General features: G+C 34.4%; 1 protein-coding gene across 1 annotated transcript; it reads right to left on the reverse strand.

Annotated features, from left to right (window-relative positions):
• Positions 1-30,784: 30,784 nt before the first annotated feature.
• On the reverse strand, positions 30,785-58,242 carry LOC106711876 (protein O-mannosyl-transferase TMTC1). Its single transcript, XM_014504296.2, has 15 exons — positions 58,176-58,242; positions 41,547-42,106; positions 35,748-35,925; positions 35,043-35,116; positions 34,391-34,522; positions 34,073-34,258; positions 33,689-33,878; positions 33,437-33,558; positions 33,169-33,333; positions 32,886-32,999; positions 32,582-32,725; positions 32,119-32,318; positions 31,699-31,900; positions 31,419-31,536; positions 30,785-31,129 (listed from the first exon to the last, which is right to left on the reverse strand). The coding sequence occupies exons 2-15, from the start codon at positions 41,843-41,845 to the stop codon at positions 30,785-30,787; spliced, it is 2,469 nt and encodes an 822-aa protein (XP_014359782.2). The 5' UTR covers positions 41,846-42,106; positions 58,176-58,242.
• Positions 58,243-72,089: the final 13,847 nt, after the last annotated feature.

Here is a 72,089-nt window from a genome sequence, read left to right on the forward strand (position 1 = left end):
GTTTTCATGTCATTATTTTGTTTCTTTTTAGTGCATTTTGTTTGAGATTGTTTTTTATGGTACTTTTGAATGCATTTTGTTTAAAATTGTTTTTTTATGTTACTTTTGAGTGCATTTTGTTTGAAATTGGTTTTTTTAGGTTACTTTTGAGTGCATTTTGTTTGAAATTGGTTTTTTACCTTTACAATCCATCACATGATTGTTTTATGTATTGTCTGCAAATGGATTGTGCATTCACATTATTACAAAACCATAGTTTACTTTGGTTGATTTAAAATGAACCAATTTTAAACACGAAATGTTTTAAACATATTAGTAAAGATAGTGAACATATAGCATCTTCTCGTGTGATTAAATCTGTATCTGTAGAAGTCCCGAAATACTGGGCCAAAGGTGAAAAAGATAATATTTGACTTTTGAATTTATACAACAACAAGTGAATACACGAGTCAACTGGCGAGACTATCAGCGAACAAATTCCAATTTTATTCATACTGCGCGTCGACAATCCAATTTTGAATTTGCGTATGTGAAAATTTTATTTGTAGTTCATACGTGATGAGATAGACCAAGTTTTATATTTCGCTGTTCGTCTTTTGGACATATATTCGTTGGTCTCAGGTCACATAGTGACGAATGCAACGTACCAGGGTATAATATACGATATCATACGACATTTTTGTGACAAAGGTGAAAGATAAATAGTATTTAGACAGCTGTTATATGTTAAATAATAAAGAAGGATTTCCATATATTTATTATTGTAAACTACGACCGAGACGAAAAATACGGCAAAAGAGAGACAATTTTCTTTGTAAGTAGTATAATTAATGTTTGTCTATTGCGAATGTAATTTAAATAATTCTGACAAGTAACAGAATAAACTTTTACTTTAACGTTCTACTTCTACTAACAAAGTTGTCTAAACTCAACTGCGTAATAACAGACAGTGGGATGGTAAAGTCTTCAATTAAGCATGGGGCTGTCGCGGAGGCATTAATAAGTTGAGTTGCCACTGCACAAAGAGACCCCTCATTATATAACTTGGAACTTCAAAGATAACGCTATGTGTACTGCCAGACATCAATTAGAAGAATAAATTATATATCTCTTTTATTTCGGTGGAGAACTTATTTAATTAATAATTACATCTCGTAATTTTGCAATGGATATTTGAACTAATCTGCACTTATAATAACTATTATATCCATGCTCGGTTTATTTCAATCAAATAGTTCAACTGACCATAGGTGGGCACAGTTAATCAAAAAGTTAACTTCGTTAATCGTTAATTCGTTAAATAAAAATTTAACTTCGTTAATCGTTAAAGCGTTTAATTTACGAAAATTTAACGCAAGTTAAAGTTAACAGTTAAAGTTAATTTTTGTTTATATTACGAGTATAAGGCGCAAGCGGGAAATGGCCATATGAATAATCTCCGAATCGCATGGACCGATTTTGTCGAGACTTTCAATAGAACTTAGGCTATTTTTTTACTGCCCTTACGAAATCTCGGGAGATCGCTAATCCTATCTATAATTTAGTTATATAATACTAAAATATAATTTAGACAATAGGAGCGATGTACTAATGCCTGTACCATAATAAAGACATAGCATGCACTCGTTACACACACTTATATACTACACTGACAATGATGGACAATTGACTTTTTCAGTCAATTGTTTCATCGACAATCCGACGTCACGGAATTAGAGAGCTAACTAAATTTAGACAACACAAATTTTCTATTAAACAGTAAGACATGTGATAATATTCAAAAGAAAACAATCAAAACTTTTGTGCAGTATTTACATTTATCTGTTACTATTTGCACCCGGATATTCATTTGCTCATACTCCAACAACTGAACATTTATTTTTATGTATAATTTGGTAATATTTTTTTATTTTATTTTAGCTAAGGACCCACGAACAGACTTATCATTTTTTACGTACTTTTTATTTATTAATATAGATTTATTAATAAAACTTCTAACATCAGAGGAAACTTATTATAACATTGATAAATAAACTATATAACCAATCCAGTGATACATCTCAACACATCAAACTATACAACTGAGATGCCATCGATAACTTCTAGCATCTAATGATATATCGTCGGATCTATTATTATATGTTAAATAAAGTTAAATTACTCTCAGTGTATAGAGCATAAGTTACACGACATAACGAAAACAACCAATCGCGGGTGATGTCTTCTCTCTTTCTTATGACCTATAAAATCGTTATAGTTAGTTAGTAAGAATATGGTTTTGAATTATTTTCAACGACATTCGATTAGTTTTAAAATAAACTTTCGATATACGTAATAAAATCGATGTCTTTTTGTAAAGGTCACTTGTGGCAACATTTCATATATTAAATTTAGTATAACACAGTTTAACATTATTTCACTAACATAATTATTTTATCTTTTTCCTCATTCCTTCTCGTTTTGTCGTATACTTTTTTTTGTAAACAAACAAATTATCTTCGCTATTGTCTTTGCGCAGTGCACGTGCATCCCCGACCATTAGAAGGGTTGGGGCCATAAATCCATCGAGTTCGTTATCGCATTCTCTGTGCGGGCTGTCCATTTGATCCTTTGTTCATATTTTTAAAATGCAAAATTTTTTTTCGTTGACTATGAAGAAGCCCCAAAAAAACAAACGACGGTAATAAACTCATAAATCCCTTTTGTTTTTGAGGAACGTTTTTTGCGTGCACATTTCGTCTTTCGAATTTTTAAATTTATTTTTCATTGTTTGTTTCTTATCTACGCAATGACAAAAAAATCCTATTTGTACGCTTTTTCAAATGAACCATAAACTATTTTTTTTTATATTGTTTGTTGTCTTTAAACTCCAACATTAAAATAAACATTTTTATCTGCAACAAAGTTTAGTTGTATTTTAGGTAAGACGTTGAAGAGTAATCTCGATTATTTTGATTGCAATTCAACGCAGAGTTTATCTCTTTTAATAGATTTTGCGTCTCGCGTATAACAATTATTGTATTAAGAGTAAAGTGTTTTCGAACCTTATGTTGATTTTATAACAAAGTCTTAATAAAAAAATTAAATAAATGAAAACCAGTTTTAATGTGAATAAAATGTAATAAAGACTTTTAGAGATATTTGTGTAAATGTGAATTAATTATTAAACTTTGAAGGTGTCTAGCGCCAAAATTTCGCAATATTTGATAGAGGTAAGTTTGTTTAAATCGTCACTATTTTCTAACAAGGATTCTGTGGTACTCTTTTGATCACGTCTATCCCGGCCGCTCGGTGTATTGTATAACATGCATCAACTCGCTCGTTCTCTTTCTCGTTCACCATTCGACTCGCCGACGGTCGCCGAACATAGCCGAACTTACGAATGTAGCCTGATGCATAAATTAAATAAAATGACAACACGTCAATAAGTGTCTATTGTAACAATTAACGGAATAAATTAACGGATGTAGAATTTAACGGAAGTTAACAAGAGCGTTAACACTTTTTGAATTTAACTTAAAAGTTAATCCGTTAAGGAAAATTTTAACTTCGTTAATTAACGATTAACGGATTAACGAGTTAATGCCCACCTTTGCAACTGACTGAAGAGACATGGTGCGCACAGAAGCAAACAGTTCGAGCTTTGGTCAAACAGACCGCGTGTGTGCTATGTGCATTGCCCAGGGGTAAACAAAGTAAACGATGAATCTCTGTATACTGATACTTGTAAACAACTATCAAGCCTATATTTCTATGCATTTCTCTGAGGTAAAATAGTTTTAAACTACAAAGCTGGACAGTTAAAGTGTCGAAACTAGTGCTGTTCTATCATAGTGTTGTGAGGTTGTTATTAATTCAATTGTTATCGTTAACCTGTTGCTGAAAATACTATTGGCCTGATAAAAGTATCACCTTTTATTTTAAACAGATACTGAACACAAAACATTTTGAGTGCGGTAACTGGAATGTCTCCATCAAAATTCACAGACAGACCGACACGAATAGACAGACAGAGGCGAGCTATGATCTGAAATTTCATTTCTGCCTGGAAATTAAACGTCACCGGGGAATGAAATGTCATGAGGGCGACGGTAATGTGCCCGCCATCTGCGCCTCAGTCTTTCGCCAGTTCACACTAGGGCAGCACAGTAACGTAGAACAGTAGAACAAACCAGTATTACTATTTGAACTCACTACGCCGAGATAGAACAACGCACAACTGTTTCGAGAGTAAGTGTGTGTTCAAATTAAAGCAGTACTACACTGTCAATTGTACTACTTCACTGATACACAACAGTCTTGTGTCGCCTGTGCAACCATCGGCATGAGGGTATAGCAGGATATCCGTTTAATGACTGTCACAGTTAAAGTTTCCTACTCACATTTCCTAGAGATTTGTCTTAAAAAAGTAATTTAAAATTTCTATATCTTCATAATTTTCCTCCGTTTCTTATTTCAAACCTTGCACTTGTAGTTTCAAAGTTAATTTTTTATCGGCCGACTGTTATCACTTCAGTTGATATCAATGAGACCTAATGTCATAAAACCACTCGGCGTCACTCGTCGTTAATTAGTTCTTGTTAACGCAAAACGATCGCAATTACACGGCCAAGTGTCACCTGTCACATGTCAGCTGTCACGCGCGCGACGTCGGTGTGTGTCGGCGACTGTACGTAGCAGTTAATTAGTTATCGAGAGTTGTATTAATCACGAGCGCATGCAGCGGACTTCGATCATTAATTTGTACGAATTAACTTCAACGAAATGAAAAATCAGAGCCTGGATATAGTTATGAAAGATCGAAATCGTTTAATAACTAGAGTATTTACTGAAGGCAATATACATCGGTCGGAAACTTGTGTCTTAATTGATAGCAGTACAAGTCTACACAGTGGAATTTATTAGATTAGATAGTATTACTGCTCGCTAAAAGAACAATATTTTATCTAGACTGGCAGAAAACTTAAATTATATACAACTACATGAATATATAAGGCATGATATAAATGTTTATTCCGCAAATTATATAATAAAAACAAAAGAATTACTTATCAAGTTTATGAGCTATTTTTGTCTCGTAAATTGTTAAGTTATTTGAAAACTCTATATCCCATATAAGAGATTTTATTTTCAAGAGTTATTGGACAGAAAATTACAGAGGTTTCTTTAAAAAATGTTACCGTCATTTGAATGGTATATTTTCCTTTAATCATATTACGATATCAAACAAATTTATAAGCTTTGAGTTTGTTGATACTGAAATAACAGCTCATTTTAGACGCTCCGGTGGCGGGCGGCGATCAAAGGCTGGCAGATTACGGCGTGTATTATAAAGCAATATGATCCTAACGTAAATTTATCAAATATTCGACTTGAGCGAATTTGCTTTCAAGCAACAATATTTTTGTTTTCACATTCAATAATTATGCTTTCAAAGAAAATCGGGAAATTATTTTGAATGCGGACTGTTTGTAATAAATTGCTTTTCAATATAGGTAAGTAAAGGTAATTGAAATTTATAGCTTTTCATGAAGTTGGAAAACTTCTTTTCTTGTTTGATCTTGAAGCACTTCTCCATGGTCGTTTATTCAAATCGTAATTTTTTTAATAATCTTACTAATATTATAAATAAAAATCTTAGGATGGATGGATGGATGTTTGTTTGAAGGTATCTCCAGAACGGCTGAGCGGATCTTTATAAAATTTGGCACAGATGTAGAACATAGTCTGGAAGAACACATATGCTAATTATTAAGTATTTTTATTTCTCCGGACGGAGTCGCGGGCGACATCTTGTATTCAACAATAAAATAAAAGTTTTTCATTTCTTCTTATGTACAATTATCACACTATTTTCTCTATTAATAAATTTAATTACAAGTAAATTAATAAGAAAAGTTTTTTGACAGTGTTTGTATCTTTGATTGATTTATATTTTGTACTTTATGTAGAAATATTAATTCTGATACGTAGATATGAAAGTTAACAATAAAATGAAGGCAATAAGCAAGGACTACTCACAGTCTGATTGCTACAGCTGTCTGTCTGACATTCGTATTGTGAATTCATTTTAAACTTCGAAGCAATATCTACGAGTGATATGAGTTTAAAACTTTGTTTATGAACATAACTTACATCGTTCATTTTAATATTAATAAATTCATATTACTTTTTGATATAGCTATTTTATAACAGCTTTGGAAAAACTTTGTTATAAAACTAGTTTTGTAGATTAATCTTTTTATTTAATGTTTGGTTAATAACTTAATGAAGAAAATATGTCTTTGAAAAATGTTTAAAATACATTTCTGCTTTCACAAAACTGTCTGATATTAGACTATATAATTTTTTAACTTAAAACAGTTGCTAATGTCCTCACAAATACTATCATTACGTATGCCATTTGATAACGTGATCGTCACAAATGAATCAGTGACCCGAGGTGATGACTTAAAGCATTGATTAATAGACTATTAGGTTAGGTTTGTACACTATTACGTGTACACAAAGCTATGTTACTATACGAGTACTGTACTTGTAGTTGTACAGTGTAGCTTAATAATTTATTGACATTTTTATGTGTTTCCCAGTGCAGATACAAATGTACAATTTATCATCTTAAAGATGTTTCAAATTCAATTCAAATTTTGTCATTGGAAAGATAGGGAAGAAGTTAAGAAAGTCGTTTATCGTTTCCTATATTATTTTAACCTCCAAACACATAAATCATCCTACAAAGCCAATCAATTATTTATATGTCCAACTTATCAGAGGCAGTTTGAAATCGTACCAAGTCTCAGGAGACATATTAGCAGAAACGATACGAAGAAAAAACCTACACGATACATTCGAAAATAATCTATTATATTTCTAAAATTTCTAGAATGTACAAATTTACATCGATTATGCCACTCCACTTAATTGCATAAAAATTCCGATTTAAAAAGTATTTAAAGTTAAATATTTCATCCCATCATACGACTAAACTAGGAATCAAATAAAACGGTGCCAATGATTTTTCTATAGCAACTCCGACACTAGTTATTAAGGATTTTTTTGCGTGTATGTCATAAGGGTACAAGTACACGGGCCAATGGAGAACATAGTACAGTCTGCTTTCGATGTCAACGAGTGAACGTTACAGTACACACAGTTAATTGGCTGGCTATATTTGTGTCACGCGCAGGAACATGTTCAATACAGAAACTGATTCATACTAATTATATCAATTACCTCATATTCCTTTGTACACATTGATGTTTAAAACTAAAAGATCAATTTGGTATTACCATTAGTAGATAGACTATGAAAGAAGTAAACATAACTTGATATTTTAATCGTGTGAATATGTTTTTAACTGCGTGTCTCTTGACACATATCGTATTTCATTCACAATGATTATTTATAACTGTAAAAATATATATCTGTAATATTCTGTACGAAGCCACGACTTCGACCGCGCAGAATTCAAATAAAATTAACAATAGTGTCTGTGTTACACGAATACATAATCGCTTGGTTTTTTACAATGAACAAATAAAACGTAATAAAACGTAGCTACATATTTAGAATTTTATTTCATGAAAAAATTTAGTAAATTTGGAGTAATTCTGAAGTAATTTGTCGTTATGAAGGAATCGAAGAAATTATTGGAATATTAAAATTGACACGAATCGAGACACAATGTTCACTTCAAAGAAATATTTAGTCAAGTGTAAAGTTTTGGAATCGTTTCCATTTAAGTTGCTTGCAAACTCGCAGCTTAGTTTTCAAAGAATGAATCTATCATTCTTAGTTGATTAGGACGCTTGGCTGAAAATATCTTTTCAGAATTTTTAGTTATTGAGAAATGAAAGTTTTTTACCATCGGGCATCAGTTACAATAAGGTTTTTCCTTTTAGTATATATAAGTGTATAATTAGTTGAAATTAACGCCGAATTTGAACTCACGATCTTTCCCAATAAAATCTTTATTCTCAAACAAAACGTCATCAAATTATATCTAATATATAAAATTCTCGTGTCACAGTTTTCGTTCCCGTACTCCTCCGAAACGAATTAACCGATTCTCATGAAATTTTGTGAGCATATTCAGTAGGTCTGAGAATCGGCCAACATCTATTTTTCATTTTTTTTTTAACTGTGCGCGGACGGATTCGCGGGCGACAGCTAGTAAATAATAGATCCGTTCAATTTAGTTTAAGTTTCGGAATGACTCGCGTTATTTAAACGAATATGATGAATCAGCATTAGCTTCAGCCCTCTGTCAAGTTGATTCAAATTATCCTTGTAAAGTGGGTCACATAAATCTTACCTCTTTATTGTTCACTATTTCTAAGGTATAGGGGGATTGTTTTATGGTGAGTTTTACTTTTAACGAACCGATTGTCTAATGTTGTTCTGCCACAAATTTTATAACCATCCTGTACCAAATACCAAGAGACTATTTGGTTATTTAAAATATTCGTAAAATGAAAATAGCAGTGACTATTCGTAAAATGTTTTCTAAAATCAATTCACAATTGACATGTCCACATTTTTAATTTGGAAATACAAATGTATAGCGCAAATATCAACACTAAGAACGCAATTAAATATTTGACATAATTTGTGTTTGCAAACTGAATCCAATTAATGAATGACGCAGTGACTTTTATTAACGAAAAGTTCGCTGCAAATAATCAAATAAAACTTAATTAAATTGTTATTTACAAATGTTATTATCGCATCTGTTTTATACCTGCCAATAATTACATTGAATTTGACAAAACAATCTATTTTGTCGTGCATTTTATAAACGAGAGTATTGATATGTGATATATACATTTGAGAACTATTCCATTTCTCGATACCGTCATAGAATGCAACCCACAGTGTGTTTCCACTTTTAGAAAACATGCTTAAAGGCATGTAGTTAATCCTTTTATACTTCCAAAACTGATGCTATGTTTAAGACAACAAAAGTGGACTGCAAGCTATAGTTGGAAATGCAAGATATAGTAGTTTCGTCATACTCGGTACATACATAACGATAGTTGATTTCCTTAAATGTCATAAAGATGCTGCCACATATGTCACAATGTCATATCTCGTGGATGTGTTATAAATTCAAAAGACGCCTGGTTTGTAATTCAGATAGAGTCGTGAGAGGTCGTCGCTGCGCGTGACGTCACCAGCGCTTCAGGGCTTTAGATTTGTGTGCACTTCGGATATATTTTCGAGGACAGTCTTTTGAAAGAAAAGAAAAGAAAATACGAATTTAATTATATCTTTAAAAAATAAATCTTCTTAGGTCTTTATATTTTTTTTCCTCGCGAGTGGAATAATGAATCCTTAATTTGGTGACGTATTACAATTAGTAGCGTTACAATAGTTTTTTACTGACAATGTCCAACAAATGATTTCATTGTTATTTGTTGAATTGGCGTTGGAAGTGCGCTCGGGATTTGTATCGCAATTTAATTAACATATTGTATGGACTCAGTCATGTGACGTCATATTCACATCGTATCGGAAATAATTGTACTTTAACGTTTATGCAAATGACATCCACTGATGTGGATAATGAATGACGTACTCGATGTCCGCTGTCCACTGTACACTGCGCTACGATCAATATTCATAATTAATTTCATTATTGTCATAATTCATTGCATTATAATAGTTTATTAAAATAGACATTTGGACGTACAAATGACGTACATCATGTACATCATAACTTCATTGCTTGCCCTGTTCTCGTGAAGTGTCAAAACTTTTTTCGTTTAATGGCCATTTAAACAAAATCTCAGTGAAGACCTTTTCTACTAAATTTACATTAAAGTTTTCCCTAAGCAACCAACTACCGATATTTTGCGCCATAGTTCATCTTATATTTCACTTATAGTTCAGTTACCACTTCAGAATTTGAAACTTTCATCGCCATGTTATCTTTAATGTTTATTTAATTCAATTTAATGTCATAAAATCTACGTAAACTTTGGACTCTGTTAAAAATGATAAATGTGAATCAACAAGCGTTTTCCACATTTTATTCTTATGTAATAAAAGAAGAATTTTATATTTAAGCAACGAACCGTGAACGTAATTTGGAAATACCACAATCCTTTCGCATGTCAGCCCTCGCCTGTCGCCTGTCGCCAAAGACATAAATGTCGCGGCCGCTCTCTCTATTGCTCTCTATGTTTTCAAAGCTCCATGCTTCTGAATTTTATTACTGTCACTTCATAGTCGTGTATTTTATTTTTCCTCTAGATGTTCTGTTTATGATCAAAAAAGTTTAAAAATATTTTCTCTCTCTTTTGGACTATTGCAACGATTTTAAATTGTCACTTTATTTTAATTTAATATAAAATGCAATTGCTTGCTAAAATACGAATTGAAGTCGGCAATGGCAATAAAACAGCGTTTCAACTGCAACATCTGCTATTGTTGCCAAAACAATGGCACATTTCGCTGCGGCGAGGGAATGGTCGGCGGCGCGGCAGGCGAGTGGCCGAGTGGGCGCACTTACTAACGCTAAATAACTGCGGGTTAAAAGTAGTGATGCAACGGATGTCTGTTTCCGTTTCCGCAAGTGCGGAAGTTCCGCGTGCTTTTCAACATCCGTTTCTGCTTCTGTTTCCGCAACTTTTATAACGGAGATAAAACGGAACTTTACGACGGCTAAGAGATCCAAATGCGCGGCGCGAGACGCGCATTCCGTGCACGGCCTTTCGGCACTTGTCGCATTTGTTTGTTTACGTACTTTTTCATGAATTTAAGCGCGTAATATTTTCTGCTGCTGTTTGAAACAATCAGTTTCTCTTGCTGAAGTAAACTGTCTAGTTGTTGTCCATATAAAATTTGACAACTGGCAAAATGTGACTATTTCATACTTACGAGTTATTAAATATACTTTTGAATAAGTGATAACCATGTTATATATCATCATCGTTATTATCATCAGCTCACTATACATTCCCACTGAGGGGCTCGGAGCCTACCCCAAATTAGAGGTAACTAGGCCATAGTCAACCACGCTGGCCCAGAGCGGGTTGACTTCACACATATCATTAAATTTTTTCTCAGATATGTGCAGGCAGCATCACTATGTTTTCCTTCACCGTAGGAACGTCGGATAAATGTACATAATCATAAAAAAATTGTAAATATGTTTTTTTTTTATTATTTACACTTCTGTTTCCGCTTCCGTTTCCGTTTCTGCTAAAATTTATTTTTGACATCTGTTTCCGTTTCTGGTTCCGGTAAGACACTTCCGTTGCATCACTAGTTAAAAGCACTACAACTGCCGCCACAAATACATTTACGCATATTTTACTAACAATATTCTTATTTTCATTGTTTAAAAATTTTGAAATTAATCACAACTTTATAATAAAATTTCATCACAATATTACTTCGGATTTAAGAAGCCATATATTTTGCCGGAAAGGTTTGTTTGTAACTTACGTTTTACATTTTCCCTATTTACAAGGTGAGTAACTGACTTTGATGTTTATATTAAAGTACTATATGTAAAAAACTAATAGAAAAGATGAAATATTACCTTAAAAAGTAAGATAAAAGACTTTAGGATGCTGTATGCATGGAAGTGGTAGAAGCGCCTTAAATGATTCGCTGCATTGTCTTGACGAGTTGAGTAATAGTTTTCCGTCTGAGAAGAGAAAGATATAAATTCCTTGGCAGAGGGCGCTGCAAGCGCCGCGCATCGTTCCGCACTTAATGCGCAACTTTTACACTATTCCACTAACTTTTACACTATTATGCAGCTGTGTATGCTTCTGTGAATAGTTGCAAGTTCTTAAGAATTGTGTCAATTTTTCAAAAATTGAACTTATAAGTTATTGAATTTTTCAGCAACGCAATATGTTTGTTTCTGTGAAATGTGATTTATAAATTTATTATTTTTATGTCAAAAGATTAATTTACTTAAATCTAATTTAAGTTACTACGATTCTTGGTAAAGTCAGAGATGATGACAAGTGCATCGAGTTTGGGAGATGTTTTTAACAAAGAGACGAATCTGTTTGTCACATACGACGAGTGGTGTGAGTTGGGGAGAGTTTGATTGATTCATTTCATTAAACTGTGCCTGCAGAATGAACGTGACTCTACAAACGTGTGCCGATATTTTTAATTATCATTTTTTCCACGAACCTCTAACATTTCATTCACAAATTCGTTTCATATTTCAATCATTTCATGCTTTGCAACATATTTTTGAGAAAGAATGATTAACATTCGCCGTTAATTAAACTGTAATGAAACAGACAAAACGCCTTTTTCATACTGAAATAAACTGCAAATTATAACAACTTTGGTTTGAAAAAAAAATTATCAAAAAAAACATGACTTTTAATACATACATCTTAAACCTAATGAAAGTGGTTAACCATAAGACTTACATCTAAAATAAGATGTTGAAACAGAACATTTGATAGGCCAATATCTCTTGAAGCTTGAAGCATATTATATGAAACGGCATTGATATAATAAAACAAAAAGTGTTCGATTTGTTTTACTGGCTTGCGTTGTGTTCCGCGCTCGTTCCCAGCGGGCCCCCGGCACATAAACCTGAACGAGTTACAGCTACATGCAAATTTTATACCACCCCTATCTATGAAGCAATATACGAACAATTTTATACGAATACAACTAAATAATATACATTTAATTTTTGAAAGTTATTTCACAATTGGCATGAGTTTTTCTACCATTATTACAATAAAACAACAGGTGATTCGATCAATATTTCCCTGCCCTAAAAATAAAATCAGAACCAATTTTCGTCTATGACATAGATTTATATATTATATAAAACATTGATACCAATTATTATACGTATTTCGATAATAGAATTATTGTACAACAAAATAATATGGCGTTCGCTCGTTGTTTATCAGATCTGCTGACGCGTTCGCGCTCTATTGGGCATAGAGATAGGTTGGCTTACTATTACTATATGATAACTTCCTCACCGCACTTCAAAGCTCAAGCTTTGGCAAATATTTGTTCTAAATTTCCATTATAAGTTTCCATTATCGAAACAAATTCGACAACGAGAATGAGAGAGTTATTCTCTTTGTAAAAACAGAGATAACAATCTGTTTTAACAACAATAAGAATATGCCGACAACGCGATCTGTTGCACTTTATTGTTGTTTAATAGTTGTTTTGAAAATTTTAAAATAAGTGTTTTTAAAAGGCCTGTTAAATGATAATAGCTAATATCATATAATACATATTTTCAAATGAATATATTTACTTAAGGAACAAACGAAGTAGGACTAATTTATTGGTTAATTTTAATAAAACTATATAACAAAATCCTTTATAATTTATATCTAATCATTATCACTAATAATATTATAACTATTTCATCGTGAAAGAGGATTAGTTGATTGGAGAAAGCGTTTGCACGTAAAGATATTAATTTTTGAAAACGTCTGCAAAGCGAGGCTTATGAAATGCAATGAGGATCGCGTGGCGGTGGGCTATTACTGGGCCGCTTACCTCGGTCACGTGACTCGCGCCACCCGAATGGTTAAAGTTAAAAACTACGATTTGCTACCTTTAAAAAACAATCATAAATGATCAAAGTGGAATTATACGAAGTAAAAGATATAATTTAACTCATCTATCCTGAATACATTGTTTTATTTATTCATTCCAAAATATACAAGAGTTTAAACGTTCATTTATTTTTTGTCTAACGAATATTGACAGCTAGACTAGGTTTATAATTTTCTAGAAAAAGTTATAGCAGTAAAAAGGCAAAGTCCTTTAGTTATTGAGTTAGCTCCGAACTTTTATGATTCAAGGCGTTAGAAAAAGAAGAAAGTTATTTGCATTTTGTTTGCTTTGACACAGCCAATAAATATTAGAATACTAGCGGTGTACCGCGACTTCGACAGCTCAAAAAAGTAGCCTGCATGCAACAGGTACCTTTCCGCCAAAGTCCCGTCAAAATCAGCCTAACCGTTACGGAGATGACCCGGAACAAACGGAACAAAAGATTTGCGGACGGGCAGACAGACAAAGATAAAAAAAATAAAAATTGTTTCTTTTTGTTACCAACAACGCAAATACAGCATGTGTACGAAATATGACTTTTTTTCGATATTACATGCAGATACTCCAATTTCATTAATATGTACAGATAGATATCGAACTTGTCTCCAAAAAAGCGTAATATGAAGTAGAATAAAATAATTATTTTGGTCCATGTTATTGTTTAAACCGGGAAGTAGCTAGTGTCAGTGTCACGGTTCAAGTACGAAAAAGGCAAGTGTCGAGTGTCGACTGTAAAAACACCAGAAGTACTACAGTCGCATCGTAAGTGTAGAGCGTCTCTCTTGAGTGTATTTAAATTGTATTCTGACTACCAAATAAGCTCACAATGAGAGCTAAACAAACTGCACTCGTACAATTGAATTGCAAAGCGACGTTTTCTTTTTCACAAGTAAAATTTTAGCCGAAAAAATACTTACTCTAGAAGCAAGACTAAATAAAAAAACTACAGGTAACATTGCAATTACATCCGTAAGTAATTCGATTACATTTTAACTGTGGATTTATGATATAAAAATCTCTATTTTAAATTATATATTGTCATCTCTGTCATATCTGTGACAATACAGAGTTAACAATATGTTTTAAAAGAATATTTGGGTCTTAGAAACCCACGATTAGTGCGATATTTTACGACAAATATCTTATTTATTAATTTATTTATTGAAACATGCACGATTATATTTAATTATATGTCAAATGTTGAACTTGACTTCTTAATTTTGAGCTAAAATTTAAGAACCAACTTTATAAAAATGAATACTTAATCATTAACAGACCTGAATAGGTACAGGTTAAGCTCGGAAAAAATGAAATGAAAACTTGAATGTAGGAGCGCGTGCTGGGATGTGCACATCGCTCTCCTGCTCTAAGCATTTTAATTAAATAAATCAATCAAGCGCTCCTATTCGACAGCCCCGGCCTGTATCTCGTTATTTAATAATCTTACTTTGTGACTACACTGCCGTGTTACATGATTAAGGTATTAACACAAAACGTAATGGGAAATATAGAAATAACGAAGGAATACTTGTAAAAGAACTAAAATACTTTTATACGTCAATTTATTACTTTTAGTTGTTGTTCATCTTTATCAAATTGTTGGCGTAACGTGACGTAACACATGACTGAGTTAGGGACAAACCTCTCCTAGAATAATATGGAATGATTGATCAGTTTAGGACGCGAATAAGGCACAGTTGTGCCCGAGACTAACTATTATATGATCGACTGACGTATGTGTAATACGGAACCGTCGAGAATTTGGAGGAAATGCCAGATATAATTAAAATCTAATTTAATCGTAATGCAATGTACTGTTAAGTTGCTTGTTTGAAGTCTTAGTCATGAGTTAAGAATGTATTATTTACTGGCCGTCAGATTCAAGTTTCGCTGGAAAAACGTAGTGGAGAGACATCTGCAGGAGCCCCAAGTCTTGGTTGGCGGGTCGACGTGGCACTGGACCGGAAAATCTTGGTGTCTAACGCCATGGTTCACTTTAAGTTTAAGCGCTTCTCTAGTTACAAATGATATAAAAATATCAAAGTCTTGCAATGATCGCATAACTCAGCATTTTCTGCGCGCCAAATCCTTTAGATTTAAGTTTGAGTGCTATAGTATTACGTAAGGCTTGCAGTTGTGCGGTATTCTATAAAGTTTTGTTCAAAATGAAATTTTAATACAAAGTTGTGGAATGTCTTTGCAACAGTGCCTCCACTTTAGTCGCTACAAGCAAATCCTTTCATAATAAACTATCACGATTGCATTAAATCTAGAGTTAAACATTGTTCTTTAAAATCTTTCTATTCTAATGAAAATTTTTCATTCTTAAGTTTGACTCATCTTACAAAATGGAGTAAAATTTAAAATTAAACACCAATCATCCGAGGTTTATCCTTAAGTTAGACTCGCTATTTAATCTGTAAGGTGGATTCCAATTGGTAAAACACATTTTTTTTAACCGAATGACGTATTTGGTAGTAAACCACGGTAATAATTTGGGCTTTAAGAAAACTTAAGAAAATACAAGATGCAAAGAATTGTGGATAATTCTCGTCGTATAATAGTCGCATCATCTTCTATTTGTCAGATTTGTTCCATTCTGTTTCCAGACGGAAACATTTCTCAACTCGGTGCGCTAAAAGACAATGCAACATCCATTTAAGACAGTGTTTCAGTTGCCAAGCAATTATTCCATGCATTCAACGAGCGCGTGAACAATCTCGTCTTGTTCTAAATATCGCAAGTCTCTTCTGTTCCGAGATATTCAAATAAAACCCTACAAGAGACATACATTTTGGATGAACGCAAGTTTCTGTAAACTATTGTATATATAGATAAATAAGCCTATATTCACTGACCAGTACATTTTTTTACATAAACTTTTATTTTATATAAACAGAAAAAATTCAAACTAACCTACACAAACCTAAACAAACTACCTTATTTTACTAATACTATAAATGAGAATGTTTTGATGGATGGATGGTTGGATGTTTCTTTGAAGGTATCACCAAAACCGCTAACCAGATCTCGCTGAAATTTGGCACACATGTAAATCATAGTCTGGAAGAACACATAGGCTACTTTTAATGATTTTTTTTAAATCCACGCGGACGGAGTCGCGGACAAAAGCTAATAAGTATATTTTCAGCTACCAGTTGCTTTGTAAGGTTGGCCTTCTACATGGGAATTAATTAAGTGATGTACTTTATTAATATTTTAGGACTCATTTCATTACGTTTTATTAAAACTTGACACCTGCCAAAACCAAAACTAAATTTTAACAGACGTTTTCAACCACAAAGATTACTTTCTACGCAAAATATTAATCACTTAAGTGCTTTTATAATGGACTGCGGTCCGACGTATCAAAAATGTATAGCTGAGTAGCGCACTGACATCTTATTTATAACTGGCCGTCACATTAGACAGCGGCTGCGACCCTTTTACAACAATTTAAAAATATATGAAGCCGCCTCATGATTTATGACACACACGCACATATACTTGCCAAGATATATCACGATACATTTCTTAACATATAACATTCGTGATCATACTGAAAAAAATCTTTTATAATTTTGAATCTTCTCGCATAAATGATGTTTAAAATATTAAGTAAAAGAATATAATTTCTGTTTGGCAAGGCAAATATAAAGTTTTCGTGCAACAGAATTGCCAGCATATAAATCAGAGCTGCTTAATCCTAGCGCAGACCTCGCGCTTGGGGGCTGCTACTGCGACCATCGACTGCAAAAGACGAATAGTGGGACGCTACTCTGTGACAACTTTCATTGAGTTATGGCAAGCTTTGATTTAGTAGCTGATATTCGCGCACATTGATCGTGAAATAGGAAGATTATAGTTAGAAAAAATTATTGTTAAATTATAGGAGTAATAATAAAGCTTTTAATAGCCACTATTCAAGTGTCGATAATAGTTATGATGTTAAAATGTCCTTTTATGTAAAAATTTAAATCATAAATCTTACCAATTGTTTCCGTAGTTGTTGTTTACAAAAATCGACATCACACAAATTTTCTTCTGAAGAAATAAATATAATATATTGAATTTGAAATAAGATCGTTCGTCTTTAAGAGGGTTTTCTGTTATCATTCAATAGAATGGCGGATTGTTGAGTGTAAAGCTTGTGTAAGGACGTGAATAATATTGTGATACATCTATCTGAGTGGAGCTACAATAAGTTTATGGCCAGTTAATATCGAATATGATTTTATTTTGCATGTAATCTTGTTTCGTTTGATGTCAACGCAATCGAGTTATACTGCTTTTATTTCGACAAAATTTGAATGGAGGAAAATAAATTACTAACAAAGGTTTTTAGGAACGATACCTCAACAATATCCTGAAAAGTGAATTCAACCTCACCAACGTTATAATTATTCAGCCAGTATCCATAAGTCGTTTATAGTCTTAATTTCCATTTCCAACTAAAGTAGTTATTTTTTTATTGAGTTCGTTAATGGACTGTGAGGTGATTGCAAAGGAAGTGACGTCATAAATATTCAGTGACCGAATCGACGGAATCTCTCGGCAATGCGAGTATAAGAATTCGCACTGACTGAAAATAAATAGCCAATATGTCTAGGCATTTCTACTTTTTGTTTTTAAAATTAACCGGATAAATAACGTAAATACATTTTTCGTTCTCCAAAATCATTGGAACTTCCGACTTTATCAAAATAAAATCTGTAAGAAAACATGCGTATGTATAGGCCACCTGTACAAATATCTTGCGTGGTTTTCACAATAGACGAAGACCGTCTTACCCCTCTCAAACGAACCTCTGTCAAGTTTAGTGAAGTCAAACCGATGAGATAACATGTTCATATTATTATTACTTTATCATACAAAATAGTTTCGGAAACATTGTAAGCTAAGGAAAAGCGTCCGTCGGCTCGATTTGCTTTGAAACACGTCATAACTGTATTTTGATAGAATTATAATAACAGTAGTATGTATAAAAGAGTTATTTTTTTATAATATAGAGCAAACAGGTTCCCATGGGTAAAGAAAATATACAGCCAGTAAACAATCCCAAGAATGAAAGAAGTATTTTACCAGAAAAGGATAGGATGGTAATTCACAATCAACGTTTCAAAAGTCTCTTTTTCACATCGCCATAAAAAGGCATCTTGTTTTCTCACGTGAAATAATCACAAAGACAAAGAATAGCTTATCAAGATGATACGGTCGATTTAATGAACACAATTACAATGATGGGCCGTGAAGGACATTTTCGAGTCGGAAGCAAAGCAATCTATTTTTAACGACGCAGTTCTCTCGGAGTGCCTTCACGGATAATAAAAGTGTAAAATCCCTTGACAATGTAAAACAGATTATAAAAAAAACCGATAGAGACGTTCTAGAAAAAAAAAACTCCTAACAGCTTTTATTTCAACTACATAAAAAAAGAAAGATCGCTTTACTGTAAAGTACATAACATTTTATTTAAAGTATTGCAGTGAAAAGTACAAAAAAAAATATTGAACTCCATTTCCTAATAAAAACCCACAACGACACGTTTCAAATAACCATAAAATGTTAATACATTTAGACAATTTCACGACTTTGTTTGAAGAACAAATTACATAGTTTGAAAGCTTACGCCGTGTGTTTACACCGGTCCGGAAACTTCCTGTCGAGCCTTCAAGTTAAAACAAAGTCAAACAACACGGCAACACAAGGAAATTTACACTAAGTAGTTACTTCCCCGTAAATTAAACCGAACCAAAAAAGATGTCAAAGTGTCAGAATATATTATTTTTACGTTTACATTTTAATTATTTTTTTACAAATTCATTAGAAACAAACACGGCAATGGTTTAATTCGTCATGATTTAGTAAAGCTTAGTTAGAGTCAAACTAACAAGTTAATATTTATATTATAAACCTGTCAAATTAATATTGGATATCTTCGGAATACTATAATATAGGTTTAAATTTTTTTTTTCCTAAGGAATAATAAAACGAATTTTCTCGTTCAAACTATGCCGGGGTGTTCACGTATTGCAGATTCCATTCGTAGCATCCGCACCGAGCAATCCGTAGGCGAGATGAGAGTGGTCCGCAGATGTCGGCCACATTATAGCGAGTGCAGGCCGTTTCACTCCCGGACTTCGACGCCACAAGTATGAAATTCCAAGTCTCAATGAGCTTTTATGTTGAATCCATTCTTGGTTTAATTTCATTTCACAACAGAGCGTTTTATCTTAATGCGGAGTACTGAAAAATCAAATCACGACTCGTTTTTATTTTTTTCTTAGATATGAAACGTGATCCATACATATTGGATAAATAAAAAGAATTCATCATTTCTTTTTTAAAGTAAGTGTAAATTTCGTGTTCTGTGAAGCATAATTACGAGTAATTATTTAAAGTTTTTACGGTTTGCATCAGTAATTACGGTTTGTAGAGTTTAAAAGCGTTTGCGTGACGCGCGACCGCGGAGGGAAATTAAATGCCAGACATAATTAGGCATCGGGTCGAGTTGGCAACTTTAATCGAATTACCAAGTGCAAGATTAAGTTACCCCTTTGCGGCGATAGCGTGCCGCCGAGCGATTGACGTTGCCGCCGCCGCCGCCGCCCGCCGCCACTATATTTGCAAATATATTGCAAACATTTAAACATTATTACAAAAGAACATATTTCACATTACAACCACTTTACCACAAGGGTTTATTTTCGACCACAATCAATATTCTATCTGTTACCATTTTTACTTATCCACGGTAACTTTTAGTAAAACTTTTAAACAATTTGGTTCAAACTTAACCGATGTAAAAGATTTCAATAGTAATCGAAAGACACGATCTGAGTTTTGAGGACGATCGAATAATTATTGATACTTCGTTTCATGGAATAATTAAAATTATTTTAGAATTTAAAGATCTAATATTGATTTACACAGTTAGTGTGTTATTTTGAATTTACGTTTTTCAGAGTGCCAATAAAACCTCAATTGAAAAACATTATTTTGGTTTGAATAGTTTTTCACAGCGACCAGTACGCCGTCGCTAGCGAACAATACTCTGTGCTATTGAATGAGATCTCGTATATCTGCTGCTGCGGTAACAAACTAATTGTTAAGATCAATATTAAGTCTATTTAATTAAATAGTTTTGAAAACTAAGAGAAAGATTAACCGCTGCACTTAAGGGTCTTTAGTTGTTCACTTTCTTAGTATGTTCTTCTACTAAAAATACACTTTAATGTAGTAATTAGGAATTAAGTACAGGTTAGTCGAAATGTTTTCTTGCCCTACCACCCATTAACATATACAATAGGTTAAAAGGTTCGCGAAAAGCTTATGTAAAGTGAAATTGAGAAGTAAAGTAGAGGCAGAGTATTCAAAGTTAAATTGTTACTACGTTTAAGTACTTACATACTTTTCACTTTGAAAAAGTTGATATAAGAAGTCGCAAAATGCATAAAACAGAAAAGTTTACGAGCAAAGTTAAATCGGATTACTAAACAGGAAAAGGTTAACTTGCCTTTTGCGGTTTCGCGGTCGCGTGTAGTTACGAGAAAAATAACATCGTTCTACCTCCTTTTGGAAATCGGTTAAAATCGTTTATAATAAAAGTAATATAACAACAGAGAAGTCAAACTCAAAATTAAAAAAAAAACCAGTTACTTTAGACAAAAAAAAGACAACTAAATATAAAATTTTCTTCCGCAGTATTTGGCTGAACATATCTTACAAATGTTACTTGTGAAATATGAAGGGCTCCATCTGCCAACGTATTGCAGGGACCTTAGAATAAAAAAATCCTCCCGCATTGCGGAGTACTGGAATAAAACAAATTATACTGATAACAGGGATGACTATACCTATATTGTATAGAGAGATTTTGGTGTCAGAAACCAACGGTTAATAGTATATTTCTAGTCTAGGTTTAAATACAAATCTGTTTAACCGAACAAAACATAGAAAAAGTTTTACATGTTGCTAGTATTTTACGAGGTAACAAAAAAATACAAATTATATAAACACGCTAAACCGTAAATGTAATGTTGTTTGTTAATGCACGATCGTTATTATTCATTAATTCTATTTAATCTAAAAGCGATACGCCTGACTAAAACATATGCAAGCTTTTCCAAATGGAAGCCAACGTAGAACATTAACTTGAGTCCGTCGAAATGGTGCTGTAAGATTACAACTGTAATAACAATAACGGACAAACAAGTGGCCTTATGAAAATATTATTGTCTAGTGATGTGACCTCTGTTCTTCAATTTACTTGACGTTGGACATAATTTCTCTTTCTTACCATTAGCGGGGAGAGAGAGCGTCCGTGATTGCGTCGGTGGCTCAGGTGTTAAGCTCTTGACTTGTAATGTGCGGGTCTTGGGTTCGATTCCTGCCATTTATCTAACATTCTGACGGTGAATGAGGACACCGTATTACCATATGGACATCTGCGAAGAAATTCAAAGATATGTATACTGATTTACTGAGTGTTAAATAAGCCTTCGCATATATTAAATACGAATTATAATTACGTATTTCAAACCTATAAATAAATTCTAAACGATAAAAAAGAGATATGTATATTTATTTCAATAAGTATTTTCGTGATCTGAGCACATCACTAGATGCTCTCCACGTGTTTAACTAATTGCAGAGAAAATAATCTCTTCCTCGGTGATTGGGTTAAACGGCCGTTTGTACGGAAGCCGCATTCATTTTCATGAGCGCCCTCCGCCGCCCCGTCACCCCTCCCACCGACCCCCGCAGCCCTGACGTGTCTGTTCCCAAGATGTCCGTGTTGATTAAATTAGACCCTGGCTATTAATGTAAGCTCGCATGTACACCTCCTTCCATTTCCACCTTACAACACCAGCTTCATAACAGGTGACAATCGAGAATAATCTTTATTTCATTTCACTTAAAGATCACTCTCTGTTTCATCGTATTGTACATTAACCCTTTAGTCGCACACAAACATGTTAAGTACCTCAAACTGGGTTGTTTGTGGAGAGAACATATTGAACTGTTTAATATGTAATCTTCAAAAGCGCTTACTAGCTGCGCAGTGGTTTTTAAACAGGTAGAGATAATGTTGCGTGCAGTATTCGTAGTATTATTTTTGTATATATCAACAATTTTTTTTGTATCTATTGTTGAACACTACCAAATTTTGAGAAAGTGAACATTAAAATGCTGAAAATTCGTTAGTTTTGTACTAACATACATCTAACTTTTTACTAATATTATAAATGCGAAAGTTTACATGGATGTATGAATAAATGTATGAATCATGGATGTATGGATTTTTGTTAGAACTTATCTCCAGAAGGAGTGCATGGATCTTGCTGAAATTTGGCATAGATAGTGTCGGTGCCTCAGAGGTAGGTAGTTAGGTAGGAAGATATCACTTGACTTGCGATCTGCAGGTCCTGGGTTCGAATCCATATACTAATGTGTTTTACGATTTTGGATTTACACTTGTACATTTATCTTATGGTAGGCTTCAAGCCTAACCACTGCATGTTTTAAAAATTGCCACTGAAATACCACTTGTGTTAGGGTATTTTTGTTTGTTTATAGTTTATGTTGCATCATTAAAAAACCGTATTTTCTAAAATCTATATCTATATATATATAAAATAAAGTCGTGTTAGTTACACTATTTATAACTCAAGAACGGCTGAACCGATTTGACTGAAAATTGGTGGGCAGGTAGCTTAGAACTAGGAAAAGGACATAGGATTATAATTTTTACCCCGTTTTCTATTTTTTATTCCGCGCGGACGGAATCGCGGGTAAAAGCTAGTATTTTAATAAAGAGAATGTTCGTGGCTTTTACATTTTGTTTGACGTAGAAATGTCTTTGACAAATACTTACTGGAGGCCAACGCATTCCAGAAACATTAAAAATGCTCGGAACTTCTGAACTTGTTTCTATTGAATTTTTACTCGGTTATTTTATTTATTACACAGTTATGTAATATGTTAAGTTTCATGCTCGTATTTATCTGGAGTCATGTTTTTAAATTTATTAAACAAATTTTATTACTTTTAAGGTTCCATACCTCGAAAGGAAAAAACGGAACACTTATAGGATCACTTTGTTGTCCGTTCGTCTGTCTGTCTGTCAAGACCATTTTTCTCAGTAACGCGTGGAGGTATCAAGCTGCAATTTATATTAAATACTCAGGTCTACTGTCCATTGGCGCTGTAAAAAAAATAAACTTTTAAGCCAACACAATCAAAAGATACAGCCGTTTATGCAGCAAATATCCGCAAACTAATACTTCCCGTGATCTCAGAATTTTGAAATTTGGTGTGAAGCAACTTCTTATAGCACAGGAAAAGGAAAAATTGCGAAAAACCCTTAATTATACTTATATACGTACAGGTTTGTATGGAAAACTCGGTGCGCAAGTTCAACTCGCACTTGTCCCGTTTATCTAAACACCAACATTCTTTCGTCAAGTCTATCAGATGTCCTTGTTTTTTATATAACGAGGCAAACGAGCAAGCAACCACATGAATTCGCTCAAATAGCGAGGAGACCGCTGCCCATAGACAGCTGCAATTCAGTCTGCGCACAGAAATAGTTTATTTTTCCTTCGTATGAGTCAATATTATGACATAAATATTTTTGCAGCAAACTCTATCAACTTCTACGTTCTAAAAATATTTAGTCTTCAGTCTTTTCAAATCTTTTTTCTAATGATAAGAATGTTTTATAACGCATTTAGTTATAATAGCTATATAATATATTTAGTTAAACAAACATGCGTTAATATGGTAATAAAAATATACAGTTTCAACATTAAGTACATCTAATAGTTTTTAGTGCGATAGTTAGGGTTGCAAACTGCGGAAAGATCCCCTTTCAGGACAACAGAGGGCGTGGGAGGGGGGAGTAATTATTTACTCGAGTTTATGACGTCATTACACGACCGCGATTAAATCTCTCTCTCACCGTAATGAGCTGTTAAAGTACTGTTCTAAAAAGTCATAGCTAAATAAATAAAAAAGGTTATAGTTTATATTTCCTTATGTATTTATAACTTTTATTATCTAAAATGTTTTATTATCTAAATTGCTACGAAAAGGGAGTGGTTACAATGCCCTGAACCCCTTGCACTGCTCTACTCACTATGGCAGCAGAATGTGAGTGTCGGACCCTCAACTTTGCATCCCTAGACCACAGCCTGATTATTCTGGTATCCTAAATCAAGTGGTACACTTTAAATGCTATAGAAACTGGTCTGCAACTGAACTTGCTTCCTCCAGTAGGGGTTGAATTTCAATGCTGTTGCGATTTCTCAGAATCTCCGTCAGTCAAAATTTAAATTAATTTCTCAGTTATATACAACTCCAGCCAGTTATATTGAAAGGGTTATACGGATTTCTATATATTCGTAAATTCTTACTTATTTAAGCTAAGACTAAATATATATACACGTAAATTGTGATAACAATAAATTAGCTCCAAAGCTCAGTTAACACGCGAAACTAACACAAGTCGCTCCTATATAATAAAAGTACACACATAAATAAATTTAGCATAGTCTGAAACCTTGTTTAAACAGGATGCAAACTGGTACGTGTTTGAAGGGAGGCCAAGTGAAAGGCGCGTCTTAAATCATATTAACATGGGTCGTGACAGGCCGGTAGAGGGCGCATAAAGCCGTACACAATTAGAACTGTTGAAAGAAATCCATTTGGGCATCGTTGGCTTTGTGGCGACCTCATTTGCGAAGGACTTTCTCAACTACACGCAATTTTAAACAATGAACCAGCCGAGTAGATAGCGAGTGCCTTTCTGACGTAAGGTTTAATTAAGGTGAGATATACCCCCGAGATAACCTTTTGGTTGATTATTTAAAACTCACTCGCTTATTAATCTATTTATAAAATAAATGTAAATGAAGGATCCGTTTTGCGGGATTTAGATTAGTTAGTTGTTTAAAGTTCTTTGTGTCCAGCATTAAAAATACAATATCGTCACATTTGACGATTTATATGACGATTGATTTTTGAACGATATCTTGCTTCAATCAGATAATGTCACACATATAAGTGGTTTTATTTACTCTGATAATGCCTTCGTCGTGCTATTTGCCAACGTATATTATATATTTTTAATATCATAGCCACAAATATGTTAAGAATTCGTTACTAGCGTAATAAAGTGTGAAGCTATGTCAAGTTATCCCGGTACACGTGTCAGACGTCGCGGCGGAGTCACGCGGATAATGTGCCTTGCGGTTACCCGGTGACGTCATAAGGTTCTATGAACACTTTCGTGAGCACGAGTTATGTTGCCGCGACAATTTGGGTACAAGTAAATTAATTTTATGAAGTACTAAAGCTTCAATATCACATAACTTTAAGCAAATAGTGGTGATGGAAATGATAAGTATTTAACCCTTTATTTGTATGTCACAGAAATGTCACCTTTCACGACAAAATTAGTCATTTGCTGTTTAGGCTATAGACTTAATATATTAAAATACGTAAACGCAAACACCAACGTCTTAAAAACATACACATAAACCTTTTCCAGTCATTCAAAAATAGCATAAGTTTATCAATACGTAAAACCTTTTTTACGATTTAGAGGGCTACAGAACTGAAGGTCATATTTTAGCGCATATCAAAATTCCTATTCCACATGAAACCAGTAAGCCAGTAAAAGTTTTGTTACATTTTCTCTCAAATTTCGGGCGCAGCATTTGTTTTGCTTTTATTTTATTGAGGTTTTTTGGCATTGCATAGTCCAATTTAACAATGAAACAATAACAATTTTGTTTCATGCTTTGCTAATATTATAAATGCGAATGTTTAGATGGATGGATGGATATTTGTTAGAAGGTATCTCCAGAACGCCTGAACAGATCTTAATGAAATTTGGCACAGATGTCGAACATAGTCTGGAAGAACACATAGGCTACTTAATATGTTTTTTTTTTTAAATTTCGCATAAAGGCGCAATGTGAGTTACCACTTAATAGTAAGTTACGTTACATTTGAAGTCTTCAGATGTTGCCTACGTCTAATTTCTTATTTACTAAGAATTACATGAACGTTTTTCTCTAAAAACGACTTTTCACTTTTACATTTTCATTTTGAATCGAAATAAAAGGGATCATCTAAAAGATCAAAAGCTACCTAACATTACGGCAACGACTTTCAGTAAATACGATCCAATTTCAATAAACCTCTATAATCCTACGCCTTTTGAATTTTCCCTTCTCAAAAGCTTCTTATGAGAGTAATGCTCAACATATACATAGGTGGAGATAATAATAGAATTTACTATGAATAACACTGATGAATCTATTTTATCTTACTTCTTACTTATCATACTGACTGAAGTTTCTTAGAAGGGATCTTCACAACTGCTAAACAGTTCTCATTGAAATTTGGCATTAAAAAAAACTTAATTAGTAGCCTTTACGGCTACTAATTAAGTTTTTTTTTAACTTCGCGCGAAAGGAGTCGCGAACGACAGCTAGTGATATAAAAACCATTTAAGCACTTTCATTACATTTTTACTGAAACATTTATCATCGGTGTACGTTTTAGTTTATTTCTATGCAGGTTTTTAATCAAAGTATTTGAGAGTAGTGCTAGTTCGGTGATGTCACGTGGCAGATAAACGCTTTGTACCACACCACATGTACTGAAACAAATTATCGTTCATAAAATTATCCTTGATCTGAGAGCACGATATGATTTTGTATGGGTTTTTCGTTAGTGGATACAAGTTGTACAGAGTGATAGAAAGCATAACATTTTTTTTTTAATTTAGTGATGTCTGTTGATCTGTGATATATTCTTTTGATCTGTATGTTGAATATGTTCCTTGTGACAATGTTTCCCCTCAACTGAATTATTGGTTATTTATTTATAGTTTGAAAATACGATACAAAATCTACTAGTCTTCTAGTTATAAAAAAAAAAATGGGACCCATCTGCAAGCACTTCCTTTCGATTAAAATATTATTTATCAAAATCGGACCACCAGGGGCGGAGTATCGCGGTAACAGACATAAAAAAATACAGTCGAATTGATAACCTTCTTTTTGAAGTCGGCTAAAAATTAGAAAATATTTTATATTTAACATAGAACTTTATGAAATATATTAACACGAAAACATCTTACGAGTTTATGAAATAGTTCTATTTGTAATATATTACATGTGATTTAATAAAATCTAAATGAGATTCATCTCAATAATGGAGAGTTGATGTGTATGAAATCTATTCTCGTCAGATGCTCAAACTGACTTATTAAAGTCTGTCAGATTTACATGAAAGTTATGAATATTCATAATCGTGGCCCATTCGCCATTCAATCCTACATTTATGAAAATTATAATAAACATTTTGTAGGCCTCTTGTAGGCTTTACGTAATTTAGAAGATTATTTTATATATATCTTATATTTCGTTTGTACTTTACATAATATATGGGTCATTATTAAATTACACACGAGGGTCACAGTGAGGTAGGTAACAATACTTTTCTTACAGTAAGCGTTCAAACAAGCAGTATAGGTATATAATGCATTTTCTATTGCTCTCCCTCACTATTCTGCCCTAGTGTGAAACTAGTATGAGCCATGTTGTAAACTACATTTTTGTTAGAATCGGCGCGGCCACCATCCATCATTGGTGCGTTTTAATTTGGAGTCGCGGTGTGAGAGTGCGCCATCATCGCCACATCGTTTGTCACGCCGGCGCCACCTACAGTATCCGGACTCTATTGTTCCCACGTCACGATCTATGGAATCCTAGTGGTAAATTATTTTCAAACTCAAAGGTGAAATTGTATAGAAAATATACTTTGATTAATGCAAGCAGTTGCTATCGTAGAAGGTTTTAAAACGGAGGTGTGAACTGTATATATATGAACTTATTATGTCTATTAATATAATAAAAAGTTGACTAACACAGGCTGATGATGATGAAGTGAGCAGTAAAGTTTTAGAGCACAATATTATAAAGGTTGTATAGAAAAAGTTAGTGACACGTAATTGATTTAATTATCTTGTTAGAATACAACTATTAAGCCAAGTAATATTACCTAAATCTAGAATACTTAACATGTAATAAAGCTAAACACGTCTCTCGAGAAAGGAAAATAATCAAAGCTTACTTTTAATTTGACCAACTTCCATTTTAGTTCATTAGTAACTAGTTAACTTTAAAACGATTTGGTCTTAAGGGCTTTAAGGCGTAATAAAATCAAGTATATAACTGTACACTAATACCTAGGAAAGTATTAAGTGCGCTACAAATTATAAACGTTATAGTTTAAAACTTTCTTTTAACAATTAACATCTCTGAATACAGCATTAAAACAATAAATTTGATTCACATTTTCCTTGACTGTTTAAATATGTAATGAGCACAGTACAAATTCATATGCCCGGATATAATTCAGATCGTAACCTAATTTCAAGAGACGTTAGCAAACGGAGCTGGCAGCTTATTGTTCTTGTGACGTCACAACCGGGCGGGCATTGTTTACAGATTTTGTATTAGAGCATTGTCAGCTGCAGAAGGTATTATACGGCCCCTTTACAATTAATTCTTGTTAAATCAAGTGTTGTCAGTTTAGAATTATTTGAAAGTTTCCTGTCGGATCTGTGGGCCTAACACGAACGTCCGCGGCTCTGTCCGCGCGGAGTTACATCCATGCCAAATTACAGCGTGATAAATGCAGCCGTTCTGGATATCTATATATGTATATAAAAGAAAGTCGTGTTAGTTACACTATTTATAACTCAAGAACAGCTGAATCGATTTGACTGAAAATTGGCAGGTAGCTTAGAACCAGGAAACGGACATAGGATAATTTTTACCCCGTTTTCTATTTTTTATTCCGCGCGGACGGAGTCGCGGGTAAAAGCTAGTACCTTATAACAATTTTCGTCACAATTATTCGCGCTAGACCGATAGCACCTACCTTAACTTTCTTATGAAAACTTATATAAAGATTTTTTTCGATAATCATAAAGCAAAGTTCTTTGCAGTAATATTGAAGTAAAATAACTATAATTTTACAGCCTGAACTAAAAAGTTTTCATCTTTTTTTAATATTTTTGATTGCAACTATCTATCCGATTTTAATGCTCTAATATGGAAATAGTCCATTGTGCGAGGTGGTCACTGGATAAGTTACTAGTTTCCGGAACTAAGGCCGTAGAGATTTTCTCTAGACAATGGAGCGAGGCAAACGATGTGCTTCCTGTCACGTGATTAACGATACGGAGATGATTGCTCACTGTACTAGTAGAAAAGATTTGACGGACCATTTTATTTCACAACCTACCTAAATCAAAGTAGATCTATCTGATGCAGTGATGGTATTGAGCAAATATCTAGACTAGTTGCGCCTCGCAGTTTCCTCCCTTTATCGTTCCAAGCCTTTAGCATGAATTGGGGCCTTAATATCGTAATATCTGATAGTATACAACCTTCCTTTGTAATTAGATCGTTAAAAGTAAGAAGCGTTTATAAAACTCTAGCATTCGCCCACGACTACGTCCGCGCAGAATTTAAAAAAAAAACGCAATAAGTTGTCTATGTGTTCTTCCAGACTATGTTCTACATCTGAGCCAAAGTTCATCAAAATCCGTTGAGCCGTTCAGGAGATACCTTCAAACAAACATCCATTCATCCATCCATATAAACATTTATAACATTAGTAAGATGGCCCTGAGATTAGCAATTTATTTATTGAAAACTGTGTCAAAAAAGAAATAAAAGTAACCATCATAATTATAATCTTTGTTTATTTTTCGTATGTTATAAACAATAAATCCATCTAAAGCTTTACGCAACACTAGTATCTTACATTATCTCAGGAGCACATATTTATTAGTAACAATATACAAAGCCGTTGCGGCGTACATACATACAATGTTGTCATTTCACATAATACCCCTGATGTTGAGTAAAATAATTAGTCAACGTATATTTTGTGTATTTACATTTGAGTATTATTACGTTAGGCAAATTAACGTGAAATAATTGAAAAATCACACATAGGAGTATATCGAATAAATCAATTATGTTGCATGAAAACCATTTTAAATTAAAATTTTATTTATAACAACAACTTTAATAAGGAAGTGACTTATCGTTACATGAAAATTAAAATAATACATTCAATTTGCACATTATGTTGACACTTATGATGGCGTTTTAATCTAATAAGTCTTTATAAAATGGTCCGACACAAAAGGAGCGAATGATGCGGGTTCTTTAATTTTCTTCTTTTTATGAAGGCGACAACTTTTGTGCTTGTGGTTTGTCTCTGATTTGTTGTGTATCGGTTTGTACTGTGCGGAGACTGCCACATCCTTTTTGTTATCATTCAATAAATTTCTTTGGCAGCTGTTCACTGCAGACGTTTTGCCCTCCTCTTCCCTATGTTTAACACTATTTATGTCATGTTTGTACAGAAAAGTGCTCGAGTCATCTCTGATGCCGTTAAACTTGTGCGAGCTTTCTAATACTTCAAGTTTGCTGTGATGTAGGCAAGTGGGTTTCACCTGAAAAATATTGATACGTTAAAAAGAGGAAGTAACTTATATTTTTATTTTTATTCGAAACTGTAACGGTGGGAAAGAAAATTATATTTAGTTAAACTAATTCCCGTCGCCATCTTCTTGAATCATGAATCGTACGTTTGTTTTGTATTAGAACGAAGCTTAAAACTACAAAAACCATCAAGTCTTGAGCATAATTTAGAAGGTCCGTGTGTGCCACGGCTGCTCTTAATGGCTCTCTCGGCGAACTAGGAAATTTATCACATTTTATGTTAGTTCATAGTATAATTACCGTAGGCGAGCGCGCGTACTTGGCGGCGCGGCCAGCGAGCTCGGTGCGCAGCCGCCAAGCGCGTGCCAGCGCCCAGCGCCGCGCCATCGACGCCTCGTCGCTGCGCAAGCTCACCCATCTTGCACAAACATAATGAAACATTAGAAGAATTCAATTATTTAAATATATATTTTTAGTATATCATATATTGATTAGTGACTTATGTACAAGAATAATAATATTGAAGAAAGAAACCATTTTTGACCAATTCATTTCGTTTTCTTGTTACAGAAGCCTCTACCTGTCAATGAGCTGCAAAATACGCGCGTGTTGGCCAGCGCTGCGTAGCAACAGGCAGGCGGAGCGCAGCGATGGCGGCGTGGCGGGCGCTGGAGGTGCGCCGGGCCGGGGACGTGCGCCGGGCACAGCGGGCACGGAGGGCGCGGCACTCACCGACAGCCGCAACGAAGACATATAGTACTGCAGAGCCAGTGGCCACAGACCTGGATAATTGAAACATATCTTAGAGGTAATTATAATGAATATGACAGAGATACGTCCACATGTTAGATGAGACAGCAGTGAAAGCTTAAAAAATATTTTTGCGAGACTATCAAATCGACGAATTATTAACAGTTATAATTAGGTAGCTTTAGAGTGAATGCCCATTGTATACTCAGAAATCAAACTTTAGTGAGTAGTTGAACAACAAAATTCTTACCTCGCTCTTTTAACCAGTTGCCATACATGTGGTGATGTTCCCAGTTTCTGGGCTCCAGCTCCAGCAGCTTGTCCAGTATTCCTCTCTTATCTGCTAGCGGGGTGACCAGCAGCAGCTCAAGGTAAGCCTGCACGAACCTGGGCTCCAGTTCTATGCATCTCTCTAGCATTTTCAAGGAGTCACTTATTCTATTCTTTTTCCTAAAAAACATAGCAAACGCTATTTGTTACAGAGTATTAGACTCTGAAGTGAAGAATAGAGAAGATCTATGGTAAGGACGATTAAGCAAATCAGTTTTCAAAAGCAAAATGCTTTGGATCGTTATATCATTAAATATCTTCCTCGGTTGCCCATTGGGCCATCACGTGACGTTTCCTGTGGGTTAGGCATTTACCTAGGCTTTAAAAAGTTACATCTACAGGACATGTTACATGTACTGCACCTTCAACATATGTAAAGAGACCTGTAAAGCTTGGCGAGGTTATAGTGCGCGTTGAGGTGGTGACGGTTGTACTTGAGCGCCTGCATGAAGTGGTACTCGGCGCGGCCGGACGCAACCACAAGTGTTCCCAGGTTATTGTGCGCGCTCGCGTAGCTCGGCCACAGCCTGCCACAAGCATCAACGTTTCATTAAAACTCATGACAACACGATACTCTAACATCTTCTTTCTAACGCCAATGACTAAATATATTTTAGAAGTCAAACTTTATCTTATTAGGTAAATAGCTAAACATATGAAATAATGGAGTAGTTAAGGACAACTCACTTCAATGCTTCTTTGTAATGTTTGATGGCGCTCTCTTGTTGCTCGATATCTTTGAGAAAGTTCGCGAAATTATAATGTAGTTTGGCATTGTGCGGCAACACCGATAGGTCTGCTCTGAAAACACAATAAATACGGTTGGACAAACGTAAAAATATCGTGATGAAGACAAAGTTATAAGACAAGATCCATCATTAGATGAGTCGCGCCGCTTCGCTGGCCAACACAGCGACGTTTAAAGTCAGCAACCGTAGCGCCGCCAGTCGAAATTGCTAGCACAAAATACCTAAGCAGCGTCTCCCTGGTGCGCCAGTCACAATTGCGTAACTGCGTGCGCGCGGCGCCGCTAGCCACCAGCACGGCCGCGCCTAGTGCAAGCAGCCGCCGCGCACGCCCGAAGCGCCGCCACAGGACTTGCAGCCCGTACGCCGTTATTATTATAGAGCCGATACTGCAAATAATTTACTTTGAACAGACGTGTTAAGGTAACAATGGCACAGCCACTGACTAACAGTTTGCACTCAGTGGGAACACATTGCATAATCATATCTGACCTCGGAATGTAGAGCACTCTCTCGGCGACGACGAAGCCGACGGTGACGAGCAGGTTGGAGGCCGGCAGGTAGGGCAGCACCAGCAGCAGCAAGCCCGCTGCTGCCGGTGTGCGCCGCTGCGCCTTCACGCGGGTACCATATACATATACATATAAATTCTTTGTTAATATAAGTTCTTTGTTAGCTTGATAAACGATATAGAAGGTGACAGAAAAAAAAAGAAGAGTACGTCACTTAACAATCCAGCCCTACCTCGATATCTGTTAGAGCGCAATAAAACAACGCGACGAGCGAGGCCAGAGCGAGCAGGGTGACCGCATTGCGCGGGTCAGTTATGCTGGTCACGAGCGGCACCGAACCCAGTTGCCAGTCGTGGCTGAGTGACCATGGGCACAGCACCAGCCACCAGTTGAAAGCCGCCAGGTAGCTGAATGTCATCAACCTGCATACAAGCAACGTTAACAATCGAGTTGCTTGTTGCAACTTCACTGAATTTAATAAAAAGCTGCTAAAATATCAATGTGTCAAAAGTCATAAGTTGAAAACAACCGACCAAACAAGGTCGGATTGGATTAAGAAAATCAGTGACCATTACTTCAGTATGGGTTTGCTTATGTGTGTCAATGTGCACATCACCTGACTAGGAAGGAAGGATGAAAGGCGGGCGGGTTGTCTTGCGGCGAGAATGCAGGCAACGCGCCGTGCAACACGCATAGCCGAAGCGCCGCCGCCACCGCTAGCACCCCCGCCGCCCGCGCCACTCGTCCCCGAATGCCTTCGCCCTGCCCCTCGCCCCGCCAGCGACACCGACCTAGCCCACATCTGAGTAACACGTGTATGTTCTATTATTATCAACACTTAAATTATGCCACACCAAAAATCGGATGGCGTACCCGTCATTTACAATACAATTGAGATTGGTAGGTTTTGATCGATCTTTAAATTTCCCGATACCTCGTGATGGTCCCCCAGCAGCGGAAGATGTCGAAGAGGATGTTGAAAAGCAAAGCGGTGAGGCCGGTCTCCTTGGCCAGCATGCTGAGCGCTGCAAGTCCCGCGCTGGCCCACACGCGTTGTCGGCTCGACCTGCACGAGGCACAAATTTACTGCTGCACTAAGGGAGGCCACTTATTGACTCTGAGTGGGACTATAAGTCTCTAGTAGGATACTAATTAAATAAATTTCATCGTTATAGAGTTCAAGCTTAAAATTCAATGTAAGTATTCATAATAATAATAAAAAAACTTTTTGTTAACATAAAACACAAGCCCAATTCATATTTAAAAGGATTCATATTTAAACAGATGATGATTTAATATTAGAAGAAGTTTTACCTTAAAGAAACTTTTAAACTCGGACTAAAAATATTTTAACTCCAACTCTAAACAACATCAAAGAACTCGGTAAGAACACGAACAATCTTTTCCCAAGTGTTCAGCACAAGGCAAAAACCTGGCAACTTTGAACAAATAAATATTATAAATACCACGGTTATCAAAAGAATTATAGAGAAAACTGTCTTCTAGGATCAGTCTGTCTTAGAATTCACAGACAGAAAAGTTTTTATCCGTATGGCGGAATGGTGCACGGCGTTAAAAGTACTCACCCATGGTAAACAAGTAGAGAAGAAAGAAACAAGACACAGGCTAACACGTCTGCGCGGCCGACCACACCGGACACCTAAACACACACACAAAAACACAACACTTAGCAGTAAATATTTATCGTATTATAAGTATACTTCGTTCCTAGATTTATCCACAGCTATTGGGATTGTGTAGGATTGAAATTGATGTTTCATTGTTTTGGTGCATTATAACATCACTCTAAATGCACATTTAATTATACGTATTAGGTACATTTTAACTTAAATGAATAATGGAAAAACTTTTATTTTAATAGCGCGGTAGCCGTAATGTATTACAAACTGAAATAAGAGGCCACGTAGTCTGTGCTAAGGCGACTGCTTAAGTGAACTGTAAACTTAACAACGATCTACGCGAAATTTTACTGAACAAAGGCATAACTTGATCCCAAGTAGCACAACTCTCCGCAACTCCGGCAACTCGGTCCCCGCGCACGTATGCTGAGTTATTGTTAGAGAATAATTTGTATATTATACGAGCATAAAAGTTTAAAGTCTTATGTATTTAGTTCTATCTATCTATGTAGTTCCTCGCTTTCAGCAGAAAATCGTAATGTAAGAAATAAGAATGTACCAATACGATATATATCATGTTTTTATATAATTACTTGCAGCTGCCTCAGATCTTGAACAACCATCTGAGGATGTCATATGCATTTTACTCACAGCTTCAGTATGTATAGGATGCACAGCAAATAGCAGGGCGGCGAGAGCGGCGAAGGGCCGCTGCAGACGTGCGACGACGGCGCCGGCGCGGGCTACCAGCGCGCAGCATGCCGCGTGCAAGCACACGTTACCCAAGTGCCACCACCACACAGAAAACCCGCACAACAAATAGTTTAACCTGGAACAGGGACACAGCACTTGCACGACTTGATAGCCGCTGAAGATAGAGGAAGATAAAATTTAGAGGAATTTACCAAAAGCGATTACTTCTAAGACTTGTCTCAAGAATCACTACTCAAAATTTACGGCACGATGAAAATTTGTGTTTTTGTCACGTAATGTAATTTTATTTAAGCAAAAATCAAATAACGTACGAAAATTTAATAACGCATGTTGATTTAACATTTTGACAGTAAGATAAATATATTTTGAACGAAACATATAAAAATAAACGCAGACTGTAAGGTTATATCGCTACGCTGGGAAATGAACCGCGTAGCGAATGTTTCCTGCATCCGGTTCGATACGCAACTAACTTACGTAACTTATGCGCACAAGATCACATTAAACTAGCTACTCTTTCGACGTTATTACAACATATAGTGGAACTTGAAACCTATCGAAGTTCAATTTTAACATAAAAAATACAACTATTTGTCTTTGACTCGTCGATTTGATGTGTTTTAAAACTTTACTTATGTGTTTAAATTCTGATCATCAAAACTACTTTATTATGATTCACGTATAAATTTTCTCGTCTCAAGTCGCTGACATAAAATTTTCTCAACTTTTTAATTGAACGTGCGAAATTTCGAGAATAACTTTGGATTCGTTCATTAAAATATGATGATCGTAATGAATTTAAATGAACACGAGCACAGACGCGTTCTTTGTGTGCGAGTTTTTATTTCATTATTAATTTGGATTGCTCGAATTCTCACTAAGAGTGGAAATGGAGTGTTTTTAATGGACTAACTTAACCTGTTTTTGCTTGAACGAGAATTATTTTTCTTCTTTTAGCTTATTCAGTCTCTTGTTTTCAGTGTAAGCTATTACTTATTTTATGTTAATATTAATTTAAAATTATCCATTCATTTTGAAAACACGTACATTTTATAATTGAATTTAAAGTAAGATATAAAATTAATGAACATAATCCTATTCGACACTACTGTAATAAAAAAAAAACAAAAGGAAATTAAAGTTCTTAGGCGGTATCTTATGCGGATCATGACTACCATTTTGACTCATTGTCGAATGTGTTAGTGTAAGAGAAGCTGCCAATCGCAATTTATGTTATACATGTTTTGAAGCATTCTGTTATCTCAAATACGTTGCAGTCACTGACTCTTATACTAATAAAATGTATTGCTATCATAAATTAAGACTTTTAAAGTAATATTTTTAGTAACAAATGACAATATTATTGTTGTAATGAAAATTCCATACATTTCTATCAACCTGTAATAAACAGCTATTAATCTGATTAGTGGAGAGAGATTATTTATGCGTTGGTTATATCGACGATGGAGCTTGATGCTTTACGAATGTCACAAACCAATATTGCTTTGAAGACAAATACAGAAATGAATACAAAACTAGTTTGAAAAGAATTGACGCTTTAAAGAATTAAAAATATAGATGTACGTTTATCTAGTTGTATAATTGGAGAACGAACTTGATGCAACTTGCATGTTTTGTTAAAATTCTATTCATTCGGTTCCCTATTGAATTGAGAATTGGGAGCGTATCTGAAATATTTTTTTTTTTAAATCTGTGTTGCCTCGGTATTAATATAGGTTTCTATGAAATTCGTTATTGATCACTAAATCTCTTTTACAATACATTAAATCTCAAATTAATTTAAAAAAACAATTACATTTTGTATATTTTAAGTATTGCTTATTAATAAACTTTTATTGTCTTATTACAAAATACATCTATTTTTTATCGAATCGAGACTTCAAAATTTGTTATGATTTTCGTACCAAATATAACTTTCTCTGGGTTAAAAATAAAGTACAATTACAACAGAAAATAACGAAATGCCTTTGATTACAGTCAGTCGGCAGTTACATATATATTCAAATAATATTAAAACTACATAAATCTGGCTTATAAGATATAACAGCTCAGTAAACCGCGAACAAATTATTTGCAAAGTTTGTAAGACGCCACATCCACTAGGTCACTTCTCTCTGAGACGTGCCTCGATATTACTTACGAGATATGTATTTTCCGACTATAAAACTATCCATTTGCATATATAAAATTATTCACAAGTAAAACGGCATTGGGTTATTAATGTAGAGCACTTTGCGATTCGCCATGTGAAAAATGAAAGCGGAATTACACAAACTAATGAGTTCCCGGCACGGCATCGATTTACGTAAATCCTATTTCCGTGGATATGATTTTATTTACTCTATAAAGCTTATAATGATCTTTATTGAAGTTTGTTTAAACTCAATTTGATACTATATCCTGTCGATTTAATTTTTCGTGCACTAGTTGTGCAGAAATTATTGTATTCTTCTAACTAAAACTTCAAATAAAATTACATAAATTCTCTGTGATAGGTTTATTTTATAGCTATTTATATCGAAGTAATATAAAGTTGAATTATTCTAGGTTGTAAAAATGTAGTGTGTTTTAAATTTATTATATAACAGCAAAATGAAACGTAAATAAAATTTTCAGATTTTTCTTATTACACTTAGATTGTAAAATATTATACACATACTGTGTGTTACAAAACGAGTGAAAATCTATCTATTTTATGTTTTTTAACATCAAAGCAAACTGATATTTTTCTCTGAACATCATTCAATAAGTTTACAATGTTGAATGTCGTAACAAAAAGGGTTGTACTTTTGTGCCACCATGTCACATACATCATCCTACAATCGATGTCACCCGTTGCCAGGACCGAGACCTCTTGTAAGTGACGCGCCGCTCACAACCGATACGTTATATTGCTGTTCTAACACTTTACATACATTTTTATATTTATGACATTTGTTACCATTGTCGGAGTGATACAATTATGACATTCTGTACATATGGATCTCAGTTATCAGTACATTTAGAAAGATAGAATCATTACCACACACAGAAAAAAATATATTGTGGCAAATGGAAGCCAGCAGCATCCCGGCGTTGGTTTTGAGCTGGCTCCTTAACAAAAAAGATAGAATATTTTTAGGTAGTTTGTTATGAAAAGGTTTCCTTGTAAGCGTCAAAGTGGCCAGTAGAAGGATAAACGCTGTAACCCCGAAAGTATGAACTTTACAGGAGAGCCAAAAAATGATAACTCGTGAGCTGATACGCCTACAAGCATGCGGTATTTAGCAATGTTGTGTAGTTTGTGCTAACCTATAATAAAATCATTATCGTTTGATAATGGTTGAAATTATTAACGTGTAAAAAACATATTCGCGATTTCAAGGGTTACAGCGTTTATGCTTTCCAGCGTCGATATGTACTATATTAACATAGAAGTAATTTTTGCGTATTTTGCAAGTAAAAGTTTTTGTTGTGGTTAACGCACTGTTGTAGTGAATTTTAATACAATGAAAAAAAGTTATCTAAAAGTTATTTTACTATTAAAGCAAAAAAACAAACATATTTCATGTTTGAAAGCTATTTAATAAATTAATCATTTATGTAAAATATAAACCTAATATTTATGTTGCGTTAATTGTAAGAGTTTAATATGCGAATTACGATCATGCTTTGTTTTACAAAAATTTGAATTTCAAATGTGTCCCCCGTTGGAGGGCACACGGGGTTGGGGGGCGGCGTGGCGTTGCGGAATATTCATCAGCTGTCTCGGAGAGGACTTCGTTAGCGGCTACGTTGTAATTACTACATTTGTAACGTTGATGATCATTGTTACTAGAATTCCTTTTACAAGGTTCTAAAATATATACGTAGTTTTACTTTAAATTGCACATACATACATATATTGCTGAACATGAATAATTAAACTGTTTGAGTGATCAACTAATATAAGAACGGTTAAAACACTCACGTATGTATAGGTATATATATCCGGTGTCGGCACCGACTAGTTTCGAGCCCATCGGGGGCCCTTCATCAGGGTGAGTGGGACTGGTTTTGTGTTCGAGTGATCGAAAATAAGTTTAGGAAATTGCAATTTGAAAGATTGTTGTTTTATTTTAAAATTCAATTTAAATACTTTAGTTTGTATTTAACTTAATTCTTATTCAAATAATAGTTTATATTTGTGATTGATAACACAATAAAGCGATAGCTCCGCAGCCGCCGCCGCCGCTAACGAACTTTCTGATTGTTTAATATCGGATTACTCAGTTAACTAGACCAATTGGAATTACAAATTTTTGGTCATAACAAAACTCTAATCAAATTATTATATTCGGATCTCGGTATACAAAACTTTTAAGTTACACATTTGACTTTAAATGAAACTTGATTTAACACGGATGATCAAACTTCGAATCTGTACTTTCTTTTCGTAATTATTAAGAAGTTCTTTTTTTAACCGACGAAGCATCACCAACCTTGTTTGTTGCCTCATAAAATGACTTATTCATTTTTATATCATAAGATGGCCACATTTTCTATTTAATCGTTCGTAAGCTAGTTTTGTTCAAGTAAAACGGGGCTGGGTATGTGGCTAGGGTTGCCAGGTCGCCAAACCTACTAGCCGGACAGAACAGCCTGTTTTGCCGGACATTTGGGTAGAAAGGTTGCACATCCTGTATTATTTAGGATTTTGTCTCAGTATTAATAGGTACACTCTCGTTTGGGAAATGTAAAAAGCCTATCAAAAGCCGGAAAACCGTTTATTTAGGCCGGACACGCAATGAAAAAGCCTACCTATGTGCGACTTTATCCGGACGCCTGGCATCTATATATGCGGCCAAATCAAACAATACTTAGTTAATAATGCAGAGGGCGCTGGAGTAGCGCAGCACAAACAAACGAAGTCGGATATCGCAGCGACGTAATGAGGCTCTCACAAACGATATTCGACTGTCTTGCTTTCATTAAACACAATAAACACTTCTATTTACCATGTCGAATTATTGTAATTTCAAAATATCCTACTGCCGTTGTTTTCAATATACTACTTTAATTATAAATTGTGATTAATATGCTTCCTAAAGCGAAAACTGCGTCGAACAAGAAATAAAAGCTTTTCTCCTGTTGAATTAATTTATGAGTAAAATTATTTTTGTAGTAACTTTGTTAATCTTAAACATAATCGCGAAAGGGTTATCCTGTCCATATTTTTAAACGACAGCAAATCTTTCTGCGGAATAACAAAAAAATTAAGAAGCTTTTATTCTTTGATACGTTTTTTATATCATAAGGTTGCAAACGAGCAAACGGACAACTGTATTCGCCGAAATAGCGAGGCGACCGTTGCCCATAGACATCCGCAAATGCAGATGCGTTGCTTACCTTTAATCAACGGAGAAGGGGACGCACAGAAAGAGGATATTTCTCCTTTCTATGCGTCCCCTCTTCCGCCAAATCCTCTTCCCCTTCCCAGTACCACACTCATCAGACGAAACGCGGAATTTCTTCCACTTCACGCCTGTCTTCTGTGTGGTCATGGTATTTCACCGGTCGATCCGACCAATTGTTGTTCAACCCAACAAATATTGTTGTTGTGGGATCTACCACTGTTCACTGTTTCAACAAAATGTATTTTAGCTTATAATATTGCATAATATCTGAGTTCCTTTTTTATCTACAAAGAAAAGGATAAATTAAAAGGATGATTTTTTTGCTAGCTCTCACACTTACCGGAACGTGAGCGTAGTTAGCGGTCGGTAGGACTTGTGACTGCTAGGCTCTGACATGGGCGTGCCCCAGAAGTCATTCCTGAAGACTTGCAGTAGCGGGTTGGCACCAGTCACATCACCGTTGCTCACGATTGCTGGGATGTCGTCGTGCACGAACTCGCCGTGCAGGCTATTGGCGTAAGTTAGTGCGCCCACAGAGGCAACTATTGTGTACACAGCCCAGTCACTCTCACAGATACTTCGCCAGGTCTTTGGGTTCGAATTTTCTTCACGGACCGACGGCAGCGGTTTTCTACGCATGGTTACCTATTCACTACATCTTTGAAACATTTTAATGAAATTCTTAGTAAGTTGTTAGAAACGTCACTTGACAAGGAAAAACAATCATATTAGTCTCTGTTTTTGGGGCAGTCAACAAATAAGTTAACATGAAGCAGAGTCCGTTTTTAATCTCATATTGAATTAAATAATAGAACTAAATTCGAATGTTTTTAAGTAGTAAAAAAACTTTTAATTCACTTTATCCATAGAACCTTTTTGTTGTGGCACTTGAGGCACTTTCTGTAACAAAAAAAAAACAATAATTTAACTTCAGAACGTTTATATAAATTTTTGATAAAAATCATTGCGCAATTCCCGAGCACGTGTCTTATTTATGTAGTGCTCTTCAATAATTTATATGTTTCTGTATTTACCGATATAAAAAAGTTTTAATCTTTTAAACAAAGATATATTTAATAAGCTTTAGTTGATAATCGTTGGCAAAACAGATCCTAAGAAGTAATCTCTATAAACAGCTTAACTTAAGTACGGTCCAATAATATTAATGCGGGGTAGTGTTAGGTGCGGTGAGCGAACATCGAGCACTAAGCAAATATTGGATTACGTATGATTGATTAAGCTGCTTTGCGAGCGGACAACTAATGTCTGATCGATACGCGCCTGAGGAACTGTCGGCGGTCGGAGGTGATGCAGAGCTTGCCCACACGTCACGCACGCAAGTGACGTCACTAACTTTATCAAATCATACGTAATGTATTATATGTGATAGAACCTTATTATAACTTATCCGTACACATACACATACACACACACACCAAAGAAAATTATAATTTATTACACGAAAGAATAGAGTCAATAATACATAAGATATTGAATATAGCGGAATACTCATATGGTGTCTGAACAGGTTTAGGTTAGGAAAATTACAAAAATCACGTTAGGAGCTAGATATAAGTCATATGCAATGACTTATATCAATCTCCTAACGTGGAGGAGGAGTGAGGCTGCCACACTGTACGTCCTGTTTAATACATCTGACATGAATCAATAATGCCGTCTGTTATGTACTACGGCCGCCACTTCAAATTAGATTTGGACCAATTTGATTGCGACGTGTCGGTTGAAGGGAACGCCGCATGTTTCATGTATAATATGAGTAGGTATACGAGTTACGAAGTATTATCTGGCCAGCAACATGTAGAATATTAATTCGAATAATGTATAAAATAGTTATCGTTATTTTTAAAGGGCGTTTAATACTGCATCTGTATAACACAATTACGTAAGAAAATTCCATTGAATAAACCTAATCTTCATTTAAATAACTTAATAAATATACATAGACTCCAATGACAAATTTTCTATGAGCGGTATTAGTTTTACAAACAAAATCATAAATTATAAGCTATGTACACATAATGGGAACTTAATTAATTATTAGAGCTCATGAGCAAAACATCTATTTATCAGCGACAGGCGAACATTAGCTGGACGTAACGACCAATCGACTGCAATACGTGAACACTCTAACTATTTGTACACTTCATTAATCTATTGATACTTGGCTGTATTCAATATTTTTGTTTTATTCTTTTATCATCTTAGTGTGTAAAAGTAAGGTATTTTCACCACATAATAAATCACAATTATCATAAATAACTTTATTTCTGGCCAAAATTTATAATTTCAGTAGTTGATCTCACACTAAGTTACATCAACTAAGGATATTTATATAGTTTTGTATAATTCCTTGAAGGAATTCAAATAAAGAAGGAAGGTTTTTCTAATATAAACGTCAACGAAGCCACAAAATTGAAATTTTGTGCCATTTCTCAGAATATAAGAGAGCTTGGGATAAATTAGATTTAATTTTAAAATTTAATTTTTAAACACTATTTTTTGATGAATTTTTCAAAGCAACTAAATCACTCTTATAGAGCTAAAATTATCATCCATTCATTGAACAGAGGATCATCTATTGCAAGCAAAGTACAATCTATCTATATATATAAAAGAAAGTTGTGTTAGTTACACCATTTATAACTCAAGAACGGCTGAATCGATTTGACTGAAAATTGCTGGGAAGGTAACTTAGAACCAGGAAACGGACATAGTATAATTTTTACCCCGTTTTCTATTTTTTATTCCGCGCGGACGGAGTCGCGGGTAAAAGCTAGTTTTATATATATTTAGTAATAAAACATAATAAAGTCTTCTTTATAATTAAAAGGAAATAAGTTGTCTGTATGTACGGAATGTTGAAATCGACGACTTATGTAAGTTATCCGAGGCTATTCGTCGCTGAGGGCGGAGGAAACGCGTGGAAATGCAATAAAGCCGACAGCTCCGTACATTGAGCCACTATAAAATTTCTCGTTTTCTCTTACATACATTAAATATAAAGAACACAATTCTACGTACATTAAAAGCACCAGTCGTAAAACAACTTATGTTATTTAATATAATGTTAGGGTGACTTTATTTAACTGCATTCATAATTTTAATCCTCTTCCTTCCCACGCATAATTAATAACGACAGAAGGTAAAGTTGATTTGACAGAGGAGAGAACGCAACGGAAAGGGAAATACTCTCTTTCCGTACGTCCTGCAAATTCGGATGTCTGTAGGCAGCGGTCGCTTCTGTATTTCGGCAAATTCAAATGCCCGCTTGATCGTTTGCCGTCGCAAAATAAAAAAATAATAATAATAAACTTTTTATTGCCATTGAAATTAACAAAATTTTAAAACACAACGATTTACAATATTCAGTGATGGCAAAAGGGGGTGGCTCAGCTTCGTCAACACAGGCGAGGATACAGTGTCAATTAAGGAATAAAATTAAGAAATAGTCGCTAGCGATTTCATCAGCGCAGATTTTTTTACAAGTAGCCTATGTTACTCCTGCGCACATTCTATATGTAACTCGATTAGACAGATAATCATGCGAAATATAGTTTATAAAATAAATAAACCTATAGTTGTTATGAAAAGGAACTTTGTGTAAGAATATTTAAATTCCAAAAACAAAATTAATATGTCTTCTCGAGCTAAATCAACGATAGAAAAACATAAGCAGGTCTAGAGATTCTCAATGACTACATTTAGCTATCGTTTATTAGAAAAATTAACTTAAGGTAATATTAATATATCAGGGATCAGTAAAAGCTTTATCACATAACTCGTACAAATAGAAGGCGAAAACAGAAAACTTGAAGTGGCTACAAATCATACTTCGAAATACATTAATAAGACAATGGTCGATAAAATACACCTCCCTTCACTTAGGTTACGAGTCACCCCCCTGACCCCGAGGTAGCAAATGGTGCGTAAATATACCCTCAGATCCACCATCACGATAATATGTGATTTGTTCTATTTCTTACACGTTAAAGGTTCAATTATGTATACGAAATTATGACGGTGTAATAATAGATAGAGACATTTTCATTGTTATTCGTTTCCTTTTGAAATTAATAGCTACGTGTAAGTATTTGATTAACGGTTAATTGTATTGAAGTGTTTTATCAAACTCCATCCAATCTTTATTTAATTATAGCTGTCGTCCGAGACTCCATTTGCGCGGAATTAACTTCTTCCAGACTGTTCTAATCTGTGCCAAATTTTATCAAAATCCGTTCAGCTGTTCCGGAGATACCTTCAAACAGATATTGTCATTGAATGTGTATGGATTTAAATAGATGAGACAAACATGTCTGTTTTTATGAATTGTGATTACATCTTGATAAAGGTAAAAATTATTTAGATATGTTTGTTATAATTTCGCATTTCCAATATACTTATATATATTTTTCATATACAGTACAAAACTTAAGTAAATTAGTAGAGAATACAACAATTCATTCACAATTCAAATATCAGGTTACCGAAAAATTCCACTGCAGAAACACATCTATTGAAACAAAATATGTTTCCTCCGTTTTTAAAGAAAATAATAAAGAATGCGGAGCATTTCAGAGTAGAAAGCTGCAGTTAACTTCGTTGTAATATAAAATTTTCTGACATTAAATTCGAAAAGGACAAAGTAATAAATTAGTTCACTTCTTTTGTTGTACAAATTCATTTTTGTTTTAGCAAGTTTGTGTTGGTACGAGTACATCTTTCAAACGTTCATTTCCCGAAAGGTATCCGAAACACGCGAACCCTTTAGGGTAGACCCGGATAATGACTTTCGGTACGGAAAAAAGTTCCAAGGGAAACAACCTTCGGGCGTTTTTATGAATTCATAGCAATATATAAACATTAATTTTATCTTAAATTAATTCATCTCTTCAGTCTTCAAAAAAGAAAACTTAATTTACATGAAAAAATATGTATGAGAACATAATAGAACACAACATTTTTCACAGTGAAATTTGGAATTTATTTTATAAGCTCTACGAGTGAATTCACGGTCGGAAAGTGTAAGACACCCACTTGTCCACTTTCTCTCTACCCGCGTGGAATTCGACAAATAAGCTTTTAACTTAAAAAAAATAATAAGATAAAAATGGCGAAGTATAAAACTCTATGATCTCATCACCCACACAAATAATTTAAGATTTCTCCTTAACCCATTCCTGGTATGATGTATTTGTATGATTTTTTAAGAGAGTGTCGCGTCCTTGGCTCAGGGATTAAACGCTCGTCTTGTAATCTGCAAGTCCTGGGTTCGAATCCCGACTGTTCCAATGTATTTATCAATTTTAGATTTACATATATACATTTATTCGACGTTCTTACGGTGAAGGAAACATTGTGATGCAACCTGCACGTATATGCGAAGAATTTCAAAGATATGTGTGAAGTCATCACTTGGCCACAGTGGTTGATGATGGCCTAGTCACACTTAACTAAGGGTAGGCTCCCTCAGTGAGGACGTATATCGAGCTGATGATAATAGTGATGAAATTTTATTCCGATTTTCCATATTAATTTATAAAATATCACACGGATTTGTTACTTAAATAAATATATATATGCTAATGAAAGATAAACATGACAACAATACTATTGTATCAATTGTGCACTAATTCACAGAACTGAAATCACACGGGGGGTCGTGGGGTCTGGGGGGGGAGGCACACAATTAAATTAGTGTGCACATGTCATAGATAAGTTCCGCGCTATAGGAATTTATGTCTACTGAATACACAATGAATTTAACCAACCCTGTGCACGCCGCATCACCGCAAACACACCGGCCTTTGTGTACATTGCGCACTGTCGCAACTGATTTGTGGTTCAAACTTGTATAATACGAAACAAAATTTATTAAAGATTTATTTTGAAAAATATGGTTAAAAATATTAACCGTAAACTTTAATATTAAAGTGTACATATTTAATCGTTAAAAGGCTCGTGTCTAAACATGCAAGATACAACCTAAATATTTTTAAATTAAATTTTAAATTGAAAAAAATATAACAATGCGGTTATTAATTACAGCGTAATTAACAATCTAATTTTTTTAATAAATCATTTAAGAACGGCTTAACTCAAGTGTAATCGTCCGGTGACGGCACCGACTAGTTTCGAACCCGTCGGGGGCCCATCTTCAGGGCGCGTAGCGCTACGCGCTCTGGCCCGCTGTGCGAATAAACACTCAATATTATTATGTCTCACGAAAGTTTAAACAATTTAATGTTATTTTTTGGTTTTCTTAAATTTCGCTGACCTTGTCAAAGAAATTTATTTTCCGAATAAAAGCCAGTCCCAAAAATCCTATTTAGAATGCTTATCAGGTGGAGCATCAGTCATCGTGACAGGCTCAAAAGACGAGGCTATTACGACAACCGGAGACCGGGTACCACTCATAAATACAGCTTAGGAAATTTAAGTTTTTCCGAGCCAAGCCTTTGTGTGTCGTTAATATTAAAATAATGGCGAACCATTATATTATACCTTGGAATATTAAAGGTTACAATAGTGCATCGTCTATACATTTAAGGACGTATTTTAATCAATTTATACAGAGACTAACTTTTGTACATTTTTAATTTGTAATTAATTTTACCTTTTAACAATATCTTCTCTTTCAATATTTTTTTTTCTATGTTAAATAGTAATTTACTTTAATTCGTATTTTAAAACTAAATCAAATTAAGTCATTCGATAAGTATGTTTATAAATGGCTAATATCATAAAACTTTCTTATATTTTTTATTTACAGGAAACGTTTATTACTAATAAATCCAATCAGTAAGGAAAAAAAAACAGCGATAAAACAATATAGTTGTTTGGTGTATCTGGTTTGAAAGATAAAAGGCAATTTTATAAAGAAATACGAGGTGAGAGAAGGTTGTCCGTTACTACTGAGTAGGGAGCGGTCATTAATTACAAAGTTTTCCCATTCGCACTTCCCTGAACGACCATTTGCGGCTGGCGCCTGCTAAGGGAAAAATTACTATCACCGCGGTCAACGTCGTCATTTTACATTAATCGGAACAGAACGAGGCTCAATGAACAAAGTAAAGCTTGTATTATAAATTATTTACGATTAAAAGAATTACACATGAAATATCAACTGAATTGATAAAGTAGTTAAATCCAGATTTACTTTTAAAAAAGATAAAAAAAATCTTTATTTAAGACACTTTTATATTTCTGTGGAAAATTGCATTCGGATTTGTTTAGGTGTTTTGGAGTTACCTAAAGTTTAGCAAGATTTTTTATTTTTATTTTATCCTTTCAGTTTTCATTTGTGTTTTTTTCATTGTTCTTTTTAGTTCTGTTCATTCTTTTTGTTATTTTATTATTTTTGTAGTTTTATAATTTCATCTTAAGTTTCTTAATCTCACTTGTTACTGAGTGTCAATTTGAAATACTTACTTAAAGTTCTTCTTTTGTGTTGTTTTTTGTGTTACTCTTAATTGTTCTCTTATTTTAGGGTTCTCATTGCAGCTCTCAACACCGATTGAACATCTTTTCTTTTGAATAAATGAATTTCTTCCTTTATAATATATATAAAACTGGTACTAAGTTCACTTGAAATTAAATTAGGTTGTGAAATTCAAGCTATAATTTTCTATATCTACAATACGAAATCCAATTTACCTGTGAGTGGAAACACGAGGATTTCCGTGAATATCGCGGCTGCAGCGGTTATTCAATTGTCTCCTTGCCTGCCAAGATTGCTCGCTGTCTCGGTGTGGTCAACGCTACGAAATTTACAATATAGCAACATGCACTAAACATTCGTTCTCAATTGCCAGCTCAATGCGGATACTGTAGCTGTACAGGATAGGACAAGAAAATTTTCGTCGTTATGAACAATATTTAACTCTCTGATTTCATTATACTTCTTATATCTTACTAATACAAATCTGCTATTTATATTGGCCGTTATATTTCAACGTGAACTACTTGATGAGTGGGGCGCTTTCTAAGAGTACAACATCTGTATTAGTTGCGCCAATTTTAAATTTTCTCAATTCTATCTGCATCTATATAGGTATCAGAGAAATTTTAATGCAGTAACGATAAATAATTGAATGGATCAAAATAGCCTTTATAATAATCCAATTAAAAAATCTTTATTCAACTTCTCACATTATTTTTCAAAACATTATTGGTTTGCACCAACCGGGATTTCAATTGATTCTTAATTTGGAATTTTAATAATGAACTCAATCATTTTTTTGAAAATAAAAAAGTGAGGCATTAATGAATGTGTTGTTTAAATAAATTTTAACTTAGATCGCGAATACCATGTTCAATATAGGTCATTTCACCGTTCGGGCGTGCAGAGATATCAAGGCGGTTGGATCACGTAGCAAATTAGGGCAGAGAGAGCCCGCAGGCCACGTGCGGCCCCGGCCATCTACCGGCGCTCTAATACGCTGCTTGAGAAAACTTTGAAACAACGGATGCATCGTTCTGATAGCATCAGTGATCATAGATAGAAAAATACTCGTATCGCTGGCACACGATACCGATACTTTGAACTTTAAAAACTTTTGCGCTTAGTGACATCTTGCGTGAAGTTTAATATCTCGAAAGGCATTCAAACGTAAAAAATAATTAAAATTAATCCATCGCTTTACGAGCGAGTAACGTTTACATATGTATTATTAATTCAATTATCCTTAAGTCATTCTGAGAGGATGTTTTCGCCTTTACTGACCACAGAAACTAAGTAAAACTAACGTATTCATGTTTTGAAAACTGTTCCGTACAAAAGTTTATGCTGCACGGGTCAGTTGACATCAAACTCGCGGCACACATGAGACCTAGTTGCCGACTGTTTGTCAGGAAGATTTGAAAAGTTGTTCAGGTTGCAAATTCGACTTCTTGTGAAGGGTGCGAAGTACATATGTCATAGCTGTGGATTACCACTTTAGAAATACTTGTTTTAACACTATTATCATCTGCCATATTCGTCTTGAAAAGAAAACCTTCTACCATAAATAAAATAAAGTAAATTTTTTCAGCAGTTAAATATAGATCTATCATTATTATGCATAATATGAAAATTAAAAATATAATAATCGAGTATTTAGTTCATAGAATATGAATTCTGTAATGATGTATGATACTTAACAAGTAATATAAAATGCATTTTTTCGAACAATTGAAATACTCAGCAACAATATGAACATTTCCAATAATTATGACGTAGGTTTACATTTGTACTCGTATTTCCAATAATTTGATGTTTGTTTTAAAGCTTCGTATAATAAAACACTTCAGTTTTGCTACAAATTTGCAAACCTTCCAAATTAATGTTAAATATCAATAACACTGGTCTGCAAAAAAATTTTTTTTTCTCTCCTTCAAATGTTATGCAGTTATCTTGTCTGATACAACAATACTGAATATAAATATATCATTCAAAGTTTTCTAGCACGTCTATATTCTTTGGGATGGAATTTTTAAGAAAAACAATTTTTTAATATGAAATTTTTATCATTCATTTAATTACTTAAATAATGTTGGATGTACATTATTACACAACCTTTAAAACGCATATGACAATATCATTACTAGTTGTCAATCCCATTTTACTTAGTCGTTTTTTTCTTTTTCATATTTTATGATGGAGTTTCCTGATAAATCGACCAACAAAAATCTGCAAGTATTGCTTCGGACCATTTCCCGTTGTGTCCTCTCTATGTGCAAAATATCGTGATGAAACCTCTCACAGTCTTCATCAGATACTGTGAGATTTGGTGAGAAAAATTTTAAGTGAGAGTGCAAAAAATGAATTTTAAGAAACATGTTACTTTTTTGAGCCTTATAGGAAATGAGAAGTTCTTGTTTGATTTCCTGTAGTTCTGATTTTTTTCCAAGAAAATTTTGGCACAATGTTTCTACAAAAGCAGTCTGCGCCCTTTTTTCGAATTGATTTAAATTTATTTTAAAACTTGAGTCCTTCATAAGCTCGAGTATTTGAGGACCTACAAAAATTCCTTCTTCTAATTTCGCCTCATCCGGGGAAACTTTGTTTTCTAGTACTGAAAGTACTGGGCTTTCACAAAGTTTTTCATAAAACCCAGCTTTATATGAAGTGGTGGATTTTTTTTTTCACTAGGAACGAAAGGATATTCCTTTACATTTTTAGATACAGGAGACAAACTCAGGGAGGTTTTGATTTTGAAAAAAAAAACCTTCTTTGTGGTCAGCTTTTTACTATGTTGTGTTTGTCTTTTGCGCGACTGTCCCACTCACATAAAAAACCACAAAATTTGGTATTTACCATTTGGTGATTTTAACTGGACTGTAATGAGGACATCTTCCTTGCAGGCCAGTTAAAATTGCTAAAACTTTTAGATCAACACAAATGTTCTATGCGTATTGTGAATTTTTGATTTCTTGCAGTAATAACATCATATTTCCATATAATTTTCTTTCATATTCGCATAAAAAAGCGTCAGATAATATTTTTCTCTCTCTTTCTATCACTGCACACCGTTTATTTGTGTGCAAATACAATCTCAACCAATTAAAGTTGCTTTAACGCGAGAATAACATAGTATAGTAATATTAGTATAGCAAAAAATCCCATAATTTATAAAAATCTAAAATCAACATTAAAAAAAATTAGACGTGATAGCATAAAACGAAAAGCAGATATAGATTGAGGATGGTAAACTCTTTAAACGTATCATACTTTTATTCAAAGGAGGATTTCGTTGCAGACCAGTGTAATCAATATTTACTTTTATTGATTTTTTTTTTTTATAAGAGAAGGGGGCAAACGAGCAGCGGGAACACCAAGGTGTTCATCGACGCCCATGGACATCTGCAATACCAGAGGAATCGCAAATGCGTTGCCGGCCTTTGAGATGGTGATAGGCTCGTTTCTTGAAGGACCCTAAGTCGTAGTGGTTTGGAAATACCGCCGAGGACAGACCATTCCACAACGCGGCCGTGCGCGGCAAGAAATTTCGCGAGAACCGCACTGTTGTGGAATGCCAGCCGTCCAGATGGTATGGATGGTACCTGGCGGTCTGTCGGGTCGTCCGATGACGAAACTCGGCGGCAGGAATCGTTCCAAACAGTTCTTCGGAACACTCCCCGTGGTACAAACGATAAAAGATGCAGAGGGAACTGACGTCCCTCCGCAAGGCCAGAGTATCAAGCCGATCGGTAAGAGCTCGGTCGTTGACGATTCGAGTCGCTCTCCGTTGTATGCGGTCAAATGGAAGAAGCTGGTATTGGGGTGCTCCCGCCCAGAGGTGCGAGCAGTATTCCATGTGGGGCCGAACTTGCGCCTTGTACAGTTGTAGGCGGTGGCCCGGCTGGAAATACTGCTTCGCCCTACTGAGCACACCCAGCTTTTTGGAGGCCAGTTTGGCCTTGTCTTCCAAGTGACCGCGAAACTGAACGTCACTCGATATGTCAACGCCGAGAATACCGATACTGGCTGAGGCAACCAGGGGAGTGCCCTCAAAACGAAGATCTACGACATGTTGATGTTATTTCTCCTTCATTTAAAAGTTTTTGATTTTCATTATCAGGTTAATTTACAATCAGTTTTTACAACAAATAACTACTAATAGCAACTGTACGATTTCATCCCATTCGTCCCACACGACACGGGAGCGGCACTGGAACAGTGCGCAACGGCCCGCGTGTTCGCAGCCTGTATTATTCACAAAAAGCCGCGCAATAACTTTGTACTACGCTTCACTTATCAAAGATTAAAATTTATCTTCAGCGGTCATCCTGTTCAAATGTTTATATAAATTAACTCATTAATTTTAAGTGGTTACTTTAATTGTACTACGTCAGCGTGGTTTACTCAGGCCTAGTCACCCCTAACTTGGATAGGCTTTGATACCCTCGGTAGAGACACTATAACCTGAACTTATGCAACAAAACCTTATTAGATTTTACACTTTAACAACTTTAATAGACACATCTTAAAGCATTAAACACTGTCAGAACATTAACAACTAAATTCACATCAACGATACTTCAAAAACAAATATTGTAAGTTGAATTATAATTTAATGTCGCAGTTTCATGAAAGCCTGTGACGGTAACCGAAATAACCTTTTATTAGTCGGTTAAAATTGTATGTAATTAGCGGGAAAATTTCCATAAAGCCGCTATACTTAATTATACACATTCCTTGTTGAGGCATTTTGACAAAATGTCGCCTCCAACGAGACCTTGTGCTGACATAATATTATTGCTTTTGTTTGACATTTTAGATTTATATTTCAAATGGAAAATGATTTATTCGATATCAATACGAGTATATAATATGGTAAATTAAACATACTGCTGAACTCAGAGTGTATTTTTTATTTTCAGTGCTTTGTTAAACAGTCGCTTAGTAAAGATTTTTTTTCTTTGTATTAGCAACCCTTTTTATATGAAAGAAAAATTTCATTTGATTCGTAAGCAAACATTAAACTTTGTATTCACTCATTTATAAAAGCAACATAGAATGATTTTATTCTGCGAAAAGTCTTTGTTTGCGGCGACCTTTGAATATTTAAATTGGGCTTCTTTTGAAGTTTCCATAGACTGCGAATTTAGCGTAGAATCTTACTAATATTATAAATCGGAATGTTTAGATGTATGGTTGGATGGATGTTTGTTAAAAGATATCTCCTGAAATAATAAACGGATCTCACTGAAATTTGGCACAGATGTAGAACAAAGTCTGAAAGAACACATAAAGAACAATACTCTTTTATAATTCTATCAAATGTACATATTGTGGGTAAGTTGGGTAAAAAAGGATGTTATAAAAAAAACCTTACTTAACACCCACTACTCGTTATGTATAATGAGTTCGTATGGTATCGGAAGGGCGAGGCTGATAATAATCTGTATTCAGATCTGCACAACTAAGCTGTAAATCCCGCTTGTTTATGCGTAAATCTATCCATAACGGATAAAAATAAAGCAATATATTTTATATCTTCACTTAACGTTAACGAAACCTTTTGGAAGACATTTGCAATTTAATAATGTAAGTTACTATTCGTAAATATGTGAACCGTATTAAGTTTGAGCGAATTTCTGGATTCAAATGTGACGTCGGTTAGCAAGAAGGCATCATTAATAACGGCCGCCGACTGGAACACAAGATTGTGCATCCCCTCACTCTGACTCACACTGAAAAAACATTATCTTCGTTTTACTTATAAATTAGGAAACCGCTTTTATTTTAAACTCCTTTGCAGTGATTTCAACAGAGCAAAGAAGATTCGTATTACAAAGGAAAGCTTTTGTACGTCTAATAAGAGCAAATCCTCAACGTCGGTTGATATTTACAATGCCTTTACAGAGAAACGGAAATACTTAAAAAAAGGCTTTAAGTTAAACAACAATTGAAAACATAAACTTAGATAGTTGTGTATACGAAAGGCTGTTGAATGCTTGGTTTATCAATTGCTAAAATAGTTCTAGGAAACTACTCATTACAAATTAATAAATAATGGTAAACAAGATTATTAATAAATTCGTACTAAAGATTATATTATTAAGAAAGAAAAAATCAGACAATCTATGGCTACTAGAAGAGTGTCTGGATACTTTAATTGAATAAAACTTCGAGCTGCGTCTCCATTGAGCAGCCTTCATTGACTCAGTTAAAGCCGCGCTGTTATCTCGTATCTCTTAACTGTCAACTGATGTAAAGGCAAAGTTCTGTACGTCATAGTTACTCCGATTATTTTACGTGGAAAAGATTTAAGTATACTTTTGAATTAAATGCAATTACGCTTAAATATTAACAACGTGTTTTTAAATAATTGCTGGCAAACGACAATTCATTTTAAGTTGTTTGAATACGTCCTTCTCTGACGAGTCCATCCTACATCCCTTACTTTTTTTAGTTTTCTTAAGTCATTTGAAGAGTAAAAAACATATTGGTTTGTTAGTATGTCCATTACATCATTGACATCATAAATTTATATATAACAGTTAGACTCACGAGCTATAAATGAAATCGCCGTAACGAGGCGCGTCGTAAATTAGCAGCGGCAAGTGAACCGTGCGGGGGGTGTACCGGACGTGCAGGGCGTCCAGGGCGTGCGGGGCGGGGGGGGAGCAAACATCCGGCGCACACCACCTCCCAAACCGAACTGTTATCAGGGTTTGGAATTGGAAGTCTTTTTTCTTACTCTTTACTTATATGAGGTATTTCAATAAGTAATACCCAACATTATTCTAATTTAAAAATATGGTAAAACTTACTTCCTTACTAATATTATAAATTCGAATGTGACTCTGTCAGTCTGTCCGTATGTCGCGCCTACACGTCATAATTATAGAACTGATTTAAGTGAAAGTGGTACACAGTTAGTCTACCCATGAAACTTATCATTTACTTTTGGTCAATTTTGGCATCTTGATTTGATGGGTCGTATACTTTTTATTTATTTAGGTACTAACTGCCGCCCGCCCGAAATAAAAAAAAAAAACTTTAATAAGCCTAAGTGATGTCCTACATCTGTTCCAAATTTCATAAAGATCCGTTGACCCGTGTCTGAGATACCTTCTAACAAACAACCATTCATCTAAAGTTTTGCATTTATAATGTTAGTAAGATATTATGTTTTTTCAATTATATAATATAATTCTCCTATTATGAGTAATAAGTAATCATAAAACTTCTCGATAAACCTATATCAATGAAAAAATTAAAATCAAACTAACAGAGAAATCTTAACCTCATTAGTTCTTCGAAGAGCTTACTATGTTATAAATTTTAAAAGAAATCAGAAAAAATACTTTGCAAAAAATGAAGATGTCTAATGTTCGCAAATGAATCAAGTGATAAACAATGAGAGTATCGTGTTGCATCCGCCCGTAGCATCCGGACAAAGACACCGCGTATCTCCGTCGTGAAATCCGATCTTATCCGCCTTTACTCCGCTATCATCCTCTACCTGACTATTAAATGCTATACGATTCACACAAATCTCATACAAAAATTACATATAGGTTTATGTATAGTCAATGTACTAGTTCTTTATGTTCGCTGGATTGAGTCTATTACAGCAGCTAGGATGATGGGGGGTTATTATTAGAAATCTTTACTAAGCGGCTCCCTTAGTATCCAATTAACGCATGTGAATGAAGTTCTTCACCAAAATCCTACAAAAATGTATTATTATAACTACTCAATGAAATATGATACTTCTTTGTCTATTCTGTTTTAATCCAAAGTTATGTTTGATCAAGTTACGAAGCGGCAACTCTCGGAGCGGGTAAAATTTATTATCTAAAACAGATTGCTTAATTAGACCTGAGGCGGTATTTATTTGGTCCATCGTACAAAGCTGGAAAACAATATTTTCTAATTTAATTTCTTTCCTTCTCTCGTATCTCATCCAATGGAGGCCCAACTAACGTAATTTGCTGCGAGCATCCCCTATACAAGTATAAATCAAAATGAAATTCTCTTTGAAATATAGGTCAAATAATTAGTAACAGTTGGGGCTCGGGGGCCCTTGCGCCCAGTCACTCCATTGAGCGTCCACCGAAGCGACCTAAGAGCTCGGTGACCTCCCAATCCGGTAATAATAACGAAGTAACAGCCCGAGCCGAGGCTCCTGAGGGAGCCCTCGAGCCTAGTTACTCTTAAACGAGGTTTAGGCTAAGCGCCATCTGCGCCCGGCCACCTCAAGCCCGGTGAAACTGTAAATGCCTCTTCAAGGCAAACAGTGACTACTCAGTCACAAAAAAAAAACAGTTGGGGAGAAAAATAATTTTAAGTACTACTTTGCAGACACTTGTGTGACCTAAGTTAACAATGACAAAGTGAATCCACGTACTCAAATAAACAAACTTTTCAACTGGCTCGTCTATTTAAACAGCGGCGAACCACTCAAAAAATAATTTAATGTTTTACGTAATATTTATTTTTGTTCATTTGACTTTTTTTTTCTTTACAATAAAAGTGTGAGATTACATGTTTGTACTGGATATGAATCAGGGTGTCATCAACATTGCTTGAGAACACATTTATTTCATATCATAAGGAGGTGGCAAACAAGCACGCGGATCTGATTACGCCTAAATAGCGAAGCGACTACTACCGATAGACATCTGCGATTGCAGATGCGTTGCCTACCTATAATCGACGGAGAGACGCACAGAAAGAAAATATTTCCTCTTCCAATGCATCCCTTTCTTCATCAAATCCTCCTTCTCAATCCTCAATCCTCTTCAAATTTCCCTTCCCATCGTTTCCGTAAAAGAAAAGGATGGGAAGGGATAGAGGATTAAAATTAGGCCACCGCAACGCACACTTATCAGACGAAATGCGGAATAACTTCCACTTGATGCCTGTCTTCTGTGTAGTCGTGATATTTCACCGGGCGAACCGACCAATTCTTGCTACAGATGTTGTTGTTGCTGGCGTGTACCAGTGTTAAACATGTACACATTCATGGATATTAATCATTTAGAAAACATAAATACATTAAATAGCGTAATACTGCTGAGTAAATAAATTTCAATTACATACTAACTTGGGAAAGAAAAAACAAAAGTGCTCTTACCATAGATTTGTAAAATGTAAATAAATTAATAAATTTGTAGAGTAAGTGATTTTAAAACATTTTAGTTAATTACCCAAATATAGATATTTTTTGATCAATCCTAAACTTCTATTTCATTTAATTGTTTAACTAATTAGTGAACTTTTGTAAAATAATGAATAATTTTGTGGTCACCCAATGTAAATCTACACGACGTGTTAGAGAGAAAGTATTTTTTTTTTTTTAGAGTAAATTGCTATTTCAAAAGCACAACATGCATGTATTCATTATTTATAAAGTTTATTTAGCACAAGTTATTTTCATTAACGGTAAACGTTAAAGATTTAAATGTGCAACAAGTAAATATTAAATAAAACTAAAACACAAGCAAAATATCTTACCTTTATCTCAGGATGTCTAAAAATACATGATTGTGGCAACCTCAAACGTCACTCAACACTTTCGTCGCACTTGACACTCGCAACTCGCGTAGAGAGCACTCCGCCCGCCCATCCGCCGTAACCACGTACCGTCCGCCCTGGCCGGCAGCGCACAGCCTACTGCAGAACGTGAGACTCCTTAGCACATCCCGTGCCGCGCACGCGCCCACACCAACCCCTAATGGGCTACAGTCAGCTGACGAGCGGCACTTAAGGTCACTGTGTCAGGAAACTCTACACCAAGAGAAAGATCAAGTTTTTTTGTTTTCATTTTTCCACTTCAGTTTTCGTGTTGTAAAATTTTGAGTTTTTAATAAATTTATTTGATAAAATTGAAGAAATGAGTTAACAATGTTTTGCAATAAATGTACACCTATTTAAAAGAAGTAATGTAAATTGTGTCTCTTGTCTCTTGCATAAACATATCTTCGGGAGCTGCAGGTCCGAGACTGGGTCGGGACGGCGCGGATCGGAGAAAGTGGAGACTTTTGTTGTCGGAGGCCAAGGCCCACTTCGGGTCACTGCGTCACCCTAGTTATTTAGTTAGTATGCAAAAACATAATATCTAAACTGATATAGAATTAAAGAAACGCTTCAACCATGTAGTATTTAGCTCAAAGCCATGGAGTAGCCCGAAGCCACAAATAAACTAATTCATAACAGATTGAGATCCTAGGACAACAGCCCCTGGCTCAAAGAGACGTGCTGTTATTAAATTAAATTTGATATGAATATAATTTACAGCGTTCAACAGCAGAGCAACGTCATCCATTTATCATGTACAGCAGTAAAGCGCTGAGAAAAGACTTATTTACGATACACGGAGTTACAACTTCACTTCCAAGCGTAAATATTTTAAAGCACATTTCGCTGGACTGCTGCTTTGAAGTGAATATGAAACATGTTTTTAAATTTGAAATTCAAGAGAAAATAAATTCTAAATGTTTAATCTTTACCTGCTTAGAAAATATGTTTTCCATATTCACAAATTTACTTTAAACTACATACTTCGTAATCAGGCCATACCCAGACAAGCTCTGTTCTAGCTGGATGCCTCACAAACATCAGATTGAACTGTACCTTTGAAGTTAAAATTAATCCTCCACAAGTATAAAGTTGATAGCGTCAGATATTAAAATAATAATAACACACTACGTTTGAGAGCAAATTAAAAATAAAAACACAAAATTACACTGTAAAATGAAATTCTTACATTTCTATTTGGCATTAGAAACAGCTGTCGGCAAAATTTTCTAAGCGATTAAAGTTCTCTGTCGGATCTTGTTGCAGCGACACAGATATTGTTTAGCACAATTTGCGGCGACGTTATGAGATTTTTCATTAAGCTCGACGTCAGATAGAATCTGCCTCAGAGGGGGAACGATATCTTGTGCGCGCGTGTGAAAGCGATAAGAGATTTCAAGCATACCTACCTAGATTTATAAAGATAATCTAGCGGTTTTAAATACATAATCCTACAATTATAAAAAACTAAATTCGAAATAATCTATATATATAAAAGAAAGTTGTGTTAGTTACACCATTTATAACTCAAGAACGGATGAATCAATTTGACTGAAAATTGGTGGGCAGGTAGCTTAGAACCAGGAATAGGACATAGGATAATTTTTACCCCGTTTTCTTTTTTTTTATTCTGCGCGGACGGAGTCGCGGGAAAAAGCTAGTTTAATATAAAAACCATGGGAATAATTTTCTAGTGGTTAATTTAATATTTTATTTTTCAAAATACCTATGCCATTTGATGAATAAAAAGGTAAGACCCCACATAAAGCGAAGCAAATGGTTGAAAATACAACAACAAAGGCGGAAAGTGGAAATTTTCCATTTCATCAGAATTTCTTTCCGCCGGCGGCGGCCGGCTACCGGGCCTTTGTCCACTTCGACCTTCTTTTTTTTCCAATTTGTGTAATTTGTGTATGAATGTTGATTTGATACAACGTAATGGAGTGCCGCTTTTTCTCTGCTTTGGATTCTATTACTTTTCCAATTTTTTTTTTAATTATTTATTAGAATTTTATTTTATTTAGAAGATTGTATCATTGTTTGAAATCAGAAAGTAAATTGAACGTCATAAATGTACTATGATATAATATTACCACAATTATTTTCAAAATTTAATCGAAATTGAAACATAAAATTTATAAGACGCGTGATTAATAATTAAGTATTACTTGAATTTTCAATATCTTTAACTTATTATTTATATTACTTGTTAATAAAATTCCAACAGAAACTAAGCAAACTAACGCACAATGGAGAACATGAAATTTAAATATTATAAAGTAAAATGTAGCTTTTTATACTTCCATAGAATAAAAAAGTAACATTTTCAAATAAAAAATCTCTTAACCTAAATGTTAGTTTACATATTATTTTTAAATACATTTTTAAAATATTAAACTACAAATAAACTAAAAAAAAAGTATTGTGTATTGAATAGAAGACACTTTCGTTCCATTTGAATTAATTATGAAACACTTTTAAAGCGAATAGCGTAACTTTTGATAGAAAAAGTTGAGAGTCGCGCCGTAAACATAATTACGAGCTCGCTTCCGCTTGATTGAGTGAAAAAAATAATCTTCTCGCAACACTTCAGGGTTTAAGTAATAAAATAAAAAAAAGCGAGCGCTCACTAATTTAGCACCCATATTTGGAAAGATTACTTAACCTTTTTTTTCAAATAGACCATCAGCTACTCCAATAAGCAAAAATATTTTTATCAAAACTCGGCGATCTAATATGAAATTAAATAATAACAAGCAAGGATAAAGGACAATATCAAAAAGGGTAAAATGTTTACTGATGAGTAATAAAAAAGCGAAAATCTTCCATTTGATCTGAAATCCCCTCGTTCGTTACAGCCTTTGTCCATTCTGCAGTGTTGCTTTCCTCTTATTTCTTTACACGATTTATTCGAAGTGTTGTTTTTAATTTTTTTTTTTCATTCGTATTTATTAATACTCACACTCAAGTACAAGATATAACGATAATAAACTGGAAAACTCACAGTCACTTACTGGTTATGTAGTTTGCCACCGACTGGCTCACTCGAGATCACTTTAACAAATAACAATCGTTGTAGCACTAAACAAGTAAGCAATAACTTGGTGTAGATTGCACATATCAAGGGAGGTCCTTGGTAACATTGCTAATTTATTGTTAAATTATTGCTTGTCTAGCTATTTAATGCTGCTTTATAAAACAAAAAAACTTAGTAAGTAGACTATGTTCTACATCTGTGCCAAATTACATCGAGATCTGTTAAGCCCTTTTGGACATATTCGTCGAAAATTCATCCATCAAGGCTTATACGAATATATTATATACATGTCAAGGCCATTTTTAATATTAGTATGATCTATAACATTATGTAGAACAAAAAAAAAACATAAGTATCAAAAAACCCTGAATTCAACGTTTAACAAAGTTCGAGTGATGTACAAAAAGGCAAAATATACTACAATAAAAAAACGAAGGACAGAAAAATGATAAGTTTAGTTAACAAATTTTTCGAAGACCGATTTCTCCGAAACCAATAGAGAACTTAAGAAATAACTTTTAACTTAAGAAAACTTCGCAATTCTAAACAATTTTAGGTCTGGTGGCTAAGTGGCTTTAAGTTCTTGATTGTTACTATTATTTATATTTCTTTATTCACCTGTCTCTTAATTTCGCATTGTTAACTCCATGGGAAGGAATCCAGAGTATTTCATAATAATTAATAAATTGAGATGTTCGTATTTCTCTAATTTTCAGATTTTGTTTTAATATTAAAATTACTTTTCTAAAAAGAAACATTAAATTTAACCAAAAATAGTTTAAAACTATTACAGTTGTAGTATAAGCAGTATATAGTATAAGAAGTATTTTCAAGATGCAGTTTGTGTGAAGCACAATTGTGTGCACGTGTCGCTCGGTAGTTTTCCGTTTACTTTATTGAACAAGAGATCGACCCAACGGAAAACAACCCTAGAAACGAATTTCTCGAATTCTTAATTTACAAAGCTTCAGAAACTAGTATATATGTTTTGGTTTTAAAAATACGTATTAAACCCGAACCGATCGGTATGCTTCCGTCCATATGTTCTTAGCAAATACGTGTAGTAAGTATTTTTGAAACCGACGGCCTGATTCGTTTTAATTTGTAAACATTTTTATGCACCAGACTGTACATTAGGCATGTACATTTTTATGGTTAATTAGCTACATAAATTCGCCAAAATTAAGACAAGACCGCTGTCCATGGATACCTGCATTTGCATGTACGTTAACTACCTTTAATCGACAGAGGAGAGGCGCACGAAAGAAGACTTTTTCTCCTTCATCCTATGTATCCCCGCCTCATCCAAATGCGAGATGCATTATCTTCCTATAATTTTCCATATGAAAAGGGTGAGAAGTAAAAAAAGACAAATCAGACCTCTGGCAACATCACTCCTGCCTTCTGTGTGGCCGAGATATTTCATCACTCGAATCAGCCAATTTTTTTTTCACTGTTTTGATTTTGTTATTGCGTATAATAATATATAAATATAAACTGTGTGTGATAATCGTATCAGTAGATAACTAGATGGCGTTAAGAGAAAGTTAAAAATTGTAATTTAAATGCATTTTTAAGCGCACATTTGTTTTCATCTTTCAAAGTCTGTACAAGAATACACAAACCGTTATTAATATAGATAAAAAAGCTCAAAATATTATAAACAAAAGTCTATAACAACTTATTCACATACTCGAATGATCAACAACACGTACATAACCACGTAAATTATTCAACAAGCGAACGAAATAGATGGCGTTGGGCGCCGCGGCATCAATCACGTGTCAACCCAAATCAACCGCAGCTACCCGCCCCTCCCCGCCCTTCCACCTGCCCGATAAAATGTTCTCTCTCGTTGCGACAAGATAAAGAAGCGTTAACAAAAATGAGCAATTTTAAGCTCGTGGTTTTTTTTCACTTGCATATGTATGTACTCACATAGTAATAAAAAAGAGACTTGAATAATATTTAACAATGAAAATTTGAAAAATGAGTTAAACTCAAATGTTAAAATAAATATAGTTTGACACATGTTACGTTCTTAAACAAAATGCATTAAAAAGTAACAAAATAATGTCATCAAAAGACCTGAAAGTCCTCTTCTTTCTTAGTTTAATATATATATCTCAGATGTCTTAGACCTAGTTACGTTTAGTTACAACCTAAACTGGAACCTTTTGAAATCGGTTAAAAAGGATTAATTGAGTTGTAGGTCCAGTTCTTCGGTTAACCAATCACATTACGCCTATGATATTTCGAGAGCAAAATTTAAATTTATATCACTCGACTCTACGGATTACATTGGAATTTATAAAGAGGTGTGTAAATCAGCACTGAACCGATTCAAAAGGTCACAAAATACAAAACTCGCCTACTCGGTAAAATACAGAATGGAAACTATGATCGAATTCAAGATGGCCGCCACAACAAAATTGCCGATGACATATTTTTGCTATTTCACAGTTTAAAGTCCAATTTTTAGATGATATAAAGATTGATTTGAATTTTGAGAACTCTTCTTGTTAACTTTTCATGATAATGGAACCGTTAAGGAAAACATCGTAAAAGCGCATGGGAAATCAACATTATTTATATCCGACCAAAGAAATTCACGAAAGTTTAAATTAAATAACAGACTTCCTAAGAAGCTAAAGAAAAATAATAACGCGATAGGAAGTTTCGAGATATATTAAGCTTGGCTTAGGATATCTGTTTTTTTTTTACTCACTTTTTAGGTTTTTCATTCAGGTGTTTTTTTACTCGCTTCACTTGTTTGGCGATGTCATTTCCAAAAGCTATAAAACCCTATTCTATCTCCGATGTTCTGGCACTGTTGTACCATAATCCGTCGGGTTTTAGCAAAGCCGTAGCTTGTTTACTTGTTTAATCTCCTTTGATTGAAGGAGATTTAACCGGAGTGTCAGCGCCGCTATGGATTAAGCGATGTTGAGGTTTGACACGTTTCTTGTACTCGTATTTTCCACAAGTTTAACACATGCTACTAATGGACCAAACATAAGTGCACATAGTATAATTTCATTTTCTTTATATTTACTTTAAGTGACCAAAATGTAACTGATATTATTTAGTGCGGTTATGAATTGTTTGCCAGACTTTACGTAAGAGGGCGCTGTACTTAACTTTTTAAAACACCTGTGTTTTATTAAATGTACATACATTTAGAAAATATAAAAAGAATCATATCTTTAAAACCGCGATTTGATAAATATTCTAATGAGCGTCACAAAATTCAGTTTGATTTAAGTTGTAACAAAAAGAGCACAGAGCACTAAAAAATACCTATATTTTTTTTTGTTCTTCCGCATTCCGCAGACGTATTTCGCAGGCTTGTTGAACTAATATGTAAATTTTCTAGTTAAGCTTAAATAATACAAAGACGAGATGTTTCTTTAAGACAATTTTATTCAGTACATAACAAAATGTATTGTGATGATAAGGAAATTACAACTAGTAAAGTACACGGTTACTGTCACCGACTAGGGATACAAATATGTAACAGTGTACACGGATCTTTTAAAAGAAATTTTCCCATTATTTAAATCTTTGTATTGAAATGCAGTGAGAATATTAAACGTCCAATCGTTTTCGGAAGTGCAAAGGAAAAGCAGCGGCGCCTTGTCATCGCGTCGAGGCCGTCCCATGGACATATCCATTTCCTCCGATGCCTATTGTCCGTTCTATGCTTTATGCAGTTTTGTTGTTCACGGACCGAGACCGCTACGTTTGCATTGTCTTGCAACCTACTTCACTCCCTCCGATATATTGTTTCATTTTTCCACAGAATTTCTTTTGCTTTTAACGGCTATTATTTTTCCTGGACTAGTACATATGGTCAATTTCTCTTAAATGTGTGTTCTCTAAAAAATATGTTTATTTTATTACATCCCTTATTTAAAGGTAATTGTAACCTGCTTTCAATATATTTGATGGTAAAAAGCGATCTGTTAGCAAAAGTATCGCGTACTGTTTTTATGAACCATTCGAATTACTTCAAAGATTATTTTACGATAAAAATAATCAATTGATTAATGATAAGGCACTCAGCGCAGAACTCTATTGTTTAAGTCCCAGGTAACAAATGACTGCACGTCAAACCTGCGCGACACCGCAGACACAATGACAACTGATGGATGAAGCACTTCAATTTATAACTACTTCTTAAGGCGCGTCAGAGGAAAAAGGTAGAAGTGAAATTTCAGATGCAACATATCTTACATCGTGACAATGTCAGTGTTAGTATTGACAAATTGCGAATGCGAGTGAATTAGATAAATTAGCTAAGTTCTGACTGATTTCTTTAGTATTAGGTTGAAAATACTCGCCCGTTTAACGCACCTTTTTTGCTATAGGTAGTCGAAATCATCACCATAAAGCTTGTTTGACAAACGCAATGTTTTTAAAATAAATTTTTAATTGCACACATTAAAATTATTTCTAAATCAAATAAAGATGCATGTATTTATTAGTAATATGTTAGAACCATGGTATTTTAATGTTCTTTTTAAATCAGTTCCATTTATATTTAATAGATGAAATCGTTGATCTCGCAGCACGCCAAAGCAACATGACTATTTCCCATATAGACAGGACGCTGCAGCCGAAAAATACGCTGAAAAGTCCTCCGAGTTGCGCTGAAAAGAAAACACATGAAGGACACATAATTGATAAAACAGATAGATGTAATATAGAAATACATTTATAAAAGTTTATTCATTATAAGAATGGGGAGAAAAACTGAATTTTGTTCACTATATGTCAGCATGAGTCATCAAGAGTGATAGTAGTACTAAATATACTGCACAGATATACAAAAACACTTTATTTTATATTTAAACAACTCTGTGGACTGTAGTCTTCCGTCGAATTTCAATCAAAAAATAAACAACAAAGTATTTTGTTTAAATAATGTATGGACTAATACATTATTTAAAAATGAAAAAAAAGGAATACGCTTTTTTAAATCGCACTAACTATAGCGCTATAACGACGTTGAAAAACTTTAACGGATGACAGATGAAAGGCTACTAATTGGCGCTAGCGCCACCTTTCAGTTTTTCTACTCATTAACTGATTTTTAGATACTTAGATTAGATAGATAAATATTTAGATGATTTATATCTCTCTATCTAGTACTCATGATACAAAACACTATAAGAATTATCAAAACGGATTGTTAAAGAAGTTAACCTCACCAGTAAATTGCAAAATAATCGTATTTAATTTGATAAAACTCAATAAGTCGATTTGAAAATATTAATTATACTACTAATACAATACTTACCAAATAGTTCAAAATGAGTAAAGTAAGATTTTCTCAACAACACCTTGTTGCGGTGTTTAACAAATACTCTGATTATGCTGACCTTATTGAAATCCAAGTCAGCACTGTGAATAGAAATATTTATCATCATCATCATCATCATCAGCTCACTATACGTCCCCACTGAGGAGCTCGGAGCCTACCCTAAGTTAGGGGTTACTAGGCCATAGTCAACCATGCTGGCCCAGTGAGGGTTAGCTGACTTCACACGTATCATTGAATTTCTACGCAGATATGTGCAGGACCGTATAAATATTTATAGTACTTACAAGCTACGAGTATATTAAATAGAAACTGCCGCAGACATATTAGAATATCTAAGAAAACCTTCTAACATTTTTACTCACTAAAAGTCATCATTGGGAGAAATGTTTGTATTCAAGTCATAAGAAGAGGTTGTGAAATAATCCATCGTATCTGCATCGCAGGTCACGGGACAGTTGTAGTCGAATTTACCAAATGACACTGAAACATACATCAAAATTCGCTACATAACAACGAGTTCCCGCTGTAGAAACACTTGAAGAAAAACAAATCGTTACCTCTATTTTTCTCCTTGAAACTGAACAATTTCGGATTTGGAACGGAAGACTCGAAAGCTGGTATAAATCAGCCTAATGTCTTATGCATAAAAAAGATACTTAAATGTCGTAATAGTTTATAACTAAAATTTTCATTACCTGAAGCGAGCCTGGCGCACTGCAAACTGCGCGCGCGGCACACGGGCACGCCAGGCACGCGCAGGTGTCCCAGCTTCAGACACCCGCAGAGCTCTATCGTTCTCCTCATTTCTGTCTCCATCAAGCAATGTTGTCTACGACAAATTCTATGATTACACTAAAGGATACGGAAAGGACTACTCAAAGGGCTAATAACAGGGAATAGAAATTCAAAGTTAGAACTACGAGATTCGAATTATCGTTCCTTATTCGTACAAAGTGTTTACGCTTACCATCTTTCGGCGATATCACCACTTTAAATTTCTTTGGATCGTGGTTAAGGACTAGTTTATTCATAATGTAAAAATATTTATACTTGCGGTATACGGGGAAGTATTCCAAGGCCTCGTGACTCATGCGACAACGTTTCTGATCTCTGTCAATGTTGGCCGCCTCATAGTCAACACGCAGCATATTAGGGATGTACCTGGCATGCAGCTCCGTGCCCGGGGTTATGGGCGTGCCATTTTCTGGCAGGTTTACATAGCGTTGACTGCCATGGAGGGAAAGCTAGAAAATTTTACAAAAATGTTAGCACTTTTACTTATTTTAACATTTTAATAACAGATATGTCAGTTTGACTTACCCACTTGTAGGAGATATCGACATCGAAAGGAGTGGCTTGGCTTTGGTTTACAACTAACATTAGACCGTCGGTGAAGTCAAAGTTTTTGAAAATTTTGTTGTTGGATGGCGCCGGTACCGATTCTAAATCGGTCAAGTCCCTTAAAATAAATGCAAGTGTCATCAATACTATCAGAGAAGAAGACTGGCGAATCTAAAAAAAAATGGATGGATTATGTTATGATACGATGAGGCACGTGATGTCTCTAATACATTTTCTTTTGTTTGTACTTATAATAATTCATGTCCAATTCCACTTTAGTTTTTGTTTTATTTTTTGGAGACGTTTCGTTTCTCCATCGGTCAGCTTTATGTTAAGCATGCTTCTTGAGAACTTGTTTGCCTCAATTTAGGGGTGTAGCCGTTTATCCATTTGATCAAAAACTAATTTAAATTAAACTTCGTGTTTTATCATGAAATACGTTATTTATCTGTAATATGCAATTACATACTATCGTATACAACGGACTACAGAAGAAACACGACCCCCCACGTCCTCTTACCACTCTTTGAATGAGGATCAATGAAATTAAATGTACCTTTGCAAATAACGGCCGTTAAACATACAGCAAAATCCATAAGTTGTCAGAACCATTTTGAAAAGTTCCGTACAATTTACAAAACGTCCACACCACCGACATCTGCGGATTTTCAGTAAAATAATGGGCAAGATATAAAAGTAATATAATATTATGGTAAATAATATCATCTACAAATATATATTGCACAAGATAATTTTTAAGCTCCCACACCCTAATGGTTAGTAGTTATAAGGTACAGATTACCGATCTAGAAGAATTGTGTTCGAATCCTACCATTTGACTATTGACGTTAGCCATTTTCTATCTTACCACGAATTGTTTCGAATGAAACGGTTACAAAAAATATACATTTGTCAGCTACTTAAACAAAATGGTAGTTGGAAGCAAACGATAATTTTTTTTATTAAAAGAATAAAGAAACTTCCACTAACTATTTAATTATTAGTAAAGTATCCATTATACCGTGTTATACATTCTTCACAAGATGCCGTAAGACTTAATCCTGCCGTCTCTACATCCACGTTGTTGTGATCTAGAATGTTCTCAATTATTTCCAAATCATTCAAGCTATAGAACACGTCCGGAGAAAAAAATGCTGCCAACTGTTGAATATGTGCTCGTAAATACTCTTCAGTGTAATTTCCCGGATAATCGCTGTAAAAAATATTTCACCGCTTCGTCTTTCAAATGGTAAGATGCGGCAAAAGTGCGAGTAATTTGATAAACTAGGGACTTCTGCTACACTCCAACACTTACAAAACAAACATCCGATCCTTGAAAAGAAAAGAATACAGAAGGAGAAGTCAAATATGAGAGAGGAGAAGAGAATACTTACAGATTTTTAATGAATTCTTCAATTTTATTGCGTGGGAACGCTATTTCTGGGCATACTATCACTGCAGGAAACATGGTTTCAGTTTTATGAGATTCTAATAAAACGATGTATGTTGGATTTTGTAAAAAACGATCCATCCAAACATATAAGAGGACGATGCAACATATTAAGTAAACTGTTAACAGCGACGCCCAGAGCCATCTGTTAAAATCACAAAAACATCTTTTCTACTCCATTAAATTAATTACATGTGAAAAAATCAGCAGTGATTTTTATATAAAATAAATTATCAAATGTAATATTTTACCGATGTTTTGATTTGGAGAGAAATTTCAAACCGTGTATTTGCGTTCTATCCGTTAACATCATTTCACAGGTTTAAGGTTTATCGTTCCATTCTGAGTGATTTACTATTCAGAAACAAATTTATTTTTTGAATCAATCATCATGACACTATCAGATAAAATCTTTAATTTGTTGTTTGTTTCGGGAATCACAAATCGCTTTTATGTGTATCCTTTTACGTTATCTATATCTTATTTTATCCATAACAAATTAATAGCAAATTAATTCATAATAAAATGTTTCATAATATATGCACACTGATTGCAAATCTAAACGAATTCCTATATCACCATAAGTTAAGATTATTGAGCTTTAAACGAAATCGAGATGAGCGGAATATACGGTGCATGAAATGAAAAGGGTTCTTCGAGGAGTCGACCCGAGCGCTAATCTCATAAATATGCAACCACTGCAACTAAGTTATACACTGGGTCATATCAGTAATGTAGAGCAGTATGACAGTACAGTACTATTATTGTTCTCACTAGAAGTCATCATCATCATCAGCTCACTATACGTCCCCATTGAGGGACTCGGAGCCTATTCTAAGTTAGGGGTTACTAGGCTACAGACAACCACGATGACCCAGTGCGAGGTTGTCGACTTCACACATATTTTTGTATTTCTTCGCAGATTGCATCACAATGTTTTCATTCATAGTAAGAACGTCGAATGATTATACGAGTACATAATGTGTAAATCGAAAAACACATTGGTACATGGCGGAATTTGATCGTGTAGATTACAAGTCAAGTGCTTAACCTCAGAGCCGCCGACGCTATCTAGCAATATTTTGCCTCACTATTCTACCCCCGTGTAGCACTAGTATAAAAGCCCACCCGACCGCAACCGTATAAAGTCCACACAATACCATACGCCGCCGCAAGTCATACTGTTACAGTGGGTCTCCACTACAGAAACAATTATAGTAACATCAGTATATCTCTTTAATTCTCTTTTTTTAAAAGTAGACAACAGTATGTTTTATTGCAAGTATATCAGCTGTAGAATTTAGTATTAACTTTGTAAATGTTTATTATTTTCCAGCAAGTTTTTAAATATTGTATTATTTGGTTGAATAAAACAAATATTAATTGTGCGTTTAACTATGATAAATAATCCCATTCATAAATTATTGCTTTCGATGAAATCACTGTTGTCGCATGAATATTTTATTAATGTACGAAATAAACGAACACGTTGTGTCCCTACATTTATATTGGGTTGAATAATATATGTGGACTATTATAATCTTTTCAAATAAACTAGTAAATATCTAAACGAGACTTTAACATATGGAAGAATAAAAAAATCGTAACTCCTTTTTTGTCTACACTCTAGAAATTTTATTATTCTAGTTACTGTTTGACTCTAAAAAAAACTCTATATTATATGGTTTAGTATTCCCTAAGGGAAGTTTAATATTCATATATTTTCATGAATGTCCTGGTGCCATAAAAGCACCCCATTCGTCTTAATAACGCCCGCTCCCGCGTAATCTAATATTTATTGAAGTACCAACACAGCGGCCTGAACGGACCAATATCTTTTTTTCAAACATTTTTTACTACTTTCTTTGAATACACGTTAATATTTATATGTACTGGTTGTCATTAGTTGTGGTGACATATAAAATAACAAAAATGTTAAAATAATTTGAAAGTTAAAAAGGAAGTTTACTTAAAAAAATATTTTTGGTTTTACAGAAATGAAATTTTTTTTGCAAAAAACACTCTCGGGTCTGTATAAATAACCCTAAAGTTTTAACATAAAAATCAAATGAACATGGAATACTCGTAGTATTATTTGACATTTTAAACCAAAAAAATGTAAAAAGCGTTGTGCAGCTCTCAATAACTTTTATTCAGTTCAGAGCATTACTGGGCACAAGCGAAATTTGTTTCGACGGAACCTTTTTTTTCAGTGTTACAAAAAATAGGTTTCCTGTTATAGTTTTATAGTTCGAGTATTTTTATACTTCGAAATTATTTCTTTATTTTTACTCGTCTGACTAGAGGGTAAAGTTTTTCGCGCGTAGGTAATTTTGTTTTTATGTGTGTGGGTTTATATGTAGGTTTAATATTTCTAGACGGTAAATTGTGACGACCTAAAGCGACTGAACCGATTTTGACGAGTGAAGTGTCATTCGATAATCTTCTTCCCCATCATCAATATACCCTATGTTACAACGTCAAAAAAACACATATAATAGACGTGGAAATCTTAAAAAATGGTGAAAAGCGCAAATTCAAATCTCACTTGCAATAACTTTTTTTTCTTATGGCTGAATCTAATTTTCGATGCTTTCGAGTATATTCTAAAATAAAAGTGCTTATTAAGTTTAAATTAAATAATTTTACAACCTGCATTTTAAAACACAGACAATCAGTCAGATTTTTTTTTAAGGT

This window comes from Papilio machaon, chromosome 5 (assembly GCF_912999745.1).
Source record: "Papilio machaon chromosome 5, ilPapMach1.1, whole genome shotgun sequence".
Taxonomy (NCBI): domain Eukaryota; kingdom Metazoa; phylum Arthropoda; class Insecta; order Lepidoptera; family Papilionidae; genus Papilio; species Papilio machaon.

Coding starts and splice junctions, on each gene's coding strand:
- LOC106711876 (XM_014504296.2), bottom strand. CDS start 41,845: ATGCGTAGAAAACCGCTGCCGTCGGTCCGTGAAGAAAATTCGAACCCA. Junction 34,259..34,390: donor TGCTGGGGGACCATCACGAG/GTATCGGGAAAT, acceptor CGTGTTACTCAG/ATGTGGGCTAGGTCGGTGTC. Junction 32,726..32,885: donor CATTACAAAGAAGCATTGAA/GTGAGTTGTCCT, acceptor TGCTTGTGGCAG/GCTGTGGCCGAGCTACGCGA.